This window comes from Quercus suber, unplaced genomic scaffold (genome assembly GCF_002906115.3).
Source record: "Quercus suber isolate HL8 unplaced genomic scaffold, Cork oak 2.0 scaffold_49, whole genome shotgun sequence".
Taxonomy (NCBI): Eukaryota; Viridiplantae; Streptophyta; class Magnoliopsida; order Fagales; family Fagaceae; genus Quercus; species Quercus suber.
The window spans coordinates 71,542-140,096 of record NW_027069514.1 but is presented as its reverse complement, the minus strand read 5'-3'; the positions used below and the strand labels follow the sequence as shown (position 1 = coordinate 140,096).

Below are 68,555 nucleotides of genomic sequence, written 5' to 3'. Positions count from 1 at the left end.
GATAAAAAAAAAAAAAAAATCAAATAAAATCAACATTGCCGCAGTAAAAAACTTTATAGAATTCCGATATCCCGATGAAGACAAAAATGAATTACAGAAATCTGCTTTGTTGCAGGGAATCCAAAGGTATTATTGATCACATAAGCCGCTGATGACGGCTTCAACTCTCCAATAAAACCAAAGAAGAAGAAGAAGAAGCTAGCTATGCAAAGAAGCATACAAGAGTGATATTGGTTCGGCTCATCTCAAAGCTTTGGATCGATGTGAAGGTAAAGACGAGCAGTACCAATACCACCATGTCCACTTCCTTTCGAATGAGTTTTTAGAACTGTCTCCTCCATACTAGGAAATTTGGAGCCTTATTCCTATATATATATAGGACTGAAAAGGGTTTGTATGGATCAGTGGATGGGTCCTATGGTTTATGACATGCATATACTATATATGCATATGGATTATGGAGTATTTACCATGATCTAGATTTAGGAATCCTACTGCTTCTGTTTTATTTATTGTAAGCTGTATAATGGAACATTAATTCTATTGTTAGGGCATGAAATCTAGTGAATATATTATATATAGCATGCCTTACCACCAATTTCACAAAAATGCAAGCGGTATTGAACCTTCAAGCTCAACATCAAGATGCTCCTTATAAGTTTGATGAATCATTGGGCAGAAATTCTCAAACTAACTAGTTATGGTTTGTACGTAAAAATATAACAACATATGAAAAGAGGCCGAGAATGGGGTTATTTCCAATGCTTTTTCTAGTAATCATTGACTTAATTGTCTAGTTATAAAGAGAGAGGAGAGATTTAAACACTATACGTTTAGTCCATTAGAAATACCAAGATTTGCTAGTTAAATTACAAGAATTTGAATTCTTGATGTTTTCTTTGGAAATACCTAGAAATACCAACCAATTGAACTACAAATCTCTTAGCAAACATAATGTGATGTTAAATCCTATTATTTGAAACATAATAATTTTTTTAATTGTTTGTAAGATTTTGAAAAAGAAGCATGCATATATTTTGGAATCTAACTAGTTGACCAAATCTAGATGAGATTGCAAGGAGAACGAGAGTTCGATGTATGGGACATATTCTTATTACTTGAAAACGCAATTGGTAGATCCGGTTATATACAAAAGCTAGCCATGTCACATAATTTAAAATTCTGTCAAATCAAATTTCATGTTCGGATGAATCATAAAAATAAAATTTAAAATTCATAAAAGAATTTTAGATAGAAATTAAGGGTTGTGCTACTCATGTAATTTTATTTTTAATTACTTAAGAAAAAAAAAATGCTAGTCACATTTATACTATACCTCAAATTTATTAGGTTAGTATGTAATTAAGGTTCTTTGTAATTGTTTATAAATTGCCCAGATGAATTCAGGATGTTGTGGGTCATAGCACAAAGCCACACAATACCTTCTTAACTAATTCAATATAAGTCTAGGGCATCACAATCATCCATACTTAAATCTCTGATGTTCTTGTCAGGGCTTGGGTTAAGAGACAATGTTGATACATACTATTGATAATGATATGAGAAAAGTGTTAGCCACGTCTACACTAATTAATTAGCTAAACTATTAAAAATTAAAATTGGCTTTTATTCTTCAACTTAAGATGTGATCATTCAATAAATTTAATGGTGAGTTAGAAGAATGAATATTGTAGGTACACAATTTAGAAATAAATAGCACAAAAAGAATTGATTAGTATAATGAAATAAAAAAAAATATTGTGTATTTAGCATTGCTCTATTAATGCAGAGTTTTTGGTTCTTGGGACAATATCCTAAGACTAAATGAGGCCCTCCAATTTGATTTAGCATAGTCCATCCTTTAAGACTAAATAAACAAATATATTCAGAATACATGCAGACATTGATGGAACTAAATCTAACCGGAAAAGGAAAAGATTTTATTAAAAAATAGATTTTTAATTTTAATTTTTAAAGAAAAGACTGAATAACAAGGAGGAAGTTCACTGGGGGTGTGTATTGGGTTTCAAAGAAGCAATGAGGTAGAGTGCTTCAATCAATATCAAGTACCAGAATAATAATCATATACACCATGTCCATGAGTAATAATGACATTGTATTAAAGAGAAGAAAATTAACAAGATTTCAAAGTCAATATAGCAAGCCAGTAGTCACCAGGTCTGTGTAATCTGTCTCCAGAAACAAAAGGGAAATTAAAACTAATCATAAAACTAAATACTGATTGCCATATCACTCTAAACAGAAGCGAATGAAAACTAATAAAGGTCTTGTAGAATATAAATTGCTATAACTATCCAATGATCCTAATTAACAATTAACAAATTAAACAAAAATCATGTGCCCCTTAATTCTTTATCAGAGTTGCTGTCCTTTAATTAAGATAAGATGCTTTAGAATGTAGAACCCTCGATCAGAAAATCTTGAAGAGAAACAAGTTGTAGGGAGAAATCAGTACCACCCAATAAGACGTCAATCTCAAACTTGTCAATGCAACAAGAAGAACCATATAGTACTTCTTGATTCTTGTCACAAGAATGTTGCTTCAAAAGGGTATGAAGAAGAGAGATATCGTGACCAAAAGTAGTTTCCACGTCCGAAGTTTGATCCACGAGTGCGTTAAAGAAGCTCTCATCAGATGGTAGATTGTATGTCTGTACATGTTCAAGCACAAGCGAGGAGTACTGATCATCATCAATAGAGGAAAACTCTTCGATTGACAAATATTCTGCTTCAGAGATGGAAGTAGTAGTAGTAGTAGAATTAAGAGGAGATATCAATAATGTTCCCCAGTACTCGTCTTCTTGAATGGAAAAGCTGTTGAACTCCATGATCAAACTGTAAACAGAATCAAATTTTTAAGAGAGAGAGAGAGAGAGAGAACGTGGGTTAGGGGTTGATAAAAGAAACAAAACTGGCTTTGTGATTTAGTAAATAATTCCGTTGGAAACTTGGGGTTCAAGCTTTTAAATAAGCCAGGCGCTATATTTTTCTTTCCTTCAACCAAAAGGATATGGAGAGGCGGTAGTGAGTTTCATACAACTATTTTATTTTATTTTATTTTTAAAAAGAGTTATTTCTCTGTAAGAAAGTAGGAAAAAAAAAGGTAAACTTTTCATTTTTTTTAAAAGGAAAATAGTCATTAAATTTTCATTTGTTTGAATTTCAATTTTTATACCCTTCGAGATTATTTTTAAAATAATTGTGATGATTTTGAGTTATGATAACGTGATTTCAATTAATTAAAATTTCAATTTTAATCAAGTTGATTTAAGTTTACCAGCAATTAAAAATCTCTATATTACAATACTCCTAGTTAAGCCCAATAATAATCAAAATTAAGTGGGGGGGATATTTGGTATTTTTGCAGAAAGTCAAAGCTTTAGTAGTGGAGTTTTTGTGATAAAGAGATTTGACTAAAAGCAGTACTACTTTTAGCATTTACATTATTTTGCAAACTACAATAATAAAGCGCGTTTTGAAATTTTATCCCTTGTTTGTAACTAAATTGAAAAATAGAAGGTCATTTTTAAAATTAAGTATAAATATTTATATAAATTCATTATTTTTATTAAAAGCTATAAAATTGTGCTAAAAAGCTTTAAAATAATTTAAATTTTCATTTATTGGATTCACATAAATTGTTTATGCAAAAATTGCTAGATATGTGACAATATTTACTAAAGAGTTTTAAGAGCCGTAAAGCTCTTTTTTAGTGCTTTAAAGTAATTGCAGTTTTTGAGTTGAGTTTAAGGTGTGTTTTTGTGTTAGAATTTTTTTTTTCTCTCCATTGTATGTGTGTCTATGTGTGTTTGTTTCTAAAATAGAAAAAAAAAAAGTAGTGCTTTAAACTTAGAGCAAACCTTAAAACAATAAAGAGCCTCAAAATTCTGAAAATCCCAAAAACCCAATAAAAAACCTCAAAAGTTTGATAACCCAAATGGAACCGATTAACAAAATAAAATCAAGACCTAGAACAAAAAAAGTGAAAAACCCAAAATTTTGATAATATCAAGAGTACAAGCTTGGCAACTGAAGGGTGGTGTTGTGTTGAGCTGACAAAAGAAGTTTGTATGATGGGATGTGATAAGATCATAAGAAGAAACCAATTAAGTTGGAGGGAAGCAATGGTGTGGAAATATATATATATATATATATGGGAGTTGAATGCAGAGAGGATGTAGCCTATTAAATCTTTTGTTTTTGTACTTACGGCACCCTATGGAGTCTGCTTGTATGTTTTCTTATAGTATCAAAAAAAAAAAAAAAAATTGTAGACTAAACAAATGTTTATAATGTTGTATACATTTATAATACAATATAAACTACAAATTTTTCAACCAAAAAAAAAAAAAAAAACTTTTGGTTTCTAAGAAACAACTAACTTATGAAGTCACCAAATATAGAATTACACTACCTCTTAAGAGAATTTTGATCAAACATTTGGTGGTTGACTATATTGAAGTTGAACTAGAGAAATCACTATGGAGTGTCCCAGATTTAATATTCTCGGTTAGATGTTCTTAATTATTAATTATGAGAAATGGAGCCCATGCATAAATGAAATCTTAATCAAGTTCAGTAGAAAGTAGTAGAGCAAGCCCTTTGTCGTTTTATTTCATTAAATAAACCAAGTATTATTATTTGATGAAAATTAACAGTGAGTATTATTTCCAAAAAAATAAAAAAGACAATTGTTCTTAAAAAAAAAAAAAAAACAATGATTGTATTAAAGAGAAGAAAACTAACAAGGTTTCAATCACTACAAAACACATGGGTCTTAGGCTGCGTTTGAAAAAATGCAGCTACAGACGGGCTAAAGCCTTGTTTTTAAAAAACGCGGCTTAAAGAAACAACAAAGGCTGCGTTTTAAACATGTGGCCATAGAACGCGTCTAAAGCCGCATTTTTTTGAGCTATAGCCGCATTTTTAAGGGTGGAGCTATGGCCGCATTTAAAAGACGTGGCTATAAAACCTGAGTATTTCATTTTTTTTTTTTTTTAATCTTAACTATGGCCGCGTGTAAAAAACACGGCTCTAGCTTGCCTAAAGCCGCGTTTTTTAGATGCGGCTTTAAATTTAGTCTGAAGTCGCGTGTTTAAAACGTGTCTTTAGTTTGGGATTGGGCTGCGTTTTTTAAACGTGGCTTCAGATTTTGCCTATAGCCACAAGTTAAAAACGCGGCTTTAGGCTTTGTATAAATACTAAATTAAAAATTTTCAACCCTAGCCTCTCCAATAGCATAGCCTCCATCTCTCAAAGCCCGATCTCAACCCTCACCCTCCAAGCCTCCATCTCTCAAGCCCTCACCCTCCATATCCGATCTCAACCCTCACCCTTCTCATCAAGCTCTCATCCTTCTCATCAAGCTCTCACCTCCAATTCATCCATCATCCTCACTGATTCATCATTGTCCTTACTGCTGCCACCGAAGCTCACGCTCCATCACACCAAAGCTCACGCACCATCGCTGACTCGATCCATCATCCTCACCAAAGCTCTCTGTTCAATCAGCCATTGTCGACCCATGCAGGCCACACCCCATTGCCAATGAAGCTCACGCTCCATCACACCAAAGCTCACGCACCATCGCTGACTCGATCCATCATCCTCACCAAAGCTCTCTGTTCAATCAGCCATTGTCGACCCATGCAGGCCACACCCCATTGCCAATCTTTCTCCACTCTTCTACGGGTACTTTCTCTCAGCTTTTCCCTTTTTCTCAATTTGCATTTGGGTCTTTGTGTGTGTTTGTTTATGTTGTTGTTGATTCTGCTTTGGGGTTATTGAAAAGATCCCAAATTTTTTGAAGTTTCGTTTGTGATTGTTGATTTTTGATGGTCTGGGCTGAGGAAAAAGATTGGGGATTTGGGTTGGGGTCGTGCAACCCTTTTGTTTGGTTACTAAGAAAATGTTTCTGTCATCTATTCATGAGTCATGACCCTATTCTTCTCTCTCTGTCTTTATATATTTTTAATTATATAGAAGGACTATTTATTCAACATAATATATAGTTAAATATTGTACTATAATGAGGGGTCGTATGAGACATTGTTACAAAGTTTGTATTTTAAGCTCTTTACACGCGGCCATAGTTAAGATTAAAAAAAAAAAAATGAAATACTCAGGTCCTATAGCCGCGTGTTTTAACCGCGGCCATAGCTCCTCCCTTAAAAATGCAACTATAGCTCAAAAAAACGCAGCTTTAGATGTGTTCTATGGCTGCGTGTTTAAAACGTGGCCTTTGTTGTTTCTTTAAGCCACGTTTTTTAAAAACGGGGCTTTAGCCCGTCTGTAGCCGCATTTTTTCAAACGCAGCCTAAGACCTGCATGTTTTGTAGTAAATAAGTCATATATAGAATTAAGAGGAGATACGAACAATTAATGTTTCCCAGTACTCATCTTCTTGAATGAGAAAGCTTTTGAACTCCAACTCCATGATGATTAAACTGTATATTAACAGAATCAAATCTCTTTGAGAGAGAGAGAATTGATAAAAGAAACAATAATGTTTGCTCTATGATTTTGAGATATATTGCCGTTGGAAAGCAGTGGTATTTTTCTTTCCTTCAATTAGAAGGAGAATGGGGAGGCGGTGGTGAGTTTTTCTTTCCTACAACTTATTTTTTTCTTTTAATTTAATTTAATATTAAATGGTTCTCTCTAGTAGTCTATATAGATAAGTGTAAAAAAGAGCAAAATTATAGTTCGTTTTGGTATATATCATGAATTTCAATTTGATACCTTTCAAGATTATTTCAACCAAGTACAAAAAATTTTGTGATGCTCTTTTTAAGAAAAAAAAAAAAATCAAGTACATTTAGTTTCAATTAATTAAGACTAAAACTATTAAAATCAAGTACATTTAACTTTTCAAATTTTTTTTAAAAAAATCTTGAAATTCCAATACTCTTAGTTAGGCCCTATAATCAAAATTAAGTGGGGGCCATTTGGTATTTTTTTTATAAAATAAAACTTCTTCTCTTTTTGGTTGAATTGGAACGTAAAGAGATTTAACTAAAAGCTCTTCTAGAAAATAAAAAGTTAGTTGTAGAGTTTTTGTGATAAAGAGATTTAACTAAAAGTTCTTTTAACATTTAGGGTCCTTTTGGATAGTAGTTGTTGTTGCTGAATAGTTTATTTAGTTTTTTTTTTTTTTAAAACTTTGTGGCTAAATAATTTTTCCATAAAATCTAAAAACTAAATAAAATAAATTGATGAATGTTTTGTTGTAGCAAAAAAAAAAAAAGCTAACTAATAATCTAAAGTAATTGCTATCCCTCATTAGCTAATTAAACTGATAAAAAGCTTTTAAATTTGTCAAAGGACAAACGAAAGTGTATATATATATACATATATTAAAAATGTTTTGTATTTTTATACTTGAATCCAATTAATTCAATAATAATAATAAATATTATTATTATTATTGTATGTACTGAGAAATTGATGGCCAGAGCCCACTAAGAACAGTGATGCTTTGTCCCTCAAACCAAGTCTACACAATAATATTTTTATAGAAAGTGGGAAATAGTACTAGCATAAATTTGGTACTAAGTTCAGGTCTAAAGCCGAGGAATCTGAAGTAATGAAGAAAGACAATTTAAGTAACAATTGAAGATATTGCGGTCCTCGGGTGAGTTCGAGGACTAGTCCTTATATATGAATGACACAAATTCTATACCAAATAATTCACTGTTCACTTTCTTGTTTTTTTCATCCTTAGAGAATAATCCCCCTTTTAACTGGGAGGTTCATCTCTCTTATATATCCTTTCTCTTTGCAACCTAACCCTCCACTTGTATGCCTCAAGGCTTTTCTTAGGTCACTTGTCCTGTCAGAGTTCTGTTGAAGGTGGTAGAAGAGGTTGCTAGCTGTGAAACTATTGTTTAGATGTCATTTCCTCATCAATGTAGCTGATAAGGTTGTTGCAATGCATTCAATGCGGTAGGGAAGGTATGCCATTTACAAGAAGTTTCCTTCCACCGTCTTGGCCCTTTCCATGATCCTTTTTTCTCGAAATGGGTTCTCCCAAAGTGTTATCTCGCATCTTCCTCCCTTCTTGGGTCGATGAAGTCCTTAGGTCGGATACACTTTTGCGGGTAGAATCATGTGATACTTCATGCTCCATCCTCTTCGGTCCTCGGACGCTCTACAATTACCTCTCTTTAAAAATGGAAACCCATTGAGCGTCATTTTTTAAAAGAAGTATAAACATTTATATCAATTCATTATATTTATTGAAAGCTAAAAGCTTAAAATTTTCAATTGATATCTGTTGATGCTCATTTTTGGAAGCCAAGCAGCAGGAAGAAGCCCAATAATATGGGCAGAAAAGAGTTAGTGGGTTGATAGAAAAACCATTAAACTCGAATGGCAGGAACAATGGATCATAGGCCCATAAAGTAAATAAATGGGAATTGAGGAAAGAAAATAGGCCTAAAGGAGCCCAGAGAGAGAAGTAGTAAACCCATGGACATTATATGATGTAAAAAAGTGAGAATGGACCACAGCAGACTTGGAGTAATGAAGTAAAAAAGTAAGGGGTTGATGGAAAGCTTATGAGCCCCAAGGATGAAGGATAAGGTAATTGGGCTAGGGAAGCCCAAAAGAGTTAGTAAAAGCCCATGTGAATGCAGAATTAGAAAATGGGCCAAGGATGCCCAAGAAGAAAGGAATGGGACAAAGGAGCCACAAGCAATGTAATGGGCCAAGAAGGCCTAAAGTAGCATAGGTATAAATCCAATTACCATACTGAGTCATTGAGAAAAGAACAGGCAGCAAGCCCAAAAGAAGCCCAGCAAGCACGAGTCAAATAACACCAAAGTAGGAATAGCGAGTAGTATGACAGGAATGACAACAAAATTACGGAAGGACCAAAGAATGGGCTAAATAGGGGAAAACCCACAATCAAGCAAGGCCCAGCCCTTAAAAGGAGCAAGCCAGTAAACAATGGAAAATCAGAAAAATAGTTCACGCCATAAGAGGTCAAGGATGAGTGGTAGAATGCACAGATGAGCCTTAAGACCATGGCAAACGTATGAGCAGTGGACAAGCTTTTGATGTACACAGGAAGTGGAGCATGTGCAAGGCCCAGGCACTACCAACCTATACCCAACCAATACAGGAGTGGTGGGTCATGGGTCAAAGGTAAGAGAGGGTATGGTTTGGTGGTGGGGATAAGGGGAAAACCTATTATGGGGTTCCTGCTCAAATTCTTTTGGGGGTGCTGTCCTGCTGGGATGACATGCTACCCAAAAGAATGTAGGATGAGTTGAAACCATTAGGTAGGTGTATGCCATGAGGGATAGCAAGAGAGAATACCCACACTGTGGTGTATAAGAATGCCATGGTGAACAAGCAAACAAAAGAGTCTTCTTTGTTTGGTAATGAGGAGTGACATAGCTAGCATAGGTAAGTGGTGGTGGCTGGGTAGTTGACAAACCAGTGGGTGGTCGGGAAGAACACCCTAATCTAGACAAAAGTGGTTAAAGGCTAAAATGGTAAAAACCAGTCGCAGCAGGCAGTATATAAAGGGTCTTTGTTGTGCACAGTAACATCATCACAACAGTAGTAATCACCATGAGAGAATCACAACACTACCTTCCCCATAACACTACAAGGGCAAGTGCCAAGAAAGAAAGAGTAGGAGTGGGGAAAGAATCAAAATAACAAAACAAAGAGAAAAGAGAAAGAAGAGAAATAGAAAGTGTAAAACGGCAGTTATACACCAATAGACTAATCCCTTCTCTCCCTCTAAAAGCCTACCCTCTGTTGAGGATAAAGAATTCATTTGAACACAAGCCATTTAGGCCCGTTCCCTCAAAGTGGATAATTTCTATAGCAGGATCCTTCTGTGAGGTTACCCATGTTGAGGATGTGGTTCCCTTCTTGGCCTTAGTCCCGTAACACAACTGAACAAAGCAAACTAATCTTTTCCTTTTTTTATTTTATCACTTATTGCTATTGTTTCCTCTCTTGTCTTTGCAATTTTACCTATAATGTGCTTCTTGTTGCCATATCGATCTTTTTCCTAAGGATCTCTTACTTGCTTTGCCTAACAGTAACATATTTATTTTATCATTGTTTTATTGCATTTATTTGCCATAACTCATTAGTAGCAGCTTCACTTGCCATTGGCATTTGACTAAAGTTTCGGCAAATGGCAATTGGACCGGTTCCAACTCTCTTATCTAGAACACTCGGGTCCAGTGTAGTAGGAGGCAGTCTAGCCCAAAAATCACAGAAGGCCCACCACAATATCTTAAACCACAAAAACATATTTTTGCTATATTATATCAATCTAAATTCTATCTTAAACCACAAAAATGAACTTTTGCTATTTTTTTATGGAAAACAAGTAGCAATACCATATTCTATTTTTACATGCTATCATTTATCTCTTTCTTTCTCTTCCTTTTTGTCTCTTTCTTCTCTGAAATTCTCTCTTGTCTCTCTTCCTCTTCATCTAATTATATCTCTATCTATGAAAGCTCGCCACTACCAGGAAAAAAAAATTTCAATGATCACCTAAAACCACCATCCCCACAACCTATCACCACCTCAAACCCACAACCCACCATCATCACCACCATAAAAACTCACAAACAAGGACACCAAATTCATCCCAAAACCAAAACAAATCCACCATTCACAATCACAACTCTTAAAACCCATTCTAAAACCAAACAAAATCAACAATCAACCAAAAAAAAAAAAAAACCCACAATCCACAACCTATCCCACAACCAAAACAAACCCACCATCTCCACGATTGGATTCATCTCCACCACACTAAACTTCAATAGCAAACCAACATTGATCTCCACCAACAAACTAGCAAACGACCCATGCCACCAAAAATCCACAAACCACTCCACCATACTGCCAAGAGAGAGAATAAAGCTTTCTAAGAGAGAGAGAGAGAGAGTTGAATAAAAAAAAGTTTTAATTTTGCATTTGTGACTGAATGTTTCTATTAGTGTAAGTGTTACTATTAATAGAAGTGTGGTCACAAACACTAAATTTTTCTGGCATTTGACACATCTAATGTAAGTATATATATATAGTATGTTTAATGCTAAAAATTAGCATTTAACATTTCTAATACTAGTGCTAAAGCTCTTTCGAATAATTAGACATGGCAAAATAGGCGGGTCGGGTCAGGTTCGGTTCAAGTCGGGTCAATCAGGTTTGCAGGTCAAACGAGTCACGGGTCAAAACAGGTTGGGTTGGGTTGCGGGTCGGGATGGGTTGACCTGTATTTTTCAATTTTTTTTTTCAATTACAAAAACAAATCAATGACAACTTGTTTAGAGAGAATGAATAAAATCAATTAAGCAAATGAATTGCACTTAATGCCACTTGTTAATATCTTTTCAATTCTGATAGTTTTGTGCATGAAAAAAATTATTTATAGTCATAAATTCATGATGGAAAAAGTTTTCAATGTTAATAGTTCACTATCAAAATGCATACAATTATAAGTTTACATCTTCAAAAAGAGATAGATCTTAAAATAAACAAAACAAGTATGCCAGTAAAGTAGCAAGTTATCGATCTTCTTAAGTGCACATATTCCTGTTGCATTTAAAATAATAGTAAAGTTAGATTACTTAGAAAGATAAACTAAACAAAAAAAGATTTAAAAATAAACATAACATATTAAGTAAAGAAGAATAAGTAAATATTTTATAAGAATTATACCTCAATCTCAATCTACTCAACGTTAGTAGCAGATTCAGCTTTGCAAATATTCATACTTGCAAATTGTAGCTCAAGTTGGCCAATTTCATTAGCATATTCATCTACAATACAATATTTTAATATAACTTAATATACCATAGAAGCAAATCAATAAAGAATTAAAATTGTATAATTATGACTATAAAAAAATTAAATTACCTTCAAATCCATATAGGCAACTTTTAGTACACAATGCAGCTTCCACATTCTCAGGTAAAAGACGTGATCGATACAGAGTAAAATTTTTTTTCCCAGTGCTAAAACTTGATTCAGAAGCAACAATGGTTATCGGAATGCTCATGAGATCCCGTGCCATTAAAGAGAGCTTTGGAAACCGATTGTAATGCTCTTTCCACCAAGATAGAACTACCAACTTTGAATTTTGCTTTTTGTTAAGTCTAGGCTCTTCTAAATACAAGTCCAACTAAAATTTTCTTTGTTTCAGCACCACAACCACTTTCATAATGATCAAACTTCTAATCATTAAAAAAAATTGCAATGAAAAATAATACCACACAACAATACAATCTTTATTATTAAAAAAACATAGCACAACATATACCAAACAAAATTCAATTCACTTGAAACAAAAAAAGTGTGGAATGTGTGAAGAAGGGCAGAGGTCGAAGGCACAAGAGAAAGAGTAGAGGATGAGGATCTGAACTGAGGAAAGGAAGTTTTATGGTTTGGTTTGTCAGGTTTGCCGTTTGTGCATTGTTAATTTGTTTGTGCTTTTGGCTTTGGAAAATGGACTACAGCTCAGCTAGTATTGACTACTGAATGAGATTTTTTTTTTTAGTGGTTGTCTTGACTCTTGATAGCCTTGTGTAACGTGTTGTCTTGTCTCATGTCAAGTACTAAAACTAGCTCCGCCTCTTATTGGTTGTGATGAATCAAATAGTCATTCTCTCATGTCATGTCTTGACAATAGTTTTAATTGTTTTTAACTTTATATCTCTAATATATTGATTATTAGTTTTGGTACTTTATAGTTTATGCACCTAGTATCAAGACATAATTTAAATATTTTTTTTAGCGAATTTTTTTTAACGGGTCGAGTCACGGGTTATCCGGGTTGGGTCGGGTTGACATGCAAAAAAATCGAGTTTGGGTCAAGTATTTTTCAGGTTAGGTCGGGACGGGTCAGAAAATTTTGACCCACATTACCATGTCTACGAATAATTGCTAAAACATGTGACAATTTCTAATGAATAGTTTTAGGAAGCGTAGTGCTTTAGGTGTAAACATCAAAATAACGAAAAGCTTTAAAATTCAACAGAGAACCAAAAAGAAAAATGGTAAAAAAAAACTCAAAATTCTAACAATTCCTATTAAAGTATAAGGATACAAAAAAATTTACCCAGCTTTTCAGTGATTGGCATATAGAATAAAATTTGCATTAATTATAAGTTCATGTAAAAGTAATGTTTCACCAATCACAATTTGCTAACTCTATTAGTTATGATAAAAGTAGTAAAAAAAATTGTATTTCTAGTCTTGCTCTTCCATGGACATAAAGCTTAGAATCACCAAAAAAAAAAAAAAAAAAAATCTGAATTTCCGAGGAAAAAATCAAATAAAATCTTAACATCCAAAATGGGAATAAACGGAGCTGATTGCTGTCTCCATATTTGCAGAGTTGGCATGCATGGCTTCCTTCTCACATATGCCAACATGAGCAGCTTATCAACTTGTTAGACTTAAAATTCATTCAATAAGCAGACAAGCTTCATCCAAAATTGCTAAACTATCAAAATTGGCTTTTAACTTTCAACTTAATATGTGACCATTCAATGAGTTTAATAGTAAGTCAGAAGAAAGAATATCGTAGGTACACATAGTTTGGAAATAAATAGCACAAAAAGAATTGATTACTATAAATTATACTCGTGAAACAGTAAAATTTGTAGGGAATCTAAGCCCATCCAGGAATATCCATTCCTTTGATGGGGAAATTTAAAAAAAAAAGAAATGAAACTAAGGAAAGTTCAAAAATAATTAGAATCAAATGGGTGGTTTTTAATCTCAATCAATAGCTTCCTGGAATCAGCTATCTTTGTATACTCAATTTTTCCTAAGGAACCTTACACTTTCCCATCAAGTTCAGTAGATTCTGATAAACCACTGTGTTTTTGTTGTCTGGAAGTAGGGAGTGAGTGGCTCCTACGCTCCTTTCCACCAGGCTTAGATGAGGCATTTCCGTACCATATCATTCCAACTACCGCTATTATCATTCCCAAAACCACATGCAAATTAAGACCCTCCTTCCCAAAAAAGAAGAATCCCATAATCAAAACAAGGATTGTCTTCATATGACCAAGTACTTGAAAAGACACAGCCGTAAATCTTCCTATGCAAATGAATTGGCTGAGGTTGGTCCCCACAGCAATAGTGCATGAAAGGATTATAAACATCTGGTAAGAGCAAGTTACAGCGGAATTGTGAGTTATAGTACTATTAAAATCAGATAATGTAAGACAGAAGACATTCACCCCCGTTATGCATGTAAATAAACCGGGTGCACAAATGTCATGTATACCAACACCGCCACATTGAGATGTAGTAAAAAGACACTATAGGAGCTATCGTGGTCTTTTTAAATAAGAGCCACAAAAAACAAATATACAAAAAAGTTTGCTTGCTAGACAGAAAATATAAGAAAGTGCTTTTTGGGTCATTCTTGCTTGAAAAAATCAAGAGAGAGAGACAGAGAGAGAGAGAGAGAGAGAGAGGGAGTTTGGTTTAGAATGTTGAGAAAATGACATTTAATGTTCTATTTGGATGCCATGAACAAAAACTTTTTAAAGTTCCTCTCATAACTGGGGAAACCAGTTGAGGAACTTTTTAATTGATTGCATAAAAAGTAAATGACAGTACATATCACTGATGTTTGTTATGCCTATATCAGGATAGTTTAAAACATGAAATTTTAATTTGCATATGCTGATGATAAAAAAAACAATTACTTTTTTTTTTTAATAAGTAAAAAACAATCACTTCATATAAGAATCATGGAAGACAGACCATAAATTGCTGCTGTACTTACCAAAGACCACACATTATAGTCATACGCGTCAACTCTTTTGGTTGTCAACCAGTAATCTAGAAAGGGGCCTATTAACAGCAATGAAGCAGCCTGTGCTGGAGCAGTATGTCCCAAAAGGTTGAAAGAGCCAAGTGAATATTTCCGTTGAAGAAAATGAACATACTGCATGCAGAGATTTGACACAAAAATAAGATGAGTCTTTTGAACAATAAAAAAAGAATTTAAAAGAGAGAATTCTGTTTATGAGTTTGTCAAAAGAGAGTTTGTAGATAATGACAATTTAGAATGTAATTAACACTATATTTCGTACGGTGTGTGTGCACTCAATTGAACATAATATAATATGTGTCTCAATCTAGCAGACTCCAACATATGTAACTGCACATGCAGAAATCTTGATAGTTGTGCACATGCGTAGTGGTATTGACAACTTACATATTGTTGCAGAGCAGTGCTCCAGACAGCTATAAAGGCTGCAATAAAGCCTCTGGTATTAACACTCACATCGGTGACAGTGCAAACACCAACACCCAATAGAACAACTGCTATGCTCAGCTTCGTGTCTCTAGAGTATCGAATTTTGTCGAGCACAACTTCCAAAAGGCAGGATACAGGGATCATACTCAACTTAGCAATCTGTAAATAAAACAGAGAATAACATTCAAAAATCATCCAATAGATTGCCAGAATGAAATTGTAAACTAGATCATACAGAAACTTACCTGATAGAATCCAACAGAGTTCCACATTAGACTAACGTTCATTCCAACAATAGAGAAGTTAGCAAAGATAACAAATTTTAGAAGCTCCGAGAATGGTAGATGAGAGGATTGGATATATCCCAACCACCGTAGGACAACAGTCATCAGAGTTGTTGTTGCAAAATGCAAACCAGTTAATGTTGTAGCTGCAAAAGATAGCAACTACTTAGAACTGTGAACAAACAAATGATGCGCAATATCCTTATACTATAACATGTTTTTCAAATTGCTTACCAAACTGCACTCCTATTGATTATATTTTTCTTCAAATTGCTTATCAAAATCACTGTTTTATGGACTCAAAGGTCATTAAACAGGACATCATTGCTAGCACCACCATGCCTCATCCAAACTATTGAACGTACAACTGCACTCCTATTGATCAACTGGCTATGTTGAAAATTACATGTAATCACTTAATCATTTCTCTATGGCTCAATTCATTTCCTTAAATTTCCTTCCTGAATTGTTAGCCATCCCAAATCTAAAACAAAGCTGCCCTCACTAAGTTATTAATGTCACTGTACCCAAGTCTTGCTTGGATCATCAATTAGCGGGGACTATTAAGGATTCTTCTTGTGCACAAGTCCCTGGCAGTCATGTCTACTTTTACCACTCAACCAGTATGCTTGAAGCACCACACCTGCTACTTGCTCCTAAATCCTGCTTTCTACTTTTCTTGGTTTTAATTGGTTTGTTACATAAACAACCATTCTACCGCATTCTCAAGGGGGAAGGAAGCACCGTTTAAACTTAAACTCATTGACCTAAATCATGCTCCTTACTCATGAATAATCACATTGTTATCTCATTTTTAGTTTGATTGGAATACGATGTTCACATGGCACTCCAAAACTATTTATTCTTTGGCCCAAGCTCCAATTCAGTTTTTTTCATCAAGATAGTTTTTGGGGAATTCCAGCTCACAAGTTTAACTATCATTTTGTAGGCATATATGATGCAGCATTGAATACCTTTCCATCATGCTCTGACTAATTTTTAGACACTAGGGTGACAGCATCTCAGTACAACACATCTAATTGTCAGTCCCTTATTGAAGACTATACATCAATGCTTTGTCAATTAGAACTAACATGAAAGATAAAATCCACATTTCTTTTGGGCCATAATTGTCATAATTAGAGGGACAAAAGGAAACAGAAGAATGAAGATGTTGTAAGACAAATAACTTAAGATTATAACCTATGAAAAAACTAGACACTCTGATCTAAGAGGAACAGCAGATAGCCAGATACAAACCAAAAGAGAATCACAGCTTGATAGATTAGCAAACAAATAATTCCAACTTTTGAATCAGAGCTTTCACTATGGTAAGAATCTAATTCAACCACAGAGAAGAGAGAAAAGAGAGTGGGGGGCAGGGATGTGCAAAGCTTCCTTGCATTGATTTCCACATGAATAGGTAATAAAACTTGAGGAGTCCAGTAGCATTAGATCATTGAATGACTTATTAAGAAAAATATATTAAATCAGTGAATGCCATCCCTGATAACCTAATAATATTTAAACTGTATTCCCTCTAACCCTGTGTAAAAAGGATAATATATAAATTGTCTGAATAACCCACCAAAAACAGAGCACCCCGGCTATTTAGGTTCTCTCTAATAAAATTAAGGATAAAAGGCACAACTTCTGGAAACATGGACAATAAAATCAAGGAAGATATCTTTTATTGAGAAAAAAGGGTCATTTGAAGGTCCCAACATGCAGGCTCCAAGCAGAAATAAGATGGAGACGGTCCAAACCTTTGAGATTAGATACATAATGGAGAACAAAACCAAAAAGACATAATCAGAGGAATGCTGGAAAAACAGAAAAAGAAACTCGTACCATACACGCTTAAAGGCAATAGAAACATGAAGAAGATCATAGACTAACATGATCAGAGAAAACTGTTGATATTAGGAATGAACAAAATACAAAACATTAGGAAGAAGATGAAGAAGGAAAGCCCTATTCTAATCCAGTAGGAGTTGCACAATATCCATTATCTGAAAGCCTAGTAACCAAGCAAATGATCCCTCCCAACTCCAACAACAAGAATGCACTAAGAAGAGAGAAAGAATTAGAACAGATACCTTTGATGCTAAAGAGATAATGTGATAAAGTTACTGGAAAAGGCAACATAGATCAAGAGAGAGAGAAAAAAAAAAAAATAATAATTTAGGAATACTTTACCGAAACTGAAGCCGTAAGTAGCCATCAAGGCTTTATTGACAATGATAATCCCAACCGAGGTAACAACGTTAAACATCCAAGCAGCTGCATCTACAGAAGCCTTCTTATCAGCCTTGCTAGCGGGAGCCATTATTATTAATATGCGTTTCTTATAGAAAATGGCAAGTGTATAGAGTCCTTATCCCTCAGATTACATAAAGAAATCTATCCACATCTGAGCGAAAGTCCAAGAGTTGTTCAACTCACTTAGCAACAAATTATTCTACAAAGAAAAAATTGGAAAGAGTCAGAAAATCAAATGAAAATTATTAAAATTTGAAATTTCCATTGTAATGCCAGAATATTATCCATATCACCATTGTATGCTTTTCTGTTCACAACCAAAATTTTAATGTATGATCATGTTAAACAGTCAATGTAGAACATCATGATCATTATCACATTGTATTCTGTCATCCAAATCCAATAGCAAAAAGGCAACAACTAAAGTTAAAGATAGAGGTCTAATATTACCTGCGCGCAAAATATATGTGTGGAAAAGTATGGAAGATTAACATTTGATTTCTCAGTTATTATTATTATAAATAAATTATGATGATCATTATTATTCTCTGGGATAGAACCAATTCATGGGAGGATATAACATAACCATAACCATAACCATGCTTAGTAAGTGCACAACGATAATTAATTTTAATTTACAAGGTAAGTCAGATTCCCCAATTAAATTGTTTTATTTAATTGGGGAACCAAACTTTGGCCTTTAATTTTATATATCATCAGCTAAGTTAACTTGAATGTAGGTAGGAGGTGTAGCAAAAATTTGGTATTAGCAAAAATTAAATTAAATTAAAAAAAATAAAAAGCCAGCTTCCTTGTCACCAATTTAAAGCACAATTCAGAAAAACCTTCTTTTTAAAGTTTAACTGCTTAAGCTTAAGCAAAAGAGATCACGCTCAAAATATTACAGAACCGTACTACTCATCTTTCCATTTTTGGCAGCCAATTTTTTCTATTTAAGCTCTCTCTCTCTCTCTCTAAGGATCAATGGAAATCTAATCATTAAAAAAAAAAAAAAGGCAGATTTCCTTAATAGATGCAACATGAATGAGAGAACAGATCTATAAGAATGACAAAATTATACAATCTCACCAAAAAATCTTAAAGAATTAAGAATCAGATCTAGAATTTCTGGAATAGAGAAAGCGTAAGATCTATGGAAAATGAGAGAAATTGTTAGGGTTTGGAAACGAAATAGAACACGTACCGGCGAAGAAGAAGAAGAAGAAGAAGAAGAAGCAGCAGCAAATGAGGGGGAGGCTGAGAGAGTGAGAGAGCTAACGTAAACAAAGAAAAGTGTAGTGGTGAGAATTCAATTACCAGCCCGAGGAGGAAAAGGTTGGATTTGATATTGATATTGATATTGATATTGATGATGATGATGCGTTTGTTTGTGAATTGTGAATTGTGAATGTGAAAGCAAGCAGTCAGTTTAGACTTTTTTAGATATACAAAAAGCGTTGTGAGTTTGCGAGTTTTTTTTTTTTTTTGGTTGTTGCTTTTTCAGTTTTCTTGATTTGGCATTTGAGAGAGAGAGAGTGAGAGGTCGTGGAAATGTGCTGCAGGCAGCCAGCCAATTATTTTTTCATTGCAAAGCAAGCATACGTGAATTTTGGTTCCTAATGGGAAGAAAAATGCAAAAACACCCCCATATGATGATTAGGTGTTTTTTTCTTTTTATTTTATAAGAGTTAAAAGAAGTTAGTCCAAGATAATTTGGAATATATGAAAAACTCAATGATATAATTGAAAAACATGGGTTGTTTTTGCAATTAACCCAAATCCTAGGAGGTGTTTTTGTATTTAGGTCATTTAGAGCTTGTTTGGTTAGTTTTTTTTTATCACTTAGTTCTGTCATTCATCACTCCTTACTCAAAATATTCCAATTTTCACTACCCACCATTTTGACACTATTTTCACTTCACATAACTCAAAATTTTCAACCTTTTTGTGAGACCCATACTTGATATTTGGGAGAGGTAATTGGTATGCAAGAGACTAATCCTCGTCTGCATCATTGTTTGGGAATGGTCATGATATGGATACCCAAAACAATGTGCAAAATTGGTCTTCACATATTTTTACTTATGATCAAATCTCAAAACCATGTGAAAAATCTCATGAGTTTTTGTCATAAAATATCCTCCAAGCATTTTGAGTGAAAATCTCATAAGATTTTGTTGGAAAATATCAGTTAAAATGTCATCAGTTTTTGTTGGAAAATACCCTCCAAATTTTTTTTGGGTGAAAATATCATGATTTGTTGAAAAATACATTCTTAAGGGTTTTTATTGAAAATCTCATGAGTTTTTATTGGAAAATACCTTCCAAGGGTTTTAGAAAAATTCTCAACTTTTTATTTTTGGATTGAGAATTCACATTGCTAATCTATGTACATAGCATGCAAAATCACATAAATCCAAGGAAAATTGACATAAGCACTACCATTAAATCAAAATAGGAAACATGGGATAATATTGACAAGTTAAGCATGTGAATTCAAAAAAGAACATCATGTAAACTCAATCAACAAAGTATGTGAATTTATTAACAAAATAGACACTTCAATTATCTGAGTGGAAAAGGGATTTTGGCGAACTAAAGAGTTTTTGTGCAATTTATGAAAGTTTGAGGGTTAATAAAATTTCTGAAGTTTTGGAGCCTAAATGTAAATTTGAAATATTTGGGGGCCAAAGTTTGATTTTTGAAAATTTTGGTTGTTGTGCTGAAGGCATTATTTTCAGATTGGGCTTTGTTTATTTATTTTTGTGGCTGGGCTTAAGGTTTTTAGCTGGAAAAGGCTTTCTGGGCTGATTGTTTTGAATTTTAATTGTGTACTTTTATTGGTGTGGTAAATTGATTAAGACAATAACAAATTCCAAAAAATTATTGAAATCTTCTTTTGAAAACTTTTGTAGTCATATTTTAGTACATAATGATATGTTGCCTAACAAAATGTTATTAAATTGATGTGACATTAGGATGCTTTAATTAATTTGCCTAGTGGAGGTTTTTCTTTACAAATGCAGCTTAAGTCATTCCGACATCAAGTTAAATAAGAACATGTCATCACAGATAGTAATCATATTTGAATTTTTGAGAATGATTTCTTACTCTTGGTTATACTCATATTATGATATGACTGCATAGTTATTTATTTACATTAGCAACTGAAGATCCAAATGTATCTTCTAGTCAAGTGGCACTTTATTTTTTTTTTTTTTTTTTGAGAAATAATTATAACATGTTGCTATCCTCGCAACTCGAACATTTTCCCTCTTACACCCCCAAGCATTTTGTGCATGAGGAGGTGCCAATTCAACTACAAAGCCTTTGGCGGCACTTTATTTTCACTACTGCACAATTAAGACAGCTTCAGAATTTCAAAGGTGATAGTCATCCATTCACTCAAAGTAGATTGAATTGGATTAAAATGGATTGAAATAGACCAAAGTAGACCGAATGGATAAAAATGGACCTTAAGGACAGAATTGGACCTAAATGGACTGAAGTGGACAAGATTAGACCGAAATGGACCAAATGATACCTAATTGAACTAAAATGAACCTAACTAGACTGAAGTGTGCCAAATTAGACCGAAGTGTACCAAATGGACCTAACTGAACCGAAATGGACAGAGTGGACCCAATTGGACAGAAATGAAAGAAATGTAAATATTTATTTTTCAAATTCAAGAAGTAATGTGACCCTGCATGCTATTTTAAAACAGTAACTTTGTTTCAAAATAAAAGAAATATAGAGAATTACATTAAAATAAACATTATAAGTACAAGATATTGCCCTATTCTATCAAATAATGCTTGGATTTGGAGTTGGCAGGAGTTCTACTCTCCAGTACAAGTAAGTAAATCAAAAAAATACACTATCAGAAAAGTCACACCGCATCTTCTTGCTCAGACGGGCACCCTCTTCTGAATCCAGAAGATCTAGAAAACTTAGTGGGTCAAAATTGGGCTCTATATCATCAGCAAGGTCGAGTAAAAGACCCTCCACCTCAGCTTCATCAAATCCATCAACAACTTCATAGGCCATCTTCTCAGCTATATCTTCTTGATCACCTGGGGCAGCAAGGCTAAGATTTTCATCAAACAGGTGATGAGCATCAACGAAATCTACTAAAGACAGTGGCAGTGGTAGACACTCCATGCCCTTCTTCTCTTGATCAAGTCCTTCAACTTCAGAACGCATCTTCTTGTGAATCTAATATATGTAAAGTATAGTTTACAAAATATATGTAAAGTTAAAACTGTCTAAGATATTATTAGAAGGAAAAAAAAAAAAAAAAATCGAAGGCGACGCGGTGCTTGGACCGGATCGGACGTCTGAACTTGCTGCTGTGCTTGGAGCTTGGAGCTTGGACCGGATCGGAGTACTGCTGTGTGAGAGAGAGCTTGGAGATGTGTTGCTGTGTAAGAGAGAGCTTGGAGAGTTGAGAGAGTTTTTTTCCGGAAATTGATTGAAGGTAAAATGGAAGGTGAAATTGATTTCCACCGGTTGAGGCTTATTTTCGGTCAAAGCGTAAATTGATTTCCGTTGACCCAATTTTCCTAGGCAGCCAAACACATCAATTTTACGGAAATTGATTTCCGGAAGTAGTTTGAAGTTGAAACAAACACAGCCTAAGACAATAACAATTTCCAAAAAATTATTGAAATCTTCTTTTGAAAACTTTTGTAGTCATATTTTAGTACATAATGATATGTTGCCTAACAAAATGCTATTAAATTGATGTGACATTAGGATGCTTTAATTAATTTGCCTAGTGGAGGTTTTTCTTTACAAATGCAGCTTAAGTCATTCCGACATCAAGTTAAATAAGAACATGTCATCACAGATAGTAATCATATTTGAATTTTTGAGAATGATTTCTACCTCTTGGTTATACTCATATTATGATATGACTGCATAGTTATTTATTTACGTTAGCAACTGAAGATCCAAATGTATCTTCTAGTCAAGTGGCACTTTATTTTTTATTTTATTTTATTTTATGAGAAATAATTATAACATGCTGCTAACCTCGCAACTCGAACCTTTTCCCTCCTATACCCCCAAGCACTTTATGCATGGGGAGGTGCCAATTCAGTTACAAAGCCTTTGGTGGCACTTTATTTTCACTACTGCACAATTGAGACAGCTTCAGAATTTCAAAGGTGATGGTCATTCATTCACTCAAAGTAGATCAAATTGGATTAAAATGGATTGAAATAGACCAAAGTAGACCGAATGGATAAAAATGGACTTTAAGGACAGAATTGGACCTAAATGGACTGAAGTGGACAAGATTAGACCGAAATGGACCAAATGATACCTAATTGAAGTAAAATGAACCTAACTAGACTGAAGTGTGCCAAATTAGACCGAAGTGTACCAAATGGACCTAACTGAACCGAAATGGATAGAGTGAACCCAATTGGACAGAAATGAAAGAAATGTAAATATTTATTTTTCAAATTCAAGAAGTAAAGTGACCCTGCATGCTATTTTAAAAGAGTAACTTTGTTTCAAAATAAAAGAAATATAGAGAATTACATTAAAAAAAACATTATAAGTACAAGATATTGTCCTATTCTATCAAATAATGCTTGGATTTGGAGTTGGCAGGAGTTCTACTCTCCAGTACAAGTAAGTAAATCAAAAAAATACACTATCAGAAAAGTCACAACGCATCTTCTTGCTCAGACGAGCACCCTCTTCTGAATCCAGAAGATCTAGAAAACTTAGTGGGTCAAAATTGGGCTCTACATCATCAGCAAGGTCAAGTAAAAGACCCTCCACCTCAGCTTCATCAAATCCATCAACAACTTCATAGGCCATCTTCTCAGCTATATCTTCTTGATCACCTGGGGCAGCAAGGCTAGGATTTTCATCAAACAGGTTATGAGCATCAATGAAATCTACTAAAGACAGTGGCAGTGGTAGACACTCCATGCCCTTCTTCTCTTGATCAAGTCCTTCAACTTCAGAACACATCTTCTTGTGAATCTAATATATGTAAAGTATAGTTTACAAAATATATGTAAAGTTAAAACTGTCTAAGTTATTATTAGAAGGAAAAAAAAAAAAAACCAAAATGATGGACTCAACCTTGTTGATGACACATTCTCTGGCTTTTGAATATCGGTCATAGCCACTGTCTAGTTCAGATTTTACACTTCATTCATGGATGAGATGTATGCTGACTCTCTGTTGTTACCAAGAAGATTTCCTTCCCCTCTAATATATATAGATATCTGAGTTTGAAGATCATTATTCTAAGGCGAAGGCAACCTCTAGCCTCTGCCATTGGGGGCAAATTTAAGCCATTTGATTTAGAGATAATTTGTAAAATTATATTATTATTAAAAAAAATTTAGAGGTCTTGTATTTTTAATCATTCTTTTTAACACAATTCTAAGCGTTGGTATTTTTAAAACATGTTTCACTTGAAATGTGACATCTAAAATAAAACTTGTTTTAAAACACAGTTTGAAGAAAAATACTTAATATACAAAATTACAAATAAATTCAAAAAATAGTATTAGTTTATTAAAATAATAATTAGTTTCAAATTAATTCAAAAATAGCCATTGGTGCAACTTTAGATATAAGAAAGTATATGTAAAGTTAAAACTGTCTAAGATATTATTAGAAGGAAAAAAAAAAAAGTCCAAGTGAATGTGTAAAATTATTCGATTAATATATTTAATATTGTAAAAAAATTAGATGAATAAATCAATAAAAAAAGGGTGATGTGGTCAATGATTCTATTTTGACCCATTGTGTTTTTTAGATCTTATGCTTGATTCTACTTCCAAAAGTGATGAAAATCCACACCCTGCTCAAGATGATCACTCTAAATTTCAAGTCTTGGATTCAAAATGATGGACTCAACCTTGTTGATGACACATTCTTTGGCCTTTTTGATATCGGTCATTAGCCACTGTCTAGTTCAGATTTTACACTTGATTCATGATATATAGAAGAAGAAGACTTGAAGATCATTATTCTAAGGTGAAGGCAACCTCTACCTCTGCCATTGGGGGCAAAATTTAAGCCATTTGATTTAGAGATAATTTGTAAAATTATATTATTTTAAACAAATTTAGAGGTCTTGTATTTTTAATCATTCTTTTTAACACAATTCTAAGCGTTGGTATTTTTAAAGCATGGTTTCACTTGAAACTGTGACATTTAAAATAAAACTGTGTTTTAAAACATAGTTTGAAGAAAAATACTTGATATACAAAATTGCAAATAAATTCAAAAAATAGTATTAGTTTATTAAAATAATATTAATTTCAAATTAATTCAAAAATAGCCATTGGTGCAACTTTAGATGTAAAGTATAGTTTACAAAATATATGTAAAGTTAAAACTGTCTAAGATATTATTAGAAGGAAAAAAAAAAAAAAAGTCCAAGGTGAATGTGTAAAATTATTCGAATAATATATTTAATATTATAAAAAAAATAGATGAATAAATCAATAAAAAAAGGGTGATGTGGTCAATGATTTGGTTCATTTGATCCAGTTTGGTCTATTCTGGTTCAATTCAGTCTATTTTGGTTGAATTCAGTCTATTAGGTCCAGTTTAGTCCAACCTGGTTGCTTCAGTTCATTTTGTCCATTTTGGTATAATTCAGTCCCCCTTTTTCCCAATTTAAGGAAGGCTAATCCTTCTATATATTTAATTTAACTCTTAGTTAATGTTTACATCACTTAATAATTTTTATTGGGTTAACTGCTTAATATTTTTTAAATGCCACTTGTCAATTACACATTATTTTTTTTCCTAACACATACACCAAGTTTTGTGTAAATCCAATTTTGTTCATTTCTTGATAAGTAATTCATGTTATATTTCTAATTTTAAATTTCATTGATCTTGAAATCTAGATATTTTTTTGATTGGTTAATTATTGATCTTTTATCATCTTGATCTTTCATAAACATGTAGAATATAAGGATGCAATGTAATCCAATTGAGGAGTCCTCAAAAAAAAAAAAAAAAATCCATCAAATAAAAAGTTACTATATTTACATAAGTTACAACAAGTTTTATTTAAACCCAAGTAGGGTTGTCAATGAACCAAGCCGTTCATAAACAACTCGGGCTTGACACGATAAAAAACTCATTCATGTTTGTTTGTTTATAAATAGGCCAAGCTTGAACCTTAGTTTTAGGCTTGTTTAGTAAACAAGCCGAGCCCAAGCAAAAATATTTGTTCATGAATAAGCTCGAGAGCTATAAGACTCGATACAATACAAGCCAAGTATAGACTCCTTTATAGGCTTGATATGTGCTTCCTATATAAACTCATCACACCTATCTTAATAATAACATGTCTCATATTGGACCATTGCCCTTTACCTTAATTTTTCACTTCCTTCTAAACTAATCAAGCACCTTTAGAATTTAGTTTCCTTTTTTTTTTTTTTTTTTTTTTTTTTTTTTTTTTTTTTTTTTTTTTTTTTTCTTTTTTTTTAATTTATAAGTGGGCCATGTATGGTCCTTCCTTATCCATCATCTACTGTAAAGTCATGAAACATATTAATCCTTTCACATTCACTATAGTCACAAACAAGTTTTTTTTCTAGATCTTTATCATCTAACGTGGATACAAAAATTATATTGTAAACAATCGATGAAGCTATAGACAATGAAGAATGAATGGATGGATTTAATTTTGTAAAGTTGTAATTTGAACAATAGCTAATCATAGGTGGTACTATAAGCATGATAAAATGAGTACGCTATTTTCTTATTTTTGCTTATTTGATTTTGGGAGATTTAAGCATTTGATAATATAATTTTGTTGGATCTCAAGCTCAAAAGCTTGATCTCAGCTCGAGTTTAAGCTTGATATTAAGCTCAACCTTGGCTTGACTAATGAATCAAGCCAAGCCAAGTCAAGCTCAATCTTTTTGGCTTTCCTACAAGCTCAAGCTCAAATAATATTTTAGGCTTTTCTCAAGCTCAAGCCAAGCTTGAGCTTTTGACTTTTACTAACAAGCCAAACTTGAACATACAATACTCGACAACACTTGGCTCATTTACAGACCTAAACCCAAGTACCCTGCCCATACGTACATAACCTTCTTTCTTCATTTGTTTTCTTATATTTTATTTCATGGTGAGTAATTAAATATGGAGAAGACAATAAATAATGACGTAATTTACATGAAGAGAAAACTTAACTAGTGTCTACAAATTTTCATAAAATTAACACAGCTTTTTATAAACATTTTTGTTTTATGTAATATGGCTGAGGTTCAGATAACTAGTGCTATGTCTACTTTTTTTTCCCCACTGTTTACATGTGTTATCAATGGAGGGTTGTTTGACAAAAACTAGAGGTCACCACCAGTTTTCTTCATCCACGTTCTAATAAAAATAGCAAGCACAAAGGGTCACTTTACTTCTTGAATTTTAAAAATAAATATTCATATTTCTTTCATTTCTGTCCAATTGGGTCCACTCTGTCCATTTCAGTCCAGTTAGGTCTATTTGGTACACTTCGGTCTAATTTGGTACACCTTGGTCTAGTTAAGTCCATTTCAGTTCAATTAGGTATCATGTGGTCCAATTCTGTCCTTAAGTTCCATTTTTGTCCCTTTAGTTCATTTGGTCTATTTCGGTCTAATTTGGCTTATTTTGATCTACTTCGGTCCAATTTGGTCTACTTTGAGTGAATGGATGACTATCACCTTGGAAATTCTGAAGCTGTCTCAATTGTGCAGTAATGAAAATAAAATGCCACTTCAGATACATTTGAATCTTCAGTAGCTAATGTAAATAAATAATTATGCAATCATATCATAAAATGAGTATAACTGAGAGTAAGAAATCATCCTTAAAAGTTCAAATATGATTACTATCTATGATGACATGTTCTTATTCAACTTGATTTTGGAATGACTTAAACTACATTTGTAGAGAAAAACCTCCACTTCGCAAATTAATTAAAGCATCCTGATGTCACATCAACTCAATAGCATTACATTAGGCAACATTACATTATGTACTAAAATATGACTACAAAAGTTTTCAAAAGAAGATTTCAATAATTTTTTTTGAAATTGTTATTGTCTTAATCAATTAACAAATAAATTAAATTAACACTAAACAAATTAAAGTTTTCAAAAGAAGGCTTCATGTTGTATTTATAACTTATACATTGCAAGATAAGTTTTTCTATTGATATGTGAAGTTCATCTTGCAATGTATAAGTTATTCGACATACCATGGCAAAAATTCATTTATAAATAAATTTATTGTCCTCTCCATTCTCTAACAAGAATGATTATATATATTTTCATATAAACACTCAAAATAGTTGATATGACAAAACAAGGCCGCATGAAATAAACTCCTTATGTTGATGACTATATTGTGTGGTTGAATGAAGTACCAAACTTTTTATTGACAAAAAATTTTAAAAAAATATTGACACAAAAAATGTAATTGTCTCACGCATTGCGTAAGCCTGTAACTAGTCGTACACCAATTCTCACACATCTTGATGAGTGATGTTCACCAGTTGCATTCAAAAGAAACGAGTTGATCAAATTGCCTACTAGCATTTTTGGAATCCCTTTTGAATGTATGTGCTGGTGTCATAGACACAAAATCCCATGAAGTTTGCATTAAAAGAGGGGCAGAATTCTTTGCAATTAGTATGAGCCCGAAGCCAATATCTACCAAGACTTCTATACTAGGTTCATGGAGTAAACCTCAAGGTGGGTTAATTAAACTCGATGTTGATGGTTCATCTCTTGGAAATCCTAACAAATTGGGTGGAGGTGGTTTGCTAAGAAGTAACAATGGTGATTGGATCAAAGGCATTGCCAGATATTCCGGTCACTAACCAGGGTTATGGTTGAATTTTGGACTCTCCGGGATAGCCTTTTGTTAGCCAAAGACCATGGAATTTTTAACTTGGATGTAGACTGGATGCTTTGATTCATTGATTGTGGTTCATTTCATGAAAAAATTTATGGCCAATCATTCACTACCCTTTCAAAGACCTTCCCTAACAACAAAATTAAGCAAACATTATGCAAAGCAAACTACTGTGCAGATGCTCTTGCTAAACTTGGAATTTCTGTAATTAGTACTTATGACTATTTAATTTCTAGACTTGTGACTATTTAATTTCTATGCATATTCCTATTTTACCAAAAAAAATATGTTTTTTTTTTTTTTTTTGTGCTAACCCCGCAGCTCAAACCCTTTTTCTCCTAAACCCCCAAGCACTTTGTGCATGGAGAGGTGCCAATTTAGCTACAAGGCCCTTGGCTAATTCCATCAAATCTAATTAGTCATAAGATACTTGAAACTCTTGTCATAAATTTTGAGATTTAATTATTGTTTTCATTTATGGCTTGGTCTTTGACAATTAATTTCATAATTTGTTTTCATTTAGCCCCCAAAGAGTTACTTGGATCATGGAAGAGATGACTTTGATTTCAAGCTTAATGGATCAACAAAAAGCTTCAGTTCACCAAAGATTGTGGATTAAAGGTTCCAAAATTTAGGATTTTGGATTTAGACAAATAATTTTTGGTTAATCCGGTGTTTTGATCACAAGGTAGGGGAACTCTACATTTGGTAATTTTGGGAAAAGAAGTCTAAAATTTCCTTAAAAAAAATTAGGGTGATCTGAAATTTGCCACTCATGTTTATGTGTATGCACCAATGCATTTGAGAGAGAGAGAGAGAGAGAGAGAGAGGGTATAGAAAAGCATAGGATATAACAATAAGTAGCCAAATCACAATACTCAATTAACTCGCTTTATCTTGTCCAAAATTTGCCGACTCAACCAAAATAAATTCGCCATTTTAAGTCTTCCATCACTCATCAGTGAATTCAATACCAGACATATAGGCACCTTACCAATTATTTGATTACCATCATCCTCATCACCAACATCCATGGCAGATCTTTTCTGAACATAATTGACTTTGAAGTCATAGTCATCGTCAATGGCATCTTCTGGGATTGATTTTTCAGCTTTTTTCCTTCTCTTCTTCTCTACTTTCTTCATCTTTGTATTAAGCATACCTTCAACCACATATAACTTCTCATTCTGCCTGCTAGTAGCAGTTTTTCCTTTGTTCCTGCCTTCTTCATCTTCTTCAAATGCCATGGACACCTCGTCACCATCATCATCCATGTCTTTGGGGCCTTCACCACTTTGGATTTAATGTTTTGGTTCGTCATTCTAATGCATGAAAATGCAAAAAAGAGCTGTACATTAACGTATTAGTTTCATACATATAAAAAACAACGTATAATGAAAACAATGAGGAGGTGTGCTCCTCTGGGGGATGGAGATTTGGAGCACCCAAAGTCACCTCATAGCCTAAGACTAATAGATACTTAAAACTAAGAGAGATCACAAACCTCTAGTAAATCCTCATTAAAATTGAAGGGGCAACTCGGAGGAACTTCCAAAGGGTTGAGATCAACAACAGACTTGAGGCTTCTAATGAATGAAGATTTAGTGTCATAAACCTCATCAATGTTAAATTCTTTCCCAAGCTCAGAAACAATCTTGGCCTCTGAAGGCTCTCCTTGATTCCAAATTGGGGGCATAGTGTAATATGGAATCTTACCTACATAAAATCAAATTATTAACTTACTTTTTTATATTAAAAAAAGAAAAGAAAAGATAATTAGGGGCATTCTGAGAATCAAACTCAACACCTTTAACACCCAAATTATTAACATCACTTTGCATCTTTATATATTACAATTTGCTTTTCTTGTTATCCCTTTGCTTTTTTTGCATATTCTCAGGGCACATAAACCATAAATGCCTAACACATACCCTGATTCCAGTCATGCAGACCAATTCTTGCAGCAGCTTCCACATCCACAACACCAACCTTTTTCAGCTTACCCCTAACAGTAGCCACTTTTTGAAGGAAGTCATCGATTGAGTCAAAGCTAGGGAGCTTGTACAAAGTTACCAACATGCTAGGTGGGCAACACCTTAGAATCTCCTTCACTGCACAGATGGGGTAGGGACAGTATAATATCAAAGTCTGCTGATATGACTTAATATAATAACACAGAATTCACAAAAAATTTACTATCCGAAGTACTTCTTCCTAAAGAAATATGCACCAGAATTTCTAAATAGATAATTTTTCTTTTTTTGATTTGTAAATAATTTTGTTTGATAATTCAATAGTTGGGGGTGGGGGGATTTGATTAACATTTATTGTCCTTGATTCTATATGTGCAATCTCCTTACATACAAAGGCAGTTGGAGGGAGAATATGAATTAATAGAGGAATAGAATGCTGTATTTCCTTTGCCACATGAAAAGGTACTCAAGCAAAATAGAAAATAAACCAGCACAAGGACAAAGGATGAGTTCACTCACCTGGACCAATTGGGTAATCCAACTTCTCGATTCTTTTGCAATTACGAAGAGTTATAGATGCATCATTTGCTCTAGATCTAATCATCACAACACTAAGGCAGTCTAACTATTTTACATTCTTGTCTAACTAAACCTCTTGCATAGATCTTGTTAGGCCAGGAGTAGAACCAGAACCAACATTGACAAGTGACAGCATGGGATCTCTTTAAGCTATTAATGAGACTACTCTTACCAACATTAGGCAGGCCAATAACACCAACTGTAATTGATTTCTTGATCTCAGAGCACAATTGTTAATATGGCTGGCACTATTATTCAAACTCTAAAACCCAAAGTCAAAAATACAGCATAACAAGTACCATTCAGTAGTGAAAAAAAAGGGTAAAATAATCTTCACCATGGTTCCTAATTGAGAAGCTTTAATATGTGGAATAAAAACACCATTAACACAGGTTTTGAAGGCCATACTTTGAGACCCACTTTGAGAACAAAACTTCCCTAAAGAGAACATTAGGTTTTGGTCAACTGAGCATATATTTGCCTGATGTCCACTAGAACAAAAGAAATAAGTATTGCATAAACGATGACCTAACTGAATCATATCAACTGAATAATCATCAACTTTTCAAACCTATTTCACCTCATCCATAATATTTACTTTCCAAAAAACTGCACAAAGACTCTTTGTAACATTAACTAACATCCAACCAAGTAGAGTGAGATATAGCAAGTCAAACAAACTCCACATGCTATCATTTAAACTAATTTGTTCAAAAAAATTCAATGTTGCATGCATGTAGATCAAGACAACACAAGCACATGTACAATAAAAAGCATAATGCTATATCACCAATGGGACACATGTAAGTCATTGTGAATTAAAAATATGGTCATTGCTTGGTAGACTTACATCATGGCTTCTTGAGTAATTCTTCAACAATTTAATAAGCGTTTCAGCTCCTAGACAATCATTAGTTTGTAGAAGATTGCTTGGTTTTGCTGCCTTTGAGCTTGATTTCCACCCTAAGTTTGATCTTTGCTCCTGTGTACTGCACTTAAATGCAACAACTGGTAATTCTTCCCTAAGATACTTAAGCCACTTCTCAACAGCTTCTCGAGGAACAAGATCTGAGACATGAGTGACAAAGGTAAATAAAACAAGATGAAAGCATATGGACAAGGAAAATAGGCTAGACATCTCTCAGTCATTGCATGTAACATAATCTATGAACTTAAATAGCAGCCATTATATGATTAATTGCTGTTTGATTGTGAACATACAGAGCAGACTCAGAGTTATATCTGTCTATTATTAGAATGATGGTCCTCTGATATTTTGGTCATGCCATTCCTTTACAACTCTAATCATAATGTGCTTCTTAACTGTTTTCATTTTCTAACTTATCCAAATTTATATGAACATAAGAGTCATTACACAAAAACTAAACACCTTATACATGCATGAGAGAGAGCAAAAGATTACCAATTTTATTCAGAAGCAATACTAGATGCTTATTAGGGCCTGCTTTCATCACCAAATTCTTCATATCAACTCAACGAGTACCTAGGGGATCACGGGCATCAAGAACTTCCAAAATGACATCTGATGCTTCAATGACCTTCACCAACTCCTTGTAAAAAGCCCTATCTAAGTTATCTGTATGAAAATAAGAGATGTTAAAATTAGCACAATGATAAGTAGACATGGACAGTAGATCCAATGAAAAAAAACTTCCACCAAGAACACATTAAAAAAAAGAATTAACATACCCCGGTTTTTCCCAATTCCAGTGGAAATATCTTTAACATTCAGCTCTCCAGGAGAAGCGGATGTAGCCAATTTAGAGCTATCATCATCCTCTAGTAACCCCAACTTTCTCTTTTGAGCCTGTAGAGAACCACTATGAATTTAAGGATTGAAAGGAAGAAGCAAAAGTGATAACTAGTTGCATTCCATTTACATTAGAGGAAGTACAACAAGGTTTGTAATTAATCAGTAAACTATCACTATTTAAGTTTCACTCATGAGCAATTGTTAGTCCCCAAAGTTTGAATTGATAACTTTTTTTTATAGCACAAAATTTTATTAGAATGAAAAACAAACCCAGTACACCGGCGGTGTACTAAAGGAGAAGTACTATGAATTCAAAATACAATGCTCAAACAATTCTAAGAGCAAGAAACAAGGCGGAGAAAGAATAGCAGCACTTCAATCCAGCAATGTACAAAGGAAGAAGGCTTTAATTTCAAGGATAGTCCGTTTACATCACTGAAAATTTCTGAAATTCTGTTCTTGCCAAAGGCACCATATAATGAAATTCTGTTCTTGCCAAGCAGTTAGACAGTGGCCAAAGATTTTCCCCTCTGTCTCTCGTAAGCTTGTGCTTTCACTTAACAGATGGCCACAGTACAGTCAACAGTGTAGTGTTACAAACTTAGAATCAAAGTAGTCACAAGATGTATTTGTTTTTCTGTTGAAACTCAAACTGAAGAAGAAGAAGAATGGAGCTCAAATCATAACGTAACAGATGGCCACAGTACAGTCAACAGTGTAGTGTTACAAACTTAGAATCAAAGTAGTCGCAAGATGTATTTGTTTTTCTGTTGAAACTCAAACTGAAGAAGAAGAAGAATGGAGCTCAAATCATAACGTAACAGATGGCCATAGTACAGTCAACAGTGTAGTGTTACAAACTTAGAATCAAAGTAGTCACACGATGTATTTGTTTTTCTGTTGAAACTCAAATCACAACATACACAATCGGACACCCTCTTCTAAATCCTGAAGATCCAGAAAACTCAGGGGGTCAAAATCGAGCTCTGTATCATCAGCAAGGTCGAGTAAAAGACCCTTCACCTCAGCTGACTATCAATGGCAGCAAATCTGGGACTTTCATCAAATCGGTCTTGATTATCATACGGGTCTTGACGGTCATCAAAGAAATCCACCCGATCAAAAACACTCTTTGGAGAACCCAAAATACCAGAATCAACAATTGACAATTGGTTCTTGATCATCATATGCCCATGTCCGTTTCATCAATTCGGTCAAAGAAATCCAACTGATCAAAAACACTCTTTGGAGAACCCAAAATACCAGAATCAACAACAACATAGCCAAAGCCAAACGCCTCTCCGCCTTCTTATTCTTTTTGTAAATTACACAGACAACCAAGTTGGAGCCCTTTTCAGCAACACTAAACTCATGCATCAACCAATCAGTGGTCTTCATCTCCTTACCCTCACCCTTCACCCTGAAATTCAACAATTTGTTGAACCCAATAATCGTCTTCCTAGACCCAGACCCAGAATCATAGATTTTCTTGGCGGAACTCTCATGCCAAGTCCCATAGGAACCAACAGAACGAAGCACGCGATTCTTCCCCCTCTTTAACAGAGTGAAGAAGTAATGCTTCTCATCATCCAAGACCGCCGTCGAGTCCGTACAGAAATCCTAGGGGGGTTTATCGTATACTTCATCAGAAAAGCCGATGACGTCCCAAGCCAAAACCTCCTTTCGAATCTTCGGAGAAAGGTAACTCGAAATAAGCACTGCATTGGAGGGCTCAAACCTCGCCCCCAACGGCAGAGGCAGAGGCAGAGGTAGCCTCTGCCGGAAAAAACTCATCTTCAAGTATTTTTGGGTATCTGAGAGAGAGAGAGCGAGCGAGTGAATTCAGAGAGAGTGAGTTTAGAGAGAGAGAATGAGAATTTTGATGGAAAGAACTCAAAGAGGGTAGATGATGCCTTATATAATAGTCGACGCCAGGGGGTGAGCACAAAGGCTATTTTTTTATAATTATTTTGAAAATTAATTATATATATATATATATATTGTAGGGTCGATTTTTGTAGCCCAAAAGATATGGGTTCCCCCAGGCCCCAACGAACCCACAACAATGAATTTGTAGAGAGTAGGTTGAAAGTTTAGGCGCTCACCAGCCTTCATGAAGGATCAACTACTTTTCTTCTATTGAAAGATACTAAGACCAATTTACAACTGGTGGATGCTTCTCAGACCATGGTCGATGAGGTTTTTCCTCTCCCCCTCCAAAAAACCCCCTTACACTTTGCTCTCATTTCTTATATATCCCTATTTTTCTCCTCCTGTTGATCATTTATTGGCCTCCCTTCTGACCGTCTATCCCGTCAGAGGTCATATCCATGCTCAGGTGGCTCACCCTGATCGATGTTGCCCTGTCAAGGGGTTACATCCCCATTAATGCGGCCAGAAGAGTTAGGTGAGCGTATTCAATGTCGAGGTGACAATTCGCCAAGGGCTTGCCCCTTCTCCGTACTTCTGTTGCCAACGCGTGGCACTGGGCCTTTTCCTCCTCGGATATTCCAGGAGTCCTTTGGTATGGTGGTCCTCGTGTTTTTCCGAGGTCTCGGACGCTCGAGGACAGGGTCATCCTTGGACCCATCATGCATCCTCGGTGTGGGCCATTTGGGCCTGGCTTGGAGTGAGCCAAGGCTACCCGATTTTCTGGCCCCACAATAGCCTCTCAAAATCTTGCTGCACACATCCTTGGGCGGGAAGAAGGATTTTGACATCCTCGGCCTTACCCCCCCCGGTCAGTACTGGGGTCTATTCATCTGCCCAAGGCACGTCACTGACGTTTCGGAGCATGTAACGTGTCCATCATTAAATTCAGGCGGCTCTGTACTCCCCACGTCTAATGAGGCATTACCCATCCAACGGTGGAGGTTCGTCTCGCATTTAAGGGCGGAAAACCCGCATGGTTCCTCGATTTGAGGTATAAATACCCGTACGAACCGCTTCTTCCTGTTTCCCATTTATAATCAAGAATTCTCGTGCGCCCCTCCTGAGTTCAGCCACACTCTCACTAGCACCTCCAGCACAAAAAGCCTGTTCGAGGAGCTCCTCATCTTTTCAGTAAGTCGTTCTATCCCTCTCTGAGCTCTCTCTCTACTCTTTCTTCTACTTCGTCTGTTCTTTCTTAGTTCTTTTAGGTGTCAACCGGGATGGGTAGGTTTAAGAAATACGTCGATACTGAGGAGGCGATGGAGAAATTCATCATCGACTACCGAATTCCCGGCAATGTAGGTCTGAGATATTGTAAGGATGGAGATTGGCGCATACACAGACAGGAGGGCGAGGTGGTAATTCCCATTGTCGCCTTCCTTGAAGGGGGGATGACGATCCCCATGGGGTTAGTGATGAGGGATTACCTCACGCACTTCCGGTTGGCCCCCACTCAGTGTGGGATAAACGTCTTTAGGATTCTGGGCTGTGTGGACGCCCTGAATGGGAAGATAGGGCTGAGGTTGACCCATTACGACGTGAACTGGTGTTACAACCTTCAGCTTCTTAAGGGCAAGTCGTATTACCTGAAGACGAGAGACGACAGGGTGCGGCTTATTCAGTGCCTCCCTGAGTCCAGCAAGGGGTTCAACGAGGATTTCCTCATCGTGTCAGGGAAGTGGCACGATTGCCTTCACTGCCCAACAACAGAGGGAATACCAGGTGGGGCAGTGGGAAACAGGAGGGGTTTCAAGTTCTCGTCTTTTTTCTTCCCTTTTTTTTTTACTAACGTGGTGGTGCTTTCCGTTTGCAGACCCGCACGCTTTTGAACGTCACTTCCATCTGGTCAACCGGGAAGATTTGCAGAAGACGTTGAGGGCGTCGGTGTATATAAACGAGGATGACAATCAGGTTAGGGCAGCCCACATAATTTTGGGGTATAAACCTACCCAGAAATCGTTCCCGGTTTCGAAGCACGTCATCCGAGCCAACGATCCTCGGCTTCAGAGGATTACTATGACCGAGGACGGATTTTCATTCCCTGAAGAGCCCTCCGACCAGGAAGCTGTCACACTAGCCGTCCCCTCCTCTTCCCAACCGTTCGCTGAGACCACCGAGGAAACTCTAGAGGGGGAAGGGGACGCGTTTGATGCCTTTGCTCAGCTTGATCAATCCGAGGACCCTCAAGGGGACTTGGGTGATCCCAATTTGATCGAAGCAGACCTCCTTGCTTCAGAAGCCCCTCATCGGCCGAGAATGGGTTACAAGAGGAGGCCCACCACCACCTTGCTGGAATTGATTGAGGGCCAACCGGGGGAGTCCCAGCAGAAACTTCCCACTCCACCTCTGAAAACTAGGTCGACTTCCGCTCAGCCGAAGCTCCCTCCTCCTCCTTCTCAAACGTGCTCACCCTCTGGGTCTGTGCCTGCCGGCCCCAAGAAGAAGAAGGATAAGGGTAAAAGGCCTGTGGAGGATAAGACGGTGTCCTCGCAGGAGGAGGACACTACTCTGCGGCCGTCCAAGCAGCTCAAAATAGGCGACAAGAGCCAGGAGAGGCAGGTAGTCGACACCACCTCTTTCGAGGCTCAGGCCTGGCTCCCAGCCCCGATGCTCCGTGGGGAGCCTTTGAGGGATAACGACTCCCTAAGGGACTTCAATGAGGGCGAAGGTGCGCGCGTGGCCGACGCGCTGGAGAGAAGCCTGCTGCTCCCGGCGAACATGGCTGAGCTTAACTCTTTGACGAGCGAGCAGGTCTTCCTCAGCCTTAAGCAATATGTGGGGATGGTAAGGGCTATAACTTCCACTCTTTGCCCACTCTTTTTCTTTTATCAGGCTTATAGCGTATTGGTTATTCTGGCAGGCTGTTCAGGCTATCTTTAGGTTGGAGTGGGCGGCGAACGACCAGAGGAAGGCTCTCAACAAGGAGCGTGATTAGCGCTTTCAGGCTACCCGGGCTCTGAAGAATTCCGAGGCTGACCTCACCAAGGCTTGAGAGGATTTGAAGGCGGTGACCAGAGAGCGGGACAGTGCACTATTTGGTCTTGAGGGCGCCCAGAACCAAGCCAAGGAGCAAACAAGGCGCCTGGGCGAGGCAGAGGAGCAATTGCAGATCGCGAGGGATCTGATCGCAGATCTGCAGGCTAAGGTGACAAAGGCCGAAGGGGCCCAAAGGGAGGCAGAATGGCCTAGAGACCAGGCCCGACGGGTTAAGGATGAGGCGGACTATGGCAGGGAGATGGCCCTGACCGCCAAGGAGGATGCTGAGGCCGCAGCCTACGCCGATGGGGTGGCTGCGGTAGAGGCCCTCTACAAAGTTCAAGTCCCGGGGGTATGTAGGCGATACTGCTCCTAGGTCTGGGTTGAGGCCCTCAAACAGGCTAGGATGGAAGCTTCGTCCGACCTGTGGAAGGCGGAGAACGTGTACTACCCCCCTGCTATCCGTGAGGTAGTCCCTGATGACCCTAAGGTTGGGGAGATTGCTGAAGCGGTGGGGGCTGCTGAACTAGGCGAGCATTCGAGCGACGAGGTGCCCCAAGAGATAGTGGAGATCCCGTCCGATGATCAAACCCCCGCCATCGAGGAGACAGCTGCTCTCGCCGCACCCTTGCAGGCCGTCCCCTCAAGTCAGGGCTCGGAGGGGTCAAGGATTGCCCCTGCCCAGCCTGAGCAAAAAGAGTAGATTCCCCGGCGTCTCGGCTCGTCCTACTTTCACGTTGTTTTATTTTATTTTGTTGTGCTTCTCCTCTATGTACTGTGGCTCTTGCCATGCAACTTTTACAGACTCATTATTGTAATGCGAATTTAATTTTCCTTTCTATTTATTTCAACTACTTATTTGTGTGCATGCTGCCTGCTTTTCCTCTTTTCCTTTGATGTCTCAAGGGCTAGGTGGGGCTTGATCCTTTCCTAACTTGGGATATTTTGTAGTTAGTCTCCTTGTAGGCCTGAGTCCGAGGACTATGCAGTACCTTGGTTCTGTCTAGTACCCAGGTATAGCTGAGCGGTTAGTTTCCCCATAGGCTTGAGTCCGAGGACCATGCAATGCCTTGGTTCTGTCTAACGCTTCCATTTTTCTGTAAGTATCTAGTTTCCCCATAGGTTTGAGTCTGAGGACCATGCAATACCTTGGTTCTGTCTAGTACCCAGGTATAGCTGAGCGGTTAGTTTCCCCATAGGCTTGAGTCCGAGGACCATGCAATGCATTGGTTCTGTCTAACGCTTCCATTTCTTTGTATGAAGGGGTTTGTCCTCGGACCGCTTTATTGGAGACGATTCCTCCTTGGGTCGGACTATGATCTTACACGTGGCGTTGACCTCGCCTCCAGCTCGAGTCCCTGTCTTTTTCATTTACGAGGCGTCCCTTGGCCGTTCGCGCTCCACGTTTGACGTTTCGGTGCGCGAGACGCGCCTTCATTAATGTCCTCGTGAATGAACACAAATGCAATGGTCTACGGTCCCTTTGAAATTTGGTAGTTTCGTGATTAGCACTGCTGATAATTCTCTTTTCGAATTCTGTATGGATTAACTCCCACCAGTCTTCATCCTTTATATAAGACTTCCCGAGGGGAAGGTTTCTCCACACTCCATGAACTTCCAACGCAGTTAGAAACACGTCCCTTCAATTCCTCCAAGCCCCTTTAATAGCCCCGCCAGAATTGTGACCGGAGTTGGCAGATATGGGGCGGCTTTGGGCAGGTGTGAGGACATCTGTGCCAAGGGCCGTTGTAACCGCAGCCCCCACTGGGCTTCCAGCGCGGCAGAGTCTAGGCGTAACACTGACAGTGCCGTATGCGGTGGCCAGGAGGGATGTCGCTGAAGTACCTAATGTCTCTCCTCGGAGCGCACCCCCGACGGAGGAGACGTGCGAACTCATGTCATGGCTGGTGCCCGAGTGTTGCCGTCTCCAACGGCCAACGCTCGTAAGGATTGGAGAGAATTAAGGGAACATCACGGGAGAGGGCGTCCCAGTGCCCCTGCATCTGCTCCTTACTTTGTTCAAGCTCCGCCGCACCGAGAAAGGAGTTGTTGGTGGCCTTGAAGCAAGCCAGCCTCCTTCCCTCATTCTATTGTCAAGCTCTCCCATTCTCTTGATGCCAATAAAAGCACGGGTTGACACTTCCTTCTAGCTAGTTTTAGGACGGGTCCACTTGGGCCTCTGTTTGTAGGATTAGCTTGTAGGAGTAGTTTTAAAACATGCCTGCCTGAGCTTCTGTTTGTACATTGTAACTTTTTATTCAATAAAGTATGTGCAGTTTCTTTCTGTTTCTGTCGAATCTTCTGTTTCGAACTTTTATTTTTCTACAATGTTTGTTTGGTGGTTCTTTTTTTTTTTTTTTTTTTTTTTTTTTTTTTTTGAATCACCACCAATCTTCCGTAGAATGATTACTTAGACCGATCGCCTGTTGCGCCGGTCAGCGCACTAATCCTCCCCACAGACGGCGTCAATTGTAGGGTCGGTTTTTGTAGCCCAAAAGATATGGGTTCCCCCAGGCCCCAACGAACCCAGAACAATGAATTTGTAGAGAGTGGGTTGAAGGTTTAGGCGCTCACCAGCCTTCATGAAGGATCAACTACTTTTCTTCTATTGAAAGATACTAAGACCAATTTACAACTGGGGGATGCTCCTCGGACCATGGCCGAGGAGGTTTTTCCTCTCCCCCCCCTCCCAAAAAAACCCCCTTTACACTTTGCTCTCCTTTCTTATATATCCCTCTTTTCCTCCTCCTGTTGATCATCTATTGGCCTCCCTTCTGACCGTCTGTCCCGTCAGAGGTCATATCCGTGCTTAGGTGGCTCACCCTGATTGATGTTGCCCTGTCAAGGGGTTACATCCCCATTAATGCAACCAGAAGGGTTATGTGAGCGTATTCAATGCCGAGGTGATAGTTCGCCCAGGGCTTGCCCCTTCTCCGTACTTCTGTTGCCAACGCGTGGCACTGGGCCCTCTCCTCCTCGGATATTCCAAGAGTCCTTTGGTAGGGTGGTTTTCGTGTTTTTCCGAGGTCTCGGACGCCCGAGGACAGGGTCATCCTCGGATCCATCATGCATCCTCGGTGTGGGCCATTTGGGCCTGGCTTGGAGTGGGCCAAGGCTACCCGATTTTCTGGCCCCACATATATATTTTAGAATTCGTTTTTATATTAAATCAGTAAGGAAATTCAGGTCTACGTGGATAAGTATTCGAATCCTCTACTGTCAGATCTTGTAATATGATAATATGATTTGAACAATTTTATTTAATAAATTATAATTATTAAAATATTATCAATTGAAAAAAAAAATAGCCGTTAGGCTCACAGCCTTGCACCTAAAGCACCATCATTGATCAAAATTCCACAGTTTTGCTAGTATTGTTTTTTTTTTTTTTTTTCATCTGATATATGAATTTGTGGATGCAGAGGGAAATCTGACATATGGAGTGTCCGGAGGATGGTCAAGTGGAGGCCTTGCAAGTGGTGGCTACAAGGGTGCCTAAGTGGCAAGTGGAGCTTCAAGTTTGAATTTCTCTGTCTTTGACAAAAATTTGTGGATCTATGGGATACATTTAGGATTAAGGAGATAGCCTACAAATGAATTTTTTGGTATATAATAAATGTTTGCCAAATATGGAGCATAGTCATTTAAAATTGAAGAAGAAGGAAAGCAATTTACATGGAGAACTTGGTAAGGGTTCTTGGACTTTGTATATCTTTGAGTTTGGAAAGTCACTGAGGAATGATTTGCAAAATCAAATAATTTGAAATCTGTAATTATGTTTGGGAAGGAGAGAAAAATTATGGTTGTTATAGGGTTTCCATTTGGTTTGTGATATTCTGAGTCAATCTTAATTGACGTTCATTGCAGACAATTGCATTGGTTTTTTGTTGAAATGCTGCAGCTTTGCCATTTGAGAGTAATGGATATATCCGAGTTGATTGCTATGATGGGCTCAATCAGATGAGAAGAGATGTGAGTGCTTAAGAGAATTTCGTATTTGCAACTTTGAGATCTATTTTGAAAATTCTCAATTTTATTTCTTTGATAAAAGAAGGTTTATTATTTATGATGACTGCAATTATGTGATGGTGTTGGTATTGCCCGTTTGTTAAATGCGACCTTGGTTTTGCCAAAGTTTGAAGTGGCTGCATATTGGAATGAATCAAGGTAATTTATGGTTATAATTATGAAGGTTGATGGGATTGGTATGAACTCTGATAAAATTGTTACTTAAGTTTCAAAAATTTGTTCACTGTGAATTGACTGTATATGAATAAAATGTCTTGTGTTATATAATTATATCATAGATAATTTATAGTTTTCCTTTTGTTTTGTACAGTTGATAGAATTAATTTAGGGTAAATTATACTTTTTGTTCTTGAAAATTGGTATAAGTTGGATTTGGTCGCTCAAAATTTTAAAACGTAATGGGACAGTGAAGAAAGAAATGGTCAACTGATTCCCCACTGCATAATTATGGTTATAATTATCAAGGTTGATGGGATTGGTATGAACTCTGGTAGAATTGTTAGTTAAGTTTCAAAAATTTGTTCACAGTGAATTGACTGTATATGAATAAAATGTCTTGTGTTATATAATTATATCATAGATAATTTATAGTTTTCCTTTTGTTTTGTTCTGTTTTGTACAGTTGATAGAATTAATTTAGCGTAAATTATACTTTTTGTTCTTGGAAATTGGTATAAGTTGGATTTTGGTCGCTCAAAATTTTAAAATGTAATGGGACAGTTAAGAAAGAAATGGTCAACTGATTCCCCACTGCATATACACCGATCTAAAATCACACATTCTTTGGCCCCCAGCTGTTACTCTTTGTATAATTGGGTGACTCTATTCTTTGATATCAATAAGAATTGCATTACTTATATAAAAAAAGACAATTAAAATGTAATAATTTAATATCTGCATCTAACTTTTGTATAAGTTTTACTTTAATGGTGTCTCCAAATCTCGTCTCAACCACCAGCCACAACCACCTTAGAATGCCTCCAAACTCTAAAACACTGTCGCACACCCCATACCACTGGTGACTCAGACCCCACCCCTCTTGGCCTTTGCCTCCACCCACCCACAACCGAACACACCATCATCACATCCACAAGCTGAGACCCAAAACCAACTAGTGGGATTTTCAGTTTTTCACCCAATCCACTCCTTAGACCTCCTGTCATTCACAAGGATTACTTTCCTCCCAAAATTTCTCCAACTTTGAGCTACCAAGACAATCACAAACAAGCATAGGGTAACTTAACAAGTATAACAAACTATCTAATACCCTCATGACCTTTCGAGCTCCAATCCCAAATTTCCCAATCTTAGATTGGTAATATTTGAAGCACATCCACCAAATCAACATCCCTTGAAAATGGTGGTTTCCAACTATTGTATCTTGCTAGTTTGATTGTGGTCTCATTATTGATGAGGCATGACAAATCTAAGTGGGTGTTGTTATTTTGGGGTGTTGAAGAAGATGATGATGGTGAAGGTGGCATAGTGAGAGAAGTGGTGGTGGTAAGGGTTGGCAGCTTTGGCTTGCCAACTAGAAATTTGGGTTTGGAGGTTGGGATATTTGGTTTGCACGAAGGAGCTTTGAAGGGAGGCGAAGGAAAGCATGTTAATGGTGCCATATTAGATGAAAGCCATCTCAGCATACTATTAGCCGTGTATGCAAAAACTGGATGGAAAATAAATGAAAGAGACTAAAATTATTACCTTTTGAATATCTGAGAGACGAAATCAAGCTTTTTAAATTTAAGGAACTAAAATCAAACTTACCTCAATTTTCAGGGACCAAAAATAATAATTTACCCAGTATTAAATTATATATCCCTTTTTTTGGGTTCTTAAATTATTTTACTTTCCTTCTACTTTGACCTTCGTAATCGTATCAATTGGGCCTCAATTATAATTTTAATTAACTCTCAAAGGCTAACAAGATGGTTTGATAGGTGTTTTCCTCATCCTATATTCTAATCATTCTCTCATTTCAGCAGTTTAGTCTGATGAATTGTATAGAATAAGCCTTCTTTTATCTACGATTTGATCTTATAAAATGGTTCTAATTTATGATATTATGTGTCAATGGCTAAAAGGTTTCCTCATCAACAAGAGTAATGCTGTTCTTCTTCTTTCAATTATTATTTTTTTGATAAGCAAAAATCATTCTTCTTTCATTTTTCATAATCTTTTAAAATTTATCTTCTTTTTACTAATGCAGTATCCTTTTATAACCATTTGGCTTCACCTCAGTGGTTTTGCAGATGTATTTGACGTTGACTACTTTCTTCAACAGATGAATGAGTTTATTAAGGTTGTCAAAGAGTTGCCACCAGAAATTGCATCAAAAGAACCTTTTCGAGTAGACTGTAGCAAACGCAAAGGTCAATTTGATTACATTGAAAGTGTTCTTCCATCCTTGCTGGAACATCATTATATTTCAATTACACCAGCAAGGAGCCAAAGAAGAGATAGGTATTACCTTGTAGTTCTATATTTCTTCCTCAGTGATGACTCTGGAACCATATTGTTGTGATCCCACTCAGAGAAGGTTGATTAATGAGATGTATAATGGCCAATAGTTTTAAGATATAGAGTTGAATTGTCAACTGCAAAATGTGGTTTGGTTTCAACATGTTAATCTGAGGCGCTGGCTACATATCTTAGATTGGGTCTTGTGGATATACCTGTTTCATATTTTAAAAAACTTCATTTAGTGCTGAGAAAGATAAGGTGATTTGAGGGCCAGGAGCTCAGATGAGTTGAAGTATGTGTATTTGAAGTCTATATGAGTGGATATTGTGTTGAATGTCCTCTTCAATTGAGGGGTTCCTATGTTTTAGCCTATGTTGTTTGTTTGATTTTTTTCCCATATACATCCTTGTACTTGACTTGCGTTAATTATTCACTTAAAAAAAATGGAAGATAAATTGAAAGTTGACTAAACATCTTTGTCTTTCTCATATGAGTTTTGATGCCTAACAAGATTGGTTTAACTTCCATATATATGTGCTCTAAAAAAATAATAGAAGTGATTAAGGGCTTGTACAAAACCCATTTCTTAAGCAGAAGAGCTTTCGCAGAGTTCACTTCACAGGGTTTTAGCGGGAGAGATCTGATGCAAGCCCTATGGAAGGCTCATCTAGAGGATTATGTCATGGGGAGAGGGTCTGCTTTGCCTGACTACTTTTGTGAGTTCAAATTGTGATTTCGGGCTCATCTTTCTTGCCATATATTGTATTTCTTCACTTTTTGTATGTGTTGACTCTAGAAGCAGTTTTTTTATTAGGTGTTTCTATAATTTAGGGCTTGTAGAATTAAGAATTTTCCCCTTAGATCTTATTTTTACAAGTTCTAATGTTATTGATTGACTTTAATTATGTATCTCTTGGCCAAGGTTTGGGCATTGCACCTAAACTTTATGTTTTCACTTTTTCTATTAAACAAGTTTCCTTTTGCTACATTCGTAAATTCTTAATCCATCTCGTTACATTACCTATGCACGAATGTGTTTTATTTAAAACCCGCTATTCAGAATAATCTATGCTTAAGATTTCTATTGTGTATTCATTCCACACTTTCAATGAAAGTTATTAGAATTATCATCAAGATCCTGAAGAGATGAATGTTACATTATAAGAATGTTTCTTCAAGTAGGCAAAACAGATTCATTCATCAGTACCAGTATAATTGGTATGCTTGAACATCTTGACTGCAGCTGTCATATGCTTTAGGTTACAAGATTTCCTAAGATCACATTCTCCTTCTTTGAGTGAAATTGCAGAAGATTCAATATTTATTGAATAATGTTCCATCAATGAAAAAGGTGGAATTTCTTAAAGAAAACTATCAAGATAAACCAAATGTTTTATTATTATTATTATTATTATTTAAGACTGATAAAAATAAATAAATAAATAAAAAACACCAACCAACCAGGCCCTTGGGGTTGATGTAGTTGTGCCTAGGAGAATGCTCAGAGATACCTGCTAAAAATATGAAAATTTGTAGGTACAATGTTCAGTCCACTACCAAAAGTAGATAATAAGGTTATATACTGCTCTTTGCTTTTAGGGGTGAGAAAAATGTACCATATTTTTTCATGTAGTGAAAACGTTTTCCATAAAATGTTTCTCGCCTGTAACCCGTTCATAGTTCATACGATGACATTTTGAGCTAACTGAAGAAGTAAACGTAAAATATCATAGATTTTGGGTATAATCTTAGCCCAATTTTTAGCATAATGCCACATGGTCGCTTCCCCATGTAGAAATAGCAACTCTTATTTGGTGTTTTTTTTTTTAAAAATAAATAAATAAATAAAGCAACTTTAACTAGTTTGTTGAGGATCTATAAAATTTGAAGCTAAAGCTTGGTTATTATTATTCTTATTATTTTCTTTTTCTTTTTTATAGGGATATTGTCCTTTCTTTTTCTTTTTTACCTTGATGATTTTTACGTCTTGCTCTCTAACAAAATTAAGGAGATGAATGAGAAACTCACATGATTTCTTGCTGTAATTTGACTATTATAAAATTCAAAATAGTTCTTTTTTTTTAAGGAGTAATAATACAATCAAATTAAGCTTACATGTCACATCTCTGAATCTTGCCCAAAAGAAGAAATATTTGATTTTCTGTAGTAGTTATGTTCCTAATAAAACTGCTTCAGCTATGGGTAAAATTATTGATTGGAGGCACCTAGTACTAATAGTTTAACTATAAATACATATATATATATATATATATATCACCACGCATCCTTAGTGTAGTGGTCACTTCACAAGTATAAATGTTTTTATATATATATATATATACATTACATTATATTTAAACTAATATATTGAATTATTGTATTTAAGCAAATATTTGTGCATATAAAATATATGGATTTTGAATTATATGTTAATAAATATAAAAGGATAAATTGCTAATTACACTCATAAAGTTTGTGAGTGTTTGGATTTTACATCCTGACATTTCAAAATTTATATTTTACCCCCTAAATTTTAGGAGTGTTTGGATATACTTCCCAAAGTTTGAGGGTATTTGGATTTTACATCTTGAGGTTTCAGATTTTAGGAGTGTAAAATCCAAATACCACAGGTACAATAAAAGCAAGCCCAACGGCCAACCCAGCAACAATAATGGAAGTGGCAAAAATCCAAGCTTTAAGATGTAAAATCTAAATTCTGAAACATTATGGTGTAAAATCCAAACACTCCCAAACTTCAGGGGGTAAAATCTAAATTCTAAAACTTTAGAATATAAAATCTAAACACTCTCAAACTTAAGAGATGTAATTTGCAATATACCCATCATAAAAATAAATAAATAAATACATATATACCTAAATAATAATAACACACATGTAATACCTTAATTCTTAGAAAGACCAAGGTATGACAAGTAATCTTTACTCTCTCTGGAGCTTTAGGGGAGTGGGGTGCTTTGGAATGAGATTTTCAACTCAATTTATAGTGGAAATAGGATGTTCCTAGAAGGAAAGGACATTTAATTTGGGGATTGGTGGAGTTGGATGGAAAAATAAAGCCAAAAATTGAAAATTCAAAGTTAGCTAAGTCTAAGTGCCGACGCTTGGATTGCCATTTGATCTTATGATTGGCAATTGTCTTAGCCCTAGGGCTGTCCATGGGTCGGGTTTGGACCCAACCTGGACTCGACTCGTTGGCATCGGGTGAAGGGCGGAGGAACCCGAACTCGACCTGCCAGAAAATCGGTTGAGTTGGTTTTGGGTAAGGATGAGAGTTAGTCGGGCTGGTCGGGTTGCCGGAATAAAGAAAGCATCGAAATCTAAAAAAAAGAGCTGCCAAAATCTGGAAAAACTCACCGGTTCCTAGAAAAACTCGTCGGATCTCCTCGAATCTAAGCTTCATATTGCCGGATCTTCTCAAATCTAAGCTCGATCTTACCAAATACGGTCGAGATCTCGCCAGATCTCCTCGAATCTAAGCTTGATCTCGTCGGAGTTGGTCGGGTTTGTAGATAACATCGGTCGGGTTAGGTGGCTCAGGTTTTGGAGAAGAAAACCGCCACTTGACCTTCTAGCGGCGGGTTTTTGAAGTCAAGACCCGAGTCCGACCGCCAGAGCAGTCAGATCGGGTGGTTCCGGGTCAGGTCCGGGCGAGTGGTTTTTGAAGTCAAGACCCGAGTCCGACCGCCAGAGCAGTCAGATCGGGTGGTTCCGGGTCAGGTCCGGGCGAGTGGGGTGGGTTGGGCGGGTGGCGGGTTGATTTGGATAGCGCTACTTAGCCCTCTAAGTGCTAATTTTAATTTCAATGCTATGATTTTTTCTAATTTTTGACTTAAAACCCCTCACCTTGTGCCTTAAATTCAGTCAATTAGTATTATATATAATCAATCAAAGATAAAATATTCCAACCAAAAATTGAGGATTTCATTTATGTTTCACCTCTCGAATTAAATTAAGTGCATGGACCTCCATGGCATTTTATGGTCTCCATGGTCTTGACCAATGGGATTGTGAAACATCATTGAATTTAAATTAGACCTATATTGGACCAATTAAAATTAATTTTTCATAATCACATTGGGTAAGACCAAATTTGTGTGAGTGCATACTGGTTATTAAAATTTGATTTCATGATATTTTTCAATTTGGTGGTCTGATTGAGGCTCGTAACCCGCCGTGTAGACATTGCATTTTGTACCTGTAGGGACCAGGTTTGGGCTCTTCTTCAAGTTGAGAGAGAGTGGACCCAAGCCCAGCTTGCCCTTCAATGAATTTATAGAGAGTGAGCTCAAGAACTAGGCCCTAGTAAGGGATGCAACTGCCTTGCATAGTTGCATGTGGGTTTATCAACCTAAACGTGAATTGAGGTGCACAATGATGCTTCTCGGGCATGTCTCCCGAGGCTTGGCCTTCTTATTATTTCTCTAAAGATTGATTACAAAGGTCCAAAGAACACAAGTCGTTACAGTCCTTCTTAATGCAGATCCTTTTTTTTCTCCCCCTTTTCAGGAGAGACTCCTTATGTTATATACCTCTCTAAACTGATCCTAACCCTCCATTTGTTGATTATTCAGGCCACCACTTGAGATCCTGTCCCATCAGCCGCATCCCCATTCCTCCAGTGGGTTGTAGCACCCAAGGTAGCGCTGTTCAGGAGTCCTGTCCTCATTAATGCAGCCAGGACGTTAGTTGAGGGCATTCAATGCAGAGGTGACAGCTCGCCTAAGACTTGCTCCTTCGCCGTGTTCCCGTCGCCGATGCGTGGCACTGGAACCTCTCCTCCTCGAATATTCAAGAAGACCCCTCTTTGGTGGGGTGGTGCTCGTGTTCTTCCGAGGTCTCAGATGCCCGAGGACGAGGCCATCCTCCGATACATTTTTCGGGGGTCGGACCTGCGCTTTTATCCTCAGACCCCTCATGCATCCTCGGCGCGGGCCTCTGGGCTTAGTTTGAGGTGGGCCGAGGCTGCCTGATTTTCTGGCCCCACAATAGCCCCTCAAAATCTTGCTGCACGCATCCTCGGGCGGGGAGAAGGATTTTGACATCCTCGGGCCTGCTCCGTGCCCAGTCGAGCCTTACTCCCCGTCAACACTGGGGTTTATTCATCTGCCCAAAGCGCGTTGCTGACGTTTCGGAGCGCGTAATGTGCCCATCATTAAATTCAGGCGGCTCTGTGCTCCTCATGTCTAACGAGGCGTTACCAATCCAACGGTGGAGGTTTGTCTCGCATTTATGGGCGGGAAAACCTGCATGGCTCTTCGATTTGGGGTATAAATACCCATTCGAACTGCTTCTTCCTGTTTCTTATTTGCAATCAAGAATTCTCGCACGTCCTTCCTGAGTTCAGCCACACTCTCACTTACATCTCCAGCATAAAAAGCCTGTCCGAGGAGCTCCTCCTCTTTCCAGTAAGTCGCTCTATCCCTCTCTGAGCTCTCTTCCTCTTTACCCTTTCTTCTCCTTCACCTGTTCTTTCTTAGTTCCTTTAGGCGTCAATTAGGATGGGTAGGTTTAAGAAATACGTCTACATTGAGGAGGCGATGGAGAAATTCATCGTCGACTATGAGATTCCTAGTAATGTAGGTCTGAGATACTGTGAGGATGGGGATTGGCTCTTACAAAGACAGGAGGGCGAAGTGGTAATTCCCATTATCGCCTTCCTCGAAGGGGGGATGAGGATCCCCATGGGGCCGGTGATGAGGGGCTACCTCACGCACTTCCGGTTGGCCCCTACCCAGTGTGCAATAAACGTCTTTAGGATTTTGGGCTGTGTGGACGCCCTGAACGAGAAGATGGGGCTAAGGTTGACCCACCATGACGTGAACTGGTGCTACAACCTTCAGCTCCTTAAGGGCAAGTCCTATTACCTGAAGACGAGGGATGACAGGGTATGGCTCATCCAGTGCCTCCTTGAGTCCAGCAAGGGGCTGAATGAGGATTTCCTCATCTTGTCCGAGGAGTGGCACGATGGCCTTCAGTGCCCAACAACGGAGGGAATACCAGGTGGGGCAGTGGGAGTAGGAGGGGTTTTAAGTTCTCTTGTATTTTTCCTTTTTTTTTTTTTGTTACTAATGTGGTGGTGTTTTCTCCTTGTAGACCTACACGATTTTAAGCACCACTTCCACCTGGTCAACTGGGAGGATTTGCAGAAGGTGTTGAGGGCATCAATTTTTGTAAACGAGGATGACCATCAAGTTAGAGATGCCCACAAAATCTTGGGGTATACTCCTGTCCAGAAATCATTCCCGGTTCCGAAGCATGTGATCCAAGCGAACGACCCTTGGCTTCAAAGAATTACTGTGACCAAGGACGAATTTCTGTTCCCCGAGGAGCCCTCCAATCCAGAAGTTGTTACCTTAGCCGTCCCCTCTTCTTCCTAAGTATTCGCCGAGGCTGCCGAGGAGGATCCAAAGAGGGAAGAGGACGCGTTTGACATTTTCACCCAGCTTGATCAGTCCGAGGACCCTCTTGGAGACTTGGGCGACCCTTGTTTGACAGAAGCAGACCTCCTCACTTCAGAAGCCCCTCCTCTGCCAACTATGGGTTACAAGAGGAAACCCCCCACCAGCTTGTTGGACCTGATTGAAGGCCAACCGGAGAAGTCCCAGCAGAAGCTTCCCCCTCTTCTTCCTCCCAAGACTAGGTCGACTTCCGCCTAGCAGAAGCTTCCTCCTCCTTCTCCTCCTCCTTCCCAGACGAGCCTGCCTTTTGGGTCCGTGCCTACCGACCCCAAGAAGAAGAAGGATAAGGGCAAAAGGCTTATGGAGGAAAAGCCAGTGTTCTCGCAGGAGGAGGACAACACTCTACGGCCGTCCAAGTAGATTAAGATAGGCGGCAAGAGCCAGGACAGGCAGGTCGACACCACCTCGTCCGAGGCTCAGGCCTGGCTCCCAGCCCCAATGCTCCATGGGGAGCCCTTGAAGGATGATGCCTCCCTCAGAGACTTCAATGAGGGTGAAGGTGCGCATGTGGCTGACGCGCTGGAGAGGTGCCTGCTGCTCCCGGCGGACATGGCCGAGCTGGACTCTTTGAGGAGTAAGCAGGTCTTCCTCAGCTTTAAACGGTATCAGGGGATGGTAAGAACTATAATTTCGACTCCCTTCCCTTTCCTCTCTCTTTTTTTTTTTTTTTTTTTTTTGAGTTGGGCTTATAGTGCATTGGCTACTCTGGCAGGCTGTCCAGGCTACCTATAGATTGGAGGAGGCGGCCAACGACTAGGGGAAGGCCTTCGACCAAGAGCGTGATAGGCGCTTTCAGGCTACTCGGACCCTGAAGAACTCCGAGGTTGACCTCGCCAAGGCCCGAGACGACTTGAAGGAGATGACCAGGGCTCGGGACAGCGCAGAGTCTGGTCTTGAGGGTGCTCAGAACCAGGCCAGGGAGCAGACAAGGCGCCTGGGCGAGGCGGAGGAGCAGCTGAGGATCGCGAGGGAGCTGATCGCCGATCTTCAAGCTAAGGTGGCTACGGCCGAGGGGGCCCAGAGGGAGGCAGAGTGGGCCAGAGATGAGGCTCAACGGGTTAAGGTCGAGGTAAATTTTGGCAAGGAGGATGCCCTGGCTGCCAAGGAGGAGGCCGAGACTGCGCTGAGGGGGTGGCTGAGATAGAGGCCCTTTATAAAGCTCAAGTTTCGGGGGTATATAAGCGCTACTGCTCCCAGGTCTGGCCTGAGGCCCTCAAACAAGCTGGGGTGGAGGCCTCGTCCGACCTGTGGAAGGCTGAGAGCGTGTACTACCCCCCTGCCATCCACAAGGCTACCCCTGATGGCGCCGAGGCTGGGGAGATTGTTGAGGAGGTAGGGGCTGCTGAACTAAGGGAAGATCCGAGCGAGGAGGCGCCCTAAGAGGTAGCGTAGGTCCCTTCCGACGCTCAAATCCCCACCACCGAGGAAGCAGCCATTCTCGCCGTACCCCTGCAGGCCATCCCCTTAGGCCAGGGCTCAGAGGACTCAGAGGTTGCCCCTGTCCAGCCTGAGCAGAAGGAGTAGATCCCTTGGCGTATCAGTCCAACTTACCTTTGCTACTTGCATGATCTTTTCCTACCCTTTTTTTATTTTATCTTATCTTATTTGGTTGTTCTTCCTTTTTTATTTTTATGTAATGTGGCCCCTGCCACGCAAATTTTATGGACACATCGTTGTAATGGGAGTTTAATTTCCCTTATCTATTTTGGTTGCTTATTCGTTTACATGCTATTTGCTTCCTCTCTTTTCTTTTTATCTGCATGAATTAATCTTGAATTGTATCTCGGCCAATTACGTCAGTAACAATGATAAGGGGAAGGAATGTATGCGTGGGCAGTCCCCTTATGTCCCCCGGGTTAGGTAGGGTTTTGACCCTTTCCTAACTTAGGATATTTTGAAGTAGTTAGTTTCCCCATAGGCTTGAGTCCGAGGACCATGCAGTGCCTTGGTTCTGTCTAATACTTAGGATATTTTGAAGTAGATAGTTTCCCTATAGGCTTGAGTCCGAGGACCATGCAATGCCTTGGTTCTGTCTAACACTTAGGATATTTTGAAGTAGTTAGTTTCCCCATAGGCTTGAGTCCGAGGACCATGCAATGCCTTGGTTCTGTCTAACACTTAGTCTAGTCGTCAGAATGCGAGATACATAGTCATAATAGCGTAAGCATTTGAATCCAAAAAGGCTTCTTCATTAATAATAATACATTTTTAGGTTATTTACATTCCATGGACGAGGTACAGGTTTTTCGTCTAGATCTTCTAAGTAGTATGCACCTATCCCCGCTACTGACGTAACTCGGTAGGGCCCCTCCCAGTTGGGTCCCAGCTTTCCCCAAGAAGGGTTCTTAGCAGCCCCTACGACTTTTCTTAGCGCCAGGTTCCCCGGTGTTAGTAGTCTAAGTCTCACATTGGTATCATACCCCTGCTTGAGCTTTTGTTGGTAATAGGCCAGCTGGATCATCGCTCGTTCCCTTCGTTCTTCTACCAGGTCCAGGCTCCTCCCCAGCAATTCATCATTGCTGCCTGGGGTGAAAGATCTCGTCCTTAGCGTCGGGAAGCTTATTTCCAGGGGGATCACCGCCTCGGCACCATAAGTTAAGGCGAAGGGTGTTTCCCCCGTTGACCGCCGGGGCATGGTCCGGTATGTCCAGAGAACGTGGGGCAGCTCCTCTACCCATCTCCCTTTGGCGTCGTCCAGTCTCTTCTTAAGCTCGCTGACGATGACCTTGTTGACGGCCTCGGCTTGCCCGTTTCCCTGAGGGTAGCCGGGCGTTGAGTATCTATTTGTGATACCAGGCTCATGACAGTACCTCCTGAAGGCCTTGCTATCGAATTGGAGCCCATTATCTGAGACAAGGGTGTGGGGGATCCCGAATCGTGTCACAATGTTCCTCCAAAGGAATTTCTTTGTGTCTATGTCCCTGATGTTGGCCAGTGGCTCGACCTCGACCCACTTGGTAAAGTAGTCCGTGGCTACCAACAGATACTTCTTATTCCCTGGCACTCTGGGGAATGGTCCTACAATGTCCAAGCCCCATTAGGCGAATGGCCACGGACTGGACAAGGGATTAAGGACCCCTCCTGGCTGATGGATATTCGGGGCAAACCTTTGGCACTGGTCACACCTTTTGACATAATCCTAGGCCTCTTGCTGCATCCCCGGCCACTAGTATCCTTGTGTGACGGCTCGGTGAGACAATGATCTCCCCCCTGTGTGGCTCCCGCAGATTCCTTCGTGCAGCTCTTCGAGCAGTAATTCTGCTGCTTCGGGGTGGACGCATAGCAGGTATGGCCCTGAGTAGGAGTGCCTGTATAGTTTGTGATCCTCGGATAACCAGAACCGAGGAGCTTTTCTTCGTACTTTCTCAGCCTCTGACTTGTCTTGGGACAGGATATCATCTTTGAGGAATCTCACAATGGGGTCCATCCAGCTGGAACCCACTCCGACCTTAAGGATGGGGATCGCTTCCTTCGTCACCTCACTCACCCTCTCCAGGTGCTCCACAAGTATAATCCGAGGTAGACCGTCTGCCGAGGAAGTTGCGAGTGTGGCTAATGAATCGGCATGGCTGTTCCCACCCTTGGGGATATGAGACAGACTGAAAGGGTCGAAGTCCGACTGCAAGCACTTGACTTGGCTCAGGTATTCTTGCATTCTCGGATCTCGGGCCTCTATCTCTCCCTTTACCTGTCCCACTACCAGTTTTGAGTCTGAGAACATCTCCACCGACATTCCCCCCATCTTCCGTACCATGGCCATACCCTGCAATAATGCCTCATACTCGGCCTCGTTGTTTGTGGCCGGGAATCCAAGCCTCAGGGATTTCTCTATGACATGATCTTCAGGGGACACTAAGACTAGTCCTACTCCCGACCCTCTTTGGTTTGCTGCGCAATCAACATATACTTTCCAGCATGGTGGCCTCGGGACAGAGACCGCTCCAATTGGCCTTTCGTCAGCGATCCTTCCCTCGGTTCCCACTTCTATAGTTAGCTCAGCGAACTCCGCCGTCAAGTCTGCCAGAACCTGGCCCTTTATGGCAGTCCGAGGCATGTATTTAACGTCGAAGGCCCCCAGGATGGTACTCCACTTTGCAATTCTTCCTATGTAGTCGACGGCCCGAAGTACGGACTTCAAGGGTAGTTGGGTTAAGACGACCACCGTGTGAGCTTGAAAGTAATGATTGGGGCCAAAAAAGGTCCTAATAAAATAAAATTGACTTGTGAGTGTTTTGTGAAAAACTCCTTTTTGATTCACTATTTTCTAGTGAATCTTAGGTTTTTCTTGTGGGATTTCTGTGTGTTTTGAAAATGTACCATGTAAGGCTTTATATAGTGGAAAAAATGGGGTTTAGAACAGTTCCTAGACGATGTGGGATTCATTCCAAACCTCAACCATTATTGCAGAAAACTTGCCTTTAAACTTGCTTCTGAAATCCTAACTACGTACATAGGCGTACGCATGCTTTGGCCCATGTACGTAGGCTGCTACCCACGTACGTGGGCTGAGGGCCTCCTTGGTCATTTTATTTTCAAAAAAAATATTTTTGCTCATTTAAAAGTTATATTTTCCATTTTAACACTCCTCAAGTCAATTTGATATTTGAAACTAGCATTGGGCCTTAGAGTTTGAGCATCATTAGGGAATGGGGCCTTGAGTAGTAAGGGATACAAAATGCGGTGTTTACAGATGCCTTTCTTTTGATTTGTGAGCTTCACTAATGGAATCAAAAGAATCAGAGATAAAACATTTTGTTTTAACGTAAGGCGTGGGCCCAACCCACGCACACAACACACATCACACATACATGGGGTGGGGTGTAACTCCAGCGAATTGCATGGGATTTGTATGTCTAAATTCCCACCTTTGTTGCTTAGGAAACGAGCAATGATAGGTTCACTATCCCAGAACCTGTTTTGCCATTTGCAAGTAAATGGCGAGTGACTCACTATCCTAGAGTCACTTAAAAAAAGAAAAAGAAAAAGAAAAAAAAAAGGTGCTCTTACGAGCTAACCCAACAAACAACAAAAGGATATAGTCTCTGTGGTGTCCATCCGAGGCTCTTGCCTCAAACTTCTCTGGGTGATTTGCTCCTTTTGTCTTCTTCACTTCTTTCTCTACCTTTCCTGGTGAGCCTTTTGCCTCGGGTTGACCTTGATCTCTTTTTTCTATCTCTATCTCTACCTTTTTCTACCGTGCTTGTATGTTCAATTCCTGGAGAATACATGCACGAGTAGTCTTGATTGTTGGATCCACTAGGAATGGTGAAAAGTCGTTGAGGAGTAGGTGTGCATGGGGAGGAATCTTCTGCCTCTTTCATGATTTACTTGGGGCTGAGAAACTCACTGAGGAGTAGTAGGAATGGACTCGCTAAAGAGTAGTATAGATGTGTGATCCACTGGAGAAGAATTTTCTACCTCCTTCATGGTACACTGAGGACTTTGAGGAAGAATCTTTTGCTTTCTCACTGGGGATACTTTAGGTGTAGTTGATCCACCAGGGACACTTTAGGGAAGAATCTTCTGCTTCTTTACTGGGGATTTTTTTTTTAAATATGCTTGGGTCTATTGGCAAAGAATCTTCTACCTCCTTCATGGGGATGATGTTTGATATGCTTTATCCATTAGAGAAGAATCTTTTACTTCCTTATTGGGATGATGCTTGATGTGTTTGATCCATTGGGGAAAAATCTTTTGCTTCCTTACTGGGGATAGTGTTCTTGATATGCTCGATCCATTGGGGAAAAATCTTCTGCTTCCTTACTGAGGATATGCTTGATATGCTTGATCCATTGAGAGTGGTTTTGGGATATACATGCTTCATTGGAGGAATAGTCTTTTGCTTCCTTTACTGTTCACTAGGGAGTCTTTTAATGATTTTGTGCCTAATTAGGTGTAAGATCAGATTTTTTTGGGTTCGCACGTGCCCCATCTAACCCCCTTCCCTACCACTCATTTTCACATGTCTTTACTCTTTGGCTGGCTCACTCTTCCTTTCTTTTCATTTTTTTGTTTTGTTTTCTCTCATACACTCCTCTCTACTCTTTTATCCTCTCACCGGTACTTCCACACCACCACCACCACCACCACCATTTCCACCATCATTTTCCGGCAAGATCACTAGAAAATTCTTTGGAACCCATAAACACCTTCACATCCTTTATTTGAGGTAAAAATTTCTAATCTTTTTGGTGGGTTTTACACTTTTGCTTGAGGTTACTTTTATCTAAGTTTTAATAATGATAGCCATGTGATTTATGTGTATTGGAAGTGATATTTATGTGTTTTTATGTATGAGTTTTGTATAGATGGAATTATTTGATGAGTGGGTATATAATTTGTGCTAATGATGACTACTTAAAGTTTATGTATGGTAGAAAATTTAGGGGTTTTAAGTTATAACATGTGATGGTTGGTAAATTTAATTTTTCTATTGCTATTGGGTTTATTTGGAGTTAGTTGAAGTTTTAAATTTCTTGTCTTGGAGGATATTTTGATTTTGCTTTCATGGGTCTCTTAATGATGTAGTGTAAATTTTATGGAAGCTAGTCATAATGTTGGAGATGATATTAAATGGGTTAACTTTATAAATTTGAGTTTATGCCTTGTGAATCAATTTGTGGAGAAACTTTGGAAGTGAAATATATTATTATTGATGAGGTTAAATACTAGGCTTGCCTAATTAAATGCTTATTTGGCAATTCCTAAATTGTAGCTAGATGCAATTTCAAGCTTTATGCTTATTGTGATAGGTTTACTTGATATTGTTTAGGTTCTAGCTAATCTCCTTGGAGCTTGAAAAATTAGGATTTTGCGGTTGCGAGGTAAGTAGCTTTTCAATGGGATTTTTGGAAAATAACAATGTTTTATAAATGTTGTTTTTGGGTTAAACACATTTTGGAAAATTCTATATGGATATATGTTTTCTTAAAAGTATTGTGTTGTGAGCTTATGCAAAAGAGGTAAGGCTACTGTCCACAGGGCCAAGAGTCTGCGTACCAGAGATGACAATATCATGCCAGTTGTGAATGGGTTGATCCCCTAATCAGTTTAAGTGGTAGTGTAGTATATTTGTGATAATTTATCTTATGTTAGATATTATGACTTTGGAAATTATATTTGGTGCTCACAGATTATAGTATATAGTTTTAAGGTATTTACTTTGAGAAACTTTGTATTTCATTATTCAATCATTCTTGTCATATCATATTACTATTATTGAAAATGAAACTTGCATTTCCCCCACCCCAATTAATTATGCTACTTACTGGGCTCTGTCTCATTCCATTAATTTATAAACTTTTTAGAATAGGTAACAATCTTTTGAGACAATTTTTTCATGGCTAACAGTAGTTAGACTAACTATTGATGGAGATTGAACTTTTGTAATGGAGATATTAGATGATGTATATCTTAGAATAGACTTAACTCATTCTTTTGTATATTATAGTGGTTGTGACGTTATTCCCACTAATGGGACAAACTGATGATATGTAATTATTTATTAAGACATCTATTCTTTTGTGGCCAATGGTCCTTGTAATTATTGTTTAGAGCTCTGACTTACTTTGAGCGTATATTCAATGGAATTATTATGATAATTCTTGATGTTAGTACTTGATATGATTTTTGTGGATTGGATTGTCAAAAAGGAAAAAATCTATAGGTACTTCGAGGCGTCTTTCTCATGCTTTGGACCCTTTGGGGTTTAGGGTGTGACATTATGTGAGTGAAATAAATTATATAACAATACATTTTCATGAGAAAGCTTGAAAATATGCAAGCTTTTACATGACATTCAAACAAGAAATAAAGAAAGTTATGGTAGGACATGAAAAAGACGCACATTTAAACAAGAAGAAGAAGCTGATCAAGAAAACAATATAGGATGTACGTGGAAAACCCTAGAGAAGGGATAAAAAACCATGATTTGAGCAAGAACAAAACATTCTTGCTTGGCTTAACTTGTATTATGTATGGAGAAAGAGATCAGTTTACAATGAGATTGTCTTTTTCTCCTACCAACTCTCTACTTTCATATCAAAATATCTGGTTGGTATCTTGGGTTCTTGCCTTAGAAGTTCAGCTGCATGTTCCTTTTATACTCTAAGGAACACGACTAGATACAAGGACAGGTGTCAAGTCATCATATTCTCTCTCTTAAGATCTTTTTACAGATATGATGCTATCTGCTGACTAAGGGATAAGAATTACGCCAACGTAACACTGGGATCTATGAGTAGTGATAGGACAAAAACATATTGACCCCTTGTGACAAATTAACTAATTACTTTAGCCAAGTGAATTATTTAAGTTAATTAACATGCAAACGTGTGGTAGTATAAACAAATCACCAATAAACTAATTATGCAGCGGAAAATAAATAACACAGTGATTTGTTTACAAATGGGGAAAACCTAAAGACAAAAATCCCACCGGGTGATTTTCAGGTCACCACTCTCGAAATTCCACTATTATCACAATAAACGGTTACGAGTAAAAGAATCCCAGTACCTTATACCAACTTACAGTTGAACCCTTACCCCAATACCCAATTGGACTTGTTCTATAGTGACAATTTCTCCTTTTGATGCACGACTCCCAAGTACGTGACTAACCAATATGCGGATCCCAGTACGCGACTTTAATTGCCAATTGTAGAAGGTTGTTGGCTGCAAAGTTCTTCAGTCCATCCTAACGATGAAGATCAAGAAGATACTTAGTCACAAAACTCAAAGGTGCACATACACAGCAGCTTCTTCAGGAATGATGAACTAGGGCAAAACTTTGTCTCCGGTTACAAATTGCTTGAATAGACTTTGTTCAATGCTTGTGCAACTAGTGTACTATTTGATGGCCCTTAAAACAATCTTTTTATATGTCTAGGGTTAGGAGAAAAAAAGGCCTAAACATATAAACATGGATCCCAAGAAAATTAGATCAAAATTCTAAATTTCATAAATCTTGACAAATAGGAGTTGTCGAGCAGGTGTCAAGCACATGGGGCTGGAACAGCTTTCTTAAGCTCGATAAATGCAATTGTCGAGTTAGCTGTCGAGCTTTAATGAACTTGCACTTTCTCAACTTATTTCTTGGACAGATTTGATGACTTCAACACTTGATCTTGAAACCTTGTTTCTTGAAGTATTAAAAATACCTAGAACTACCCAATTATAAGTAAAATGCGTTTTATTTAATGATTAGCCAATTACATAAAAGAATGACATATGTTTTTAACAAGTGAACCACATATATCATAACAATCTCTACTTTTGACAATTCGTGATAAAATCACAACAAACAAATGAACATATGAGAGAAGTCATAAATCACTCAACTCATATTCACTTGTTGAATACACTAAAATCTATCATAATACAAACTCTTGAAAAACTTTGCAAGAAGAAAGTTTATGCCAAGTAGACTTTGACAACCTATATTTTTGAAACACTTTAAACAAAAGTCATCAAGACATCTTAGTGTGAAATAGAAATAATAGATTGCATACAAGTATAAGAAACATGCATATAAATAGAGAAAAGAAACAACACATGTAAGGGTTAGGTGAAAGAAAAACATACATCAACATATAAAGAAGATAAGTACAATGTATGTGTATAAAAAATGTCTACAAGAACAATGTATCTATCAAAGAAAGAAAAGTGAAGATACATAAAATCCTCACTACATCCCTCATATTAACACTCCCTTTATCAAAATGGTCCTATACTAACTCTCCCCCTGAGAATGACTACTCTCGTATCTTAAAACTATTTTCCCTTTTTGTCATGAGTGATAAAGGGTACTAGTGTCAAGTAAACATCTCATCGGTAGAGCTAGCTTCTCTATCATCATCATCAGAAGCATCATAGTCATCGCCATCATCATCCTCAGCTGCAAAATCAGAAGCTACAGGAGGTGGTGGAGGAGAAGTCTCAGAAGCAAAACCACCCATGGTCGCTTGCCGTCATGCAAAATGACCAACACGAACATTCACCTGATACAACTCAGTAAAGAGTGTATCAAGGAGAGCATCCATGCGTTGCAGCTGCGCCATGATGTCTCCTAAAGTTACATCATCCACGGAAAAGGAGGGGGCGGATGTGGATGGAGCAGATCGAGATGAAGGAGTCGAACGGGAGGGAAGTGCTGCTGACTCCTGCCGTGACCTAAACTGCGTCTCACTACGTTTTATGGTAGCAGCATCTATGGCACACATAACAAAGAAATGGTCGAACACCAGAAAAGGGATAGAGAAATGGCATAGAATCCTCGTGATAGCAGAAGGAAAGATGAGTTTATCACGAGACGCCGAATCTAAATGAACATCTATGATAAAAAGAATGAAATGAGAAGGAAAGTCTATAGTAAGATGCTTAAGTAGGGACAAAAAAAAAATCGAGCACGAGGCTAGTAATGGAGTTGTAGTGAGAGAGAGAATGGAGTACAAAGGTCATCACTATGTTAAAAAATCTAGGACCTTTAGAAAATGGTTGACATGGTGTAAACTGACACTCACCCTAGTCAAAAGGACGTTCACAGAAAGCGGACATGAGCTCATCCTTGGACACAGTCCTTAGACGCTCACAACTAGGATAGTCAGAAAACTCTATCCTAGGAACTCGAAGCACATTCGCAACAAGTTGCAGTGTGACAAGAATGTGCATACCTTGAACGCGAGTGAAGAAAAGAGGTATTGAACGATCAATCCCGTGCATGTTGGAGTAAAACTCCTAGAAAAGCACGAGAGGATAGGTGACCGAGACATCACACAGTAACTCCCATCCCCGATTGTGAATGACAATAAGAAGGTCGGTGTCAGCGAAATCCACCAAAATGACTTGGCGTTCCGAATGAACACCTCGTCTAGAAAAGTTTTCAGAGAAAGCCTTTCGAGCATCCTCATCACGGAACTGAATGTTAGAAGGAGTAGGATCAGATGAAGATGATGCCCTAGAATGAAAAAGGTTCCGAAATAGAATAGATTTATGCTTAGGTGCCATAGACATGACTAACGTAAACACAAAGAGAAGGGGAGAGAGAGAGAGACAATCAGAAAAGTCCCAAAGTAATTCAAATATAACAAGTATATTGAATAGAGAGTACGTATGCATGAAAAATGCATGAACATGTGACATGCAAAAGAAATTTCATCATAGGCTCAGCCCAATACAATCCTACCAGCACACAAACAGATTGCACACATCTAAATGCATGAAAATACTGTTATAATGCATATGTTATGCAATGCATGAAGTTTTAAACTCATTTAAGTGAAAAGCCATCCCAAAATTTCAACAAACACTCATCAATTTTGAAAAACCCAAAAATTTTCAAAACCCCCCAAAAACCTAGGTTTTAAAACATGAAATGCATGAAGAATGAGAGAATTAAAGCTTACCAAGTGATGAAAAACTTGAAAAAGCTTGAGGAATTGGCCGTCGATAGATGAAGGTGTCGAGGAACAAACCACCAGAACCAGGAATAGAAGCTCGATTGATCGACTCAGCTATCAAGAAGCTATTGAGGAGGTAGAAATTTTCTCGATCGATCCACCAGGTGTCGAGAAGTTGTTGAGATTACGATAAGAAAAAACTTAAGAAGCTTGACAAATAGCTAGGTATCGAGGAGGTGTCGAGCCAGCTTTTGAAAACAATTTTTCGAGAATAGAAAAATACAGACATGAATGCAATCCAACATGCAACTCAACCAATGATCCAATCAACATATTAAACTCTCAAAAACATCTCTCAATAAAATTTTAAGCACATGGATCTCAAAAACACACACACAATACTAAACAAGTCTAACAAATTTTATATTTTAAAAACAAGTCAAGACAGTTTAGTGAGTATATATTAACACATGTAAAACCTTGTGATGGCTAAATCATATTGTACCTGCACATGTATCAAGAGTAGCAAAGAATATTGCGTGTTGTGTGTAAAAAAACTTCGCAAGATTGCATAAGTGTATACATGTAATGATGATTTGAGTTATGAGAAAATTACTTTAATTCACACACAATCATAACTGTTTGATGGGGACTATTACCTTCGAGGTACATCTTATAACTTTCACATCTCTTAGAATACATGCTTGCAATTATATTTAAAGCATTTTTGATCTTTTTGCTTTTTTATTTTCTTTGCATTTTTTCTTTTTAATTTAGCATATCATGCATGGGCATATAAGAGAGAGAAAAGAAATACCCAATGATATTTGACATTCTAATTTTGCTATGCTGAAACACACAAATGTCATTGACATCACACTTTTGCTATGCCAAAGCATATAGATGTCTTTCATGATTGGCGGGCAACAGTAGTGAGATGATTATTTATGTCTTTCTCTTAGGATTTTCTAGTCATTCTTGTCAAAAAGAGTGATACGAGTGCTAAGTCCAAGAGATAACTTAATCTTACTCATCACAAACAAGAGCCACAAAGCTCACTTGTTTAGTTGTGCATGAAGATGCCCATCTAAGTTACAAGAGATACAAAGTTTAGAAAATTTTGTTTCAATGGCCATCCAAAGTACACAAATACCAATGTACACAAAACACACATTGTTTTTGTTTTTGTTTTTTTTCAAATTTTTTATGTACACAAAACACAAAACACTATTTTTTTTTATTCTCTCACTCTCTCAGCTCCCCAATTCTCTCATTTTCTCTCTAAACTTTCTTCATTTTCTCCAATGGCACCCAAGGCTAAGAAGTCCTACAACGTCCTTTTTTCTGATGCATTCCACCTCACCCATTGGAGTGGGGCAATGAAACTGATGGGGCCTCCACTATTGACATACCGGCCAGCGAATCGCATCTCTATGGTTGGATCTGTAAGTTTTCAAACTTTTTCTCATTTTCAAGTTTCTCTCTGATCTTTCGTTTTAATGTGTTTTTGGCCAAGTAAATGCTTGGGTTTTGTTGTGGGATCAGTTTAGATGAAAACCTGACACATTAGGAGGGATAGGAACATGTTTAGGATTGATTTTGGATGATGTCTGCTTGAAAATGTCGAAAAACTACTTCTGTCTGTCTATGCCTCTGCATGCGTGGGCTTGGGCCTGCGTACATAGCTTGAATTCATGCGTACACAGCTTTGTTTTTGTGTGCGTAGGTATGTTCTTGAGGTCTTGCATACGTGGGTTCTATCCTATGTACATGAGGCCTTATCTACATATGTCGGCTTTGACCTGCGTACGTGAGACACTTGGAAGAGGCCCTACTCGGCCCATTTTCACTTCTTTTTCAACTATTTCACTTCTATATGTAATCCTAACACCCTTTTTTGTCATTTTCATATCTGACCATCATTGCATCCTTCTTTTTATCTTTATTCTTGCATCGAAAATCTCATTTTTCATCATTTTCACTTGAATCGAGAATCTAATGTTATCTTCCTTTTTTACATTCATCATCCTCTTATGCTGGTAGGGGAAGCACCAATAAGGTGGTGGAGTGGTACAACATTCTCGTCCTTGAAACTAGGGCCTTTATCGAGGAAGCATGCTTTGAGCCTATCATTGGCCTTTTTTTTGAAAGTTTCACAAGTGCTACCTTGGTGCATTGTCTTATTAAGAGGTGGTGGGATACTACTCACACCTTTCATATTGCTGAGTGAGAGATGATGGTGACTCCCTACGACTTTTACCGCATGATTGGTCTTAGCTTTGAAGGGGCCATCATTAGTTTGGACGGCGTGTCGAGCATCTAGCTGGGTCTCGACATGTTGGGGAGGAAGTACTCCACTAAGACCATTCGCTACTTCAACTTGGTGTTGGATTGCATGCTTTTCCCACAGAGGACTACGAAGGAGCATGTCTGCATGGCTAGGGATTTCCTTTTACATTTGTTGGGAGCTTACTTTTTTGCCAATGGTGGGCAAACGGTGTCCTTGAGGTGGTTGACCCTCTTTCAAAACTTTGGAGAGGCACGAAGGGCCAACTATGGGGCAAGCATGTCTCGCCTATCTTTACTTCACCTTTGACACTTTCAACCGGGGTACCTTACGACAGCTTGCGGGGCCTTGGAAGCTCTTTGAGGTTAATTCTCTTTCCATTCCTTGCATTTCCATTTGTAGCTTGTAGTCTTGCAAATTGTATCATCTTGCAAACTGTCTTCTTGCAATCTGCCATCTTGCAAACTATCATCTTGCATTTAACCTATGGCTTGTGCTCCTTCTTACAGTGATGGATTGTTAGGTATGGCCTTATAGCCTCGAGCACCGATTTAATTTTGAAGGAGTTCCCCGGAGTGAGGGCCCACCTTGCAGGGTTAATTTTGAATGAGGTAAGTTTAAGAGTTCTAATTTTTCATGCTTCTTCATGCATTTTCCTTAGGATATTCCTATTCTGACCTTGCATCTTCATAGGTTAACTAGACTTGGAAGTTGCCGCCATTATTGCTTCGGAGATTACTCGGCCTTTAAAGGAACATGCTTGATGGCACTCTACTTGGCAGAGAGGGTGCGATGTCAATTGGTGGGTAGGGATAACCTACAAACTCTGATGGATCCTTTTAAGTTCATGCTTGCCCCACACTCTATGACCGATGCTGAGTACAATTCATTAGGGAGTGACATTCCCTATGCCCGTGGCTTCTTAAGGGTTTGGACTATAAGAAGTTCAACATCACCCGCCTTATGCCTTCCCTTACTGCTCAGGTATATGCTTAATCTCTTCTTCTTCTCTTCATTTCCTATGCTAAGTTCATGCTTGCCCCTTTACATTGTCTTTTTCATCCCATTCTTCATCTTCCTCCTTATTGTCATGGATTTCCACATGTGTGGATTTCTTGAGCCTTGATTCTTCCAACCTAGTGAGGCGCCCTTCCATTTTCTTAAGAGCTTCTCCATGTTCGTCCAAAGCCTTAAGGATCCTTTGTGCCATTGGGTCTTTTGTGGAGGTAGCCATTGTCTCTTGGGGGTTTTCTTTCTTCTTGGTATGTATCCTCTATATTGATTAAGCGCTTTCCTTTCTCTCAAATCCAAATGGGAATGGGGTTATATTTTTTTGACTTTAGAGGTGCAATGTTGCCTAAAAAGAAGCCCCATTTTCATTAAGCTCATGTCCCAATTAAAAGGTTCCTTTTACCCTTTAGATACTCTTGGAAAATTCTTAAGTTCATTCTAATGAAGGCCCAATTACAATATCACTCCCTTTCCTCTTATGGATCCTTGCCCTTTGTTTCATTAGGCTTTGGTCCATTTACAATAAAGCTCTCATCTTACTCTCATGGGTTTTTGTTAGAATGTACTTAGGAATCTTCAACCCTTTGTTTCAAACTTGGGCTTACAATGTATTTATCACCTTTGGGCTTTTCATTTTTATTCATTATTTCATCACTCTTTGAAATAGCCCTTTAGCTAAATATTTGTAGGCTTCCTCTCAAAGTCTATGAAATTCTCATCATTTTAGACCTAGGCATACAACAAAGAGGCCTACGATTAGGGAAGTTCATTTTGACTTTGAAGGACATTGGATGCTATTTCCATTGCGCATTTGTTATCTTAGGCCCAAAATCCTCTTTTTCAAAAGGACATTTTCCACTTGGGCCTATGAGAGCGATTAAGCTATGGTCTTATGAACTTTTCAAGTTAAGATATGCCTTTGGATTTGGGGACAAGCCTCTTATATGTGAGAACTTCTTTTCTTTTGTCCCACAACATCTTAGGGTATACCATAACTTTAGGGCTATCCTTTCCATTTTTATACCTTTTATTTGTCCCTTAGAATTAGATGAACACATGATATATGGTTGAACAAACAAGAGATATATAAAGGGTACCCTTCATGATAGGATCTCGGATCTCTTTAGTGTGGGTAGGCTTTCCAAGGCTAAAGAGATAGATAAGTAGGTCACTCAGAACTAGGTAGGCTATGATTCCAACCGAGGGCCTAAGTGGACTCCATAGTGGATTGGCAGTAAACCTTTAACGTACTCAAGGCCCATTATAGGGGATGACACCGATTGTGAGTTGGTGGGATGAATTTCAGAAAATTTGGGCCCGAATAGACCCTTACATCTTCCTACTCATCACTAACCAAGGTTGAGGGACAAAAGAACAAGTGAAAGTGTGTGCAACAAGTATTAATTTTTTTTTTTCAAGGTTAAGAAATAAGACACATATGAATTAAACTTATCATCCCTAGTGGAGTTGCCACTGTGGGCAAAACAGAATGGAGTTGCCACTTAGTTATATGGTTTAGGAACCATGAATATAGCGTCCTTTCGAGGAAGGACCTTTGATCTTACTACTAGAGTTTGGGTTAGAAGTTTAGGTACGTTCTTGGGAAGATGTTTGGCACCCAAGATCGCCCAACCTTAAGGTTGGTCTCCCATTATTGTGTCTTATACCTTAACCTCATTAAAAGCATTTTCAACACTTGCATCTATACTCTCTCTCTCTTTCACACACACACATACTAACATTCATCTATGCATACAACATGGCATCTTTCATCCAAAACAAAACATACTTATCTATCAACCTAAACAAAAAAGGAGCCAAAAATATTTAAAAAAAACCCTAGCATTCATCTAACATATGAAAACCCTATTATACACCTAAAACAAGGTATCAACTTACACATGGCAGCAAGGCATATCATCATAGCAAGAAAAAAATATTACAAACCCTAATCATACATCTAAACATGTTCCATCATATCATCAAACTAAAACCCTAACAAAAATGCATGGACATTGCTAATGTATGACTTACCCTTTACTTACCTTTCAGCAGCACAGCACTTATGGTGTCAATGCATGAACATGTGAATGAATGACATTAAAGCTAAGAAACCCTGATCTAAACCCCAATTTACATATGTGATAACAAACAAACATGTTAAAAGGTAAATAAACAGTTATGGGGCTTGAAATATATGAAAAAGGAGGCTACATAAAATAGACATGTGAGTGCAGAAACAAAGCAAACAAAAATTAGGGTTTTTAGTCAATGGCATCACGCACGCTAAAATAGGTCTGTGTACACATGAGTTCAACTTGCAAATGTAGGCTAGATCATGCATATGCTGATCTTTCCACAGAAAACCTAATTTACACAGAAGCAAAGCAGAAGCCAAACAAAACATAAAACTTAAAATCTAACAACCTAACATGCTTAAAGACATAAAGAAAACCTAAAATTAACCTAAACAAACATGTGTAAACATAAAGTAAACAAAACACAGATTAAAATAAAGATAAAAGGCAGAAAAGAAACAGGAAAAGTTTAAAAGGATACCTTAAAGCAAAAGCTCCAAGGCTTGATTTTACACCGTTCCTCTCAGTCAAATCTATCACAATTCAATAAAATAATGATTATAAATCTTAAACTCAAAGTATTGAGACTAGAAAATGTCCCAATCAAATAAAAATGACTTTAGGGTGTTTTGTGAAAAACTCCCTTTTGATTCACTATTTTCTAGTGAATCTTAGGTTTTTCCCGTTAGATTTTTGTGCATCTTGAAAATGTACCTTGTAAGGCTTTTTATAGTGGAAAAAATGGTGTTTGGAACGGCTCCCAGAGAATGTGGGATTCGTCTGAGAGCCGTTCCAAACTCCATTTTTTCCACTATAAAAAGCCTTGCATGGTATATTTTCAAGAC

At 37.8% G+C, this 68,555-nt stretch overlaps 1 protein-coding gene, 1 long non-coding RNA gene and 1 pseudogene across 2 annotated transcripts; 1 reads left to right on the top strand and 2 right to left on the bottom strand.

Moving 5' to 3' along the window:
- Positions 1–13,604: 13,604 nt before the first annotated feature.
- On the bottom strand, positions 13,605–19,128 carry LOC112019306 (UDP-rhamnose/UDP-galactose transporter 6). The gene is made up of 6 exons (XM_024051843.2): positions 19,037–19,128; positions 17,770–18,031; positions 15,532–15,716; positions 15,245–15,445; positions 14,810–14,971; positions 13,605–14,177 (listed from the first exon to the last, which is right to left on the bottom strand). The coding sequence occupies exons 2-6, from the start codon at positions 17,897–17,899 to the stop codon at positions 13,848–13,850; spliced, it is 1,008 nt and encodes a 335-aa protein (XP_023907611.1). The 5' UTR covers positions 17,900–18,031; positions 19,037–19,128; the 3' UTR covers positions 13,605–13,847.
- A 10,557-nt stretch (positions 19,129–29,685) lies between these two features.
- Positions 29,686–34,854, bottom strand: LOC136066851 (guanine nucleotide-binding protein-like NSN1; annotated as a pseudogene).
- A 6,556-nt stretch (positions 34,855–41,410) lies between these two features.
- LOC112034135 (uncharacterized) lies at positions 41,411–44,904 on the top strand. The gene is made up of 3 exons (XR_010628365.1): positions 41,411–41,655; positions 41,836–41,940; positions 44,282–44,904. It is a non-coding gene; the product is annotated as an uncharacterized LOC112034135 (long non-coding RNA).
- The last annotated feature ends 23,651 nt before the right edge of the window (positions 44,905–68,555 follow it).

Coding starts and splice junctions, on each gene's coding strand:
- LOC112019306 (XM_024051843.2), bottom strand. CDS start 17,899: ATGGCTCCCGCTAGCAAGGCTGATAAGAAGGCTTCTGTAGATGCAGCT. Junction 15,446..15,531: donor ACTCTGTTGGATTCTATCAG/GTAAGTTTCTGT, acceptor TTTTATTTACAG/ATTGCTAAGTTGAGTATGAT. Junction 14,178..14,809: donor ACTATAATGTGTGGTCTTTG/GTAAGTACAGCA, acceptor TGCTCTTACCAG/ATGTTTATAATCCTTTCATG.